The sequence below is a fragment of the Sphaerodactylus townsendi genome, linkage group LG04 (genome assembly GCF_021028975.2).
Source record: "Sphaerodactylus townsendi isolate TG3544 linkage group LG04, MPM_Stown_v2.3, whole genome shotgun sequence".
NCBI lineage: Eukaryota > Metazoa > Chordata > Lepidosauria > Squamata > Sphaerodactylidae > Sphaerodactylus > Sphaerodactylus townsendi.
The window spans coordinates 92306959-92379047 of record NC_059428.1 but is presented as its reverse complement, the minus strand read 5'-3'; the positions used below and the strand labels follow the sequence as shown (position 1 = coordinate 92379047).

The 72089-nt window shown below is 41.6% G+C and overlaps 1 protein-coding gene across 1 annotated transcript; it reads right to left on the bottom strand.

Annotated features, from left to right (window-relative positions):
* Window positions 1–43267: 43267 nt before the first annotated feature.
* Window positions 43268–71759, bottom strand: CRLF2 (cytokine receptor like factor 2). Its single transcript, XM_048494101.1, has 8 exons — window positions 71582–71759; window positions 55681–55807; window positions 52794–52957; window positions 50817–50953; window positions 48939–49098; window positions 47040–47148; window positions 44068–44152; window positions 43268–43454 (listed from the first exon to the last, which is right to left on the bottom strand). Exons 1-8 carry the CDS (start codon window positions 71757–71759, stop codon window positions 43320–43322), a joined length of 1095 nt encoding a protein of 364 aa, XP_048350058.1. The 3' UTR covers window positions 43268–43319.
* Window positions 71760–72089: the final 330 nt, after the last annotated feature.

Sequence of the window (72089 nt, the reverse complement as noted above, 5' to 3'; positions counted from 1 at the left end):
GTTCTTCTACTCTTCAAATCCACAAATCATCAATTCATTTTTTTCCGGTCTTATGTAAAAAGTCTATCTAGGGTTTGCAATGACCAATGAATTTAGATAAGTTATTTTCTCGAATCAAAGAAATAAGCTTAGCCATTTCTGCCAATTCCAACAACTTCACAATCATTTTGTTGTTGGTATAGATAAAATTTTCCATTTTTGCACATCTAATATTTTCACTGCTGATGTCCTATATAAAAACAAAAGTCCCCTTTTTTCAAGCTGTCCGTCCAAAAGACCCTAAAGAAAAGCCTCTGTTTAATTTGTATATTAATTTTTAAAATCTTCTTTTTGAATGTATTTATATCCAAAAAAATTTAACTTTAATACAAGTACACCATAAATTATTTTTAAAAAACTTCATGATGTTCACATTTCCACCATACATTGGGGAGATTTTTATACATTTTTGTCAAAATGGTGACAAATATCACTGATATATCGTTTTATAAAAGTTCTCTTTAAAACTAGTACTTAAAGTAAATTTGAGATCCTTTAACCACATTTTCTTCCATTGTTCCATTTGTATATTATGGTCAGATCCCTGGATCAGGACCCAATAAACACTCGATTGGTTCAAGGATTTTATTGGCAGACTTCAGAGAACAATGAGAAAGACGATTCTGGCAAAAAGGCGCCAAGCAAAGTCCCCACTCCCACATGAGAAAGTAAAGTAGAAAGAAACCCAGACTTGAGGCCCATCCCAGCAGTAGACACTCAAGGCCAGACTGAAAGATAGCCAAGCACCTGCAAAAGTGAAAACAACTCAGAACAACACCCCCTCCCAAAGCCAGGCTTGATAATTATATCAAAAATTCATCACCTGTTTTGTTCTACAATCTTTCACTTGTTCTTCTGTTTCAATTCTCAACAAAAGCATATAGACTTGGCAATAACATGACCATCCTTTGAACACAATTCTAACTCAAATTCAGCTTTAGAATGTTCAAGACCATGGAATCATTTATCTGTTTTAAATCTTTCCAATAATTGTGCATAAAGGAACCAGTTCTCTTCTGCCATTAAATCTTCTCTTAATTTCATTGTACATTCCCCATGTGAAAAATCTAAACATGGAATCCACCTATTTTCAAACATTTATTTGCTGAATAAGGCCTCTTGTGGTGAGAGCCACATGGTGTTTTTGACATAGTCTAGGTTTACACTTATCCCATATTCTCAGAATGGCACATCTATCCTCTATCTCAGATGCACCAACAATAGCCAAACTTCCTACAACTGAACCCATTTCATTGGGTTTACAACCCCTGGTGATCTCAGAAAAGGAAGTGCAAGATCTATTTCACAGACAGAAGCCTGGAAAAGCACCAGGCCCAGACAAGATAACACCTTCTTGCCTAAAAGTCTGTGCTGTCCAATTGGCCCCCATCTTCACCCAAATCTTTAACAAATCACTAGAGATGTGCTATGTTCCTTCCTGCTTCAAACACTCCACTATCGTCCCAGTGCCGAAGAAGCCTTCCATCAAGGAACTGAACGACTACAGACCAGTTGCTCTAACATCTGTAGTTATGAAAACTTTTGAAAGGCTAGTGATGTACCATTTGAAAACCATCACGGATCCACTGTTGGACCCCTTGCAATTTGCATACCGAGCAAATAGATCGACAGATGATGCTGTTAATATGGCTTTGCACTATATCCTACAGCATCTTGAATCGCCAAAGACCTATGCAAGGGTCCTCTTTGTTGACTTTAGTTCAGCATTCAATACTATCAGACCGGACATTCTTCTAACCAAACTAAATCAGCTAGCAGTACCTGAGCATATTTGTAAGTGGATCACAAGCCTCCTAACAGATAGGAAACAGCAGGTGAAGCTAGGAAAAATTACATCAGACACCTGTAAAATGGGCACAGGGGCCCCCCAAGGCTGTGTACTTTCACCACTTCTCTTCTCTCTGTATACCAATGACTGCATTTCAAATGATCCATCCGTTAAAATACTGAAATTTGCAGATGATACAACAGTGATTGGTCTCATTCGAGACAACGATGAAACCGCATACAGACGGGAGGTTGAACAACTAGCCTCGTGGTGCCACTGGAACAATCTAGAACTGAACACACTTAAAACCGTAGAAATGGTGGTAGATTTCAGGAGAAACCCTCCCATCCTACCTCCTCTCACAATACTAGACAACACAGTATCAACAGTAGAGACCTTTAAATTTCTAGGCTCCATCATATCTCATGACCTAAAATGGACACCTAATATCAAAAATGTCATTAAAAAAAGCACAACAAAGAATGTTCTTTCTGCGCCAACTCAGGAAGCTCAAACTGCCCAAGGAGCTGCTGATACAGTTCTACAGAGGAATCATTGAGTCTGTTATCTGCACCTCTATAACTGTGTGGTTTGGTTCTGCAACCCAACAAGATCGACACAGACTTCAGAGAATAATCAGAACTGCAGAAAAAACAATTGCTGCTAACCTGCCTTCCATTGAGGACCTGTATACTGCACGGGTCAAAAAAAAGGGCTGTGAAAATATTTACTGACCCCTCGCATCCTGGACATAAACTGTTTCAACTCTTACCCTCTAAACGTCGCTACAGAGCACTGCACACCAAGACAACTAGACATAAGAACAGTTTTTTCCCGAATGCCATCACTCTGTTAAACAAATAATTCCCTCGATAATGTCAAACTATTTATTATATATTTATTATATAATTACTGCACTACTTTTTTCATCATTCCTATTACCCATCTCCTCCCAATTATGACTGTATGACTATAGCCTGTGCTGACATTTCATTTTATTTTATGATTTTACATTTTATGTTTTTATTACTATTGATTGTTTCCTGATTGCTTACTAGACCTATATGACAATCATTAAGTGCTGTACCTTATGATTCTTGACAAATGTATTTTCTTTTATGTACACTGAGAGCATATGCACCGGAGACAAATTCCTTGTGTGTCCAATCACACTTGGCCAATAAAGATTCTATTCTATTCGATTCGATTCTATTCTATTCTATCTAATACACTGATTATTAAAATCTCATTGACTTTACTTTGCTATTCCATTGATAAAGCTGCCATCCAAATCTCAAATTGTTTCCCTCTAAGATCAAGCAATCTTCTGTATCTCAATGTAAACTTTTCTTTTACCCAAACCAAACAGCAGGCAGCAAAATATAATTTCAGATCAGGTAAACCCAGACCTCTTCTTTCCTTTGCAACTTCCAAGATTTTATATTTAACCTAAGGCTTTTTCCCCCTTCCCAGGCAAAATTAATATACCCTTTTGCTATTGTTTAATTAGAGCATTAGTTGCCATCACTGATATTGTTGGAAACAAAAATAGCATTCTTGGTTATACATTTATCTTAATCAAAGCAGTTCTTCCCAGAAGTGATCATTGCTGTTTCATCTTTAAGTTTGTTCCACCTTGACAAATCTTTTTAAACTGCATTCCATGTTTTGAAGTACTTTTGAAATAATATACAATTTATATCTGTTAATGTAATACTCAAACATTTCACCCTTTTTAACCATAAATAGTTTAAACTCATCAGCTCCTTTTGAACCTGTAGTTTCATTTTTTAAAAACCTTTATTTTCTGTTTAATTTTCAAACTTGCTAATGCTCCAAATTATCTCAATTTCAACATTAAAAATTCAGCTCCCTTTAAGGAGTTTTCTAAAACTAACACCAAGTCATTAGTAAATGCTCTTAATTCACAAGTCTCCTTAATTTTTATACTCCCTCTTTCTGCACACCATAAATAAGATGTCCTGCGGATGGGAAAAAGGCATCTTGGGGAGAACATTTTATTTTTGCTCAAGCTGTCTTATTTCAAAGTTGCTAATATGTGGACTTTGTCCAGGAGTCAAGACGTCTTCAAGACGTCTCCTGCTTGGATGTGTGAACACAAACAGGCAGGAGATGTTTTATTTTTCTCACCTCCCCGCCCCTTGCCCCCCTCCACATTAGAGCACATACTTTTATTTTTGCAGCAGCTTGCCCCCCACCATTTTATGCAGCTTGAGAGTTCCTGCTGCTACCATTTACTACATTTGTTTCCCATTGAAGCTTCTTCTAGCCCAGTGTTTCCCAACCTTTTTGAGGTCAGGGTACCCTTGACCTCACTCTTCATAGCTCATGGTACCCCTGCCATCCCCCCACCTTCCCCTCCCAGTGCCTCTGCTTGCCACCCCCCTTCCCCTCCCAGGGTGAGAGAAATACTGGGGGGAAGTGGCTGCTGACCTTGCAGCAAGCCCTGCTCCCTGGGCCAGCTCCATGTCCTTGCTGGCACCAGCAAGAGACACCACAAAAATGAGGGGGGCCGCGGTACTCCTGGGACATGCTCATGGCACCCCAGTGTACCACGGAACCCTAGTTGGGAATGGCTGCTCTAGTAGCTCACTTAATTGCTATTGTAAAACGTTTATGAATAACATTTGTTTTCCTTGGTGATCCAATGAAACATACAGCCCAATCAAGAGGAGGGGGCAAATCTCCTTCTTGAGCAGGCACAGCCTTGCCCACCCCACTGGTGCCAGGGGCAATGATACTCCAGAAGGGAGCTTCTTGAAGCAATGTGGATTTTCTCCCAATGACTTTTATCCAAAGTGATTATTTGGCTGGTAATTTACATCTCCTAGCCAGCAATCGACCCACAAAGATCCTCTGAAGTGTGCAAAGGCTTCAGCACTCCATGAATCCCCACTGGAAGCTTCGCTAGCATCATTATCAAGGATTAGGTGGACATTAAATAAAAATGAATTCTTTTTTCCCCCTACAAAAAAAATTATAGGGGTCACTTTAGTACTATGTGATATATGTAAGAGATTGCCCTATATCTATGCTAGTATATATACAAAGATTTTTTATGATTTTTGCTATTATTCGTATGGAGATCTCTTCTGCAGCATTTCTTAGGGCCAAGAAGGAAAACAAAACAGGCAGCCCAGTCCAGATCCCCGGGATAGCCAAGGACAGCTTTTCAACAGCATAGGGAGGCAAAAAAATAACAAACCTCTCTGTAACTAAACAGCGCTTCATTGATGCTGGTGTCCAGGGAGGTAATGCCTAGATCCGTGGTGGTGAACCTTTGGCACTCCAGATGTTATGGACTGCAATTCCCATCAGCCCTTGCCAGAATGGCCAATTGGCCATGCTGGCAGGGCCTGATGGGAATTGTAGTCCATAACATCTGGAGTGCCAAAGTTTCGCCACCGCTGGCCTAGATGGAAGCTGCCAGTGGATTTGCCCCTCCCCTGGGGTAAGTGCCCTGGGAAGAGTATTTCCACCAGGGTAAGGCCTCAACATCTCCTCAACTTCTTTCAGACCCCCCACTCTGGACTGGGCTGAAATTTCTGGTTTCTGACAAGCTAGTCAAGTTGAGTCAAGCAAACAATTGTTATTTTAGCTGCAGAGCGTCCCAGATGGGAGGAAAAGGTTAATTAATGTATTTGTTTTTCCAATTTAAAATGATGTGGCTGGAGTGATCTCCAGGTCTACAAGCAACAACAGTAAAACCAAATACATTCATTAATAAGCTGAGGCAGTGTGAACCAACAGCAGTAAAGAAAGTTAAGAAAACAACATAGAAATGAATGAAGGTGTTTACAACTGGGTCAGATCATCCATATATCTGGCATCATCTATTTGGAAGCAATATTATGGGTTTCTTTTATTTGAGATACTTTAAAGAGATACTAGAATTAAACTTGGGGTTTCTGTATTCAACATACATTCTGTACCACTGAGCCACAGTTTTCTCAAACCAATTTTAATTGTATTAGGTTAGAATTCAAGAACTACATAGGTTGAATCCATGTGGAATCACTGGCTCTTTTCCTAGACCAAGGTTTCTTAACTATATTGAGCCTGTGGGCACAACTGAATTTTTTAGAATGAGTGGTGGACATTACTGTAAAATTGCTTCTGTCGTGGGCATGGCCAGTCACAAAACTGCCACTGTAGGGACTGGAGGCAATTAACAAAATGTTGGTAAGTTCCACAGAATTTTAGGAAGTTCTAAGACAATCATCTTCCTGTTATGGTGACAGCTGTTTCTGAACAGGTACTTTCAGCAGATACAAAGGTGAGGACTCCTAGACTCTTATCAAATGTCTTCTGCTCTTATTAAACATCTTCTGCTCCACTGAGGTGGAGGGAAGCTGGGACTGGCTGCTTGAAAAATACTTTGGGGAAGATACTTTATGAATTATGTGGGCACTGGAAACACATGAGTGGGCACCACATTTGGGATTATTGCTTTAGAAATCTGATCCCTCAATGCTGTATCAAAAACATAATTTGGAAATCTTTCTCAATGACTAGTTGTTTCCAGTGTGAATTTGGGGGTAAAACTAGCCACACTATCAAGCTTCCCTTGGTCGTACAAAAATAACATCATGGTTATTGGACTGAGCACCAATACACATTTTTTGTATGGGTCAGTCTCCAGAATGTAATGATGTGTGATTTGTAGTGGTCCAAAGATTGTTTTGGGGTAGAACTTCACCCCAATTTCTTCGTGTGAATTTGTCCACGAGGCAATGTGAATTTGCCCTCAGGGCAACCTGCTTTGAAGCAATTAGCTCAAGATCTGGGCTTTGAATCATTAAAATAAGATAAGTGTCCTTGAAGGACAGAGTCCCTTGAATGTGAGGGTGTGTCATATGTGGTGACTCAAACCATATTTTGGATCTGCCTAAGGTATATTCATCTCCATACAGGTGCAACTGTTGTGGAATGAGTAAAGTGCCAATCAAATGGCTTGTAATACTGGTAGAGGAACACCAAACATGATTTTTTTTTACAGGAGTGTAGATTCATAACATGGGATAGGTGCACTATGTTTCCAAAGCTGTATTAGAAGCTTCACACTGCATATTGCAGGACTTGAGGAAAAAATAACTTACCTACACTACTGTATTACCTGAAGACTCTCAGCAAACACTTCCTATTATTCCATGAGGAATTCAGTCCCATGAGGAACTAAAACTGGTGAGCAGATACAGTTGCCAACCTCCAGATGGGGCTTAGAGAATTCACAGAATTACACATGATCTCCAGACTGCAAAGATCTGTGCCACTGGGGAAAATGGCTGTTTTGGAGGGTACACTGCATGGCATTATAATTCACTGAGATCCCTCTATGAACCCTGCCAAGAGTTCATCCCAAATCTCTAGGAATTTCCTAGCCTGGAGTTGGAGACCCTAGTTGTAGGAAGGAGGTCTGAGTTCCATCACAAAAGATTGAAAATTGGAACCAAATCCCAAATGTTGCAAATGTTCTTATGACAAATGAAAAGCTATTCCATTTTCTGATAGCTGCAGAATCAAGATGTGAATCCTGATTACAGTGTAACAGTGAGGAATCTTGGGACTACAGAAATGAGCAGGAGTGCTTTACTCTGTTGTGCAAGCATTTACAGAACAGGAAATTGGTCTAATAGGATCATTGCTTTCATGCAGCAATCTTGACAACTGAATTAGTGTAATAAATGAAAAATCTAGGGGATTGATCTACAAGATAACTAGGGTGTTGAAAGGGAAGAGACAATCAGTGTAGTTTAAAATGGGGAGAGTTTTAAGGATGAAGGGGATGCTAAAAATAGATTATTCAGGCAGAACAAGGGGCTAGAATGATGTGTGACAAAACAGCAACAGAAAAACTTTAGAATGATGTCCAAGTAAAGAAGCACTTTTACACATTGAAGGAACATACATGCTTTACTTTATTTATTGTCTATTTGTTTTAGATAAGCATGTCTGGAAAGGTTGTGCATAAACTTTCTACATAAACGAAATATTGTTCAGTCTTTGTTATTATAAATATTATATGCAGCCATTCTCGTAAAGTTATTATTGGCTAAGTTTGTTTCAGTGGGATAGATGCTTTAGACAAACTTTTCCCCTCCTCCAACTGGGATGAAATTTTCCACGATTGTACTCCTCTGTCCCAATTTTCAGGCAGATCTGAGAAAATGTTACATTTTAGAAGTAATTCAAATTATCACTTGCCTGGTAGGCAGAGTCAGGCTTTTGACAACCGAAGAAGGCCGATAGGCACAGGTAATATGTAACAGGAAGATCCTTGCTTGGATCACATCTAGTAGGTGGGTGGGATAGTCAAGAAAAATGTTGCTTCTCTATGATTAGAGGCCAGTGAATCTGTGAATTTTACAAAAAATGTGTATTCAGAAACAGAACATTTTGAGTGGCAGAATGTTTAATTTTTGACTGTCATGTCAGAGGTATACTGCCCCCTTGTTCTGGTTGCTTTAACACTGAACAAAACAATAAGCTGCTAAACAAATTTCTGGCTGTCCTGATAATCCTTTTCTTTGTCTCTTGGGTGGGATAGCAGAAGCTGACCTTTGATTGACTGAGGGGAATCTGCTGTGACATGACTTTTGCCTCGCCACCACCACCACCACCACCACCACCACCACCACCAAGACATCCCTGCATACCTACAAGTCTGGAATGAAACCTGTTTATGATAATGAGGCATGAATGGGTCATGAAAAGCCAAAAATCCCTGCAGTAAACTGCATCACTGCATCACTGCTACTGAACAGGACATCAGCCAAACTGGCAGGTGATCAAACATCCTCTAAAAGACACCCAAGAATCAGGCAAGTCTGGCTGAATACAATAGCCTTTGCTAGCTAACCTGCAAATGGTCTTCAGTACCTCTAGATGGATTCCTCAAAGCCCACCTGACACTAGGTATGAGAAGGAATTCTCTAGTTCCCTGCTGTAACAAGTGGAATAGCTGGACTTTCAGATAACAGCTACCCAAAAATTTGTTCTGTCCCAGTACTTTCTGGAAAAATGAGGAGGAAGGGCCTTGTCTCAATGCCACCATCTACAACACAGTTTAGATAATGCTAGGAAATTAATTTGTTTAGTCAAATATATTTATGCTTTTATGTCAGTTTGCCTTTGTGCTTTGCCTGAGTCCATGGACTCCCTAAATAGGACAGAATTTACTCCAAATTCCAACCATGCCTTCTACTTTTATATATATGACTCCTTGTTTTCCTTTGGAATAAGTTGCTTCTATGTTTCTTAGAGTATCCATTACCTGCCTGTCAAATTGTTCTGCATAGCTACCTCAGAGAAAGAAGGAAAGGGATAATTTTGCTTTTGTTTGCAATTGCTCAGATCTCAGGACAAATGGCTTGCTGCCAAAATCAAAAATGAAATCCATTTATTGTCTTTTGTTAGGACCAACCAAACTGATCCAAAACATTGTGCAAGGATTCAAGCTCACCAGGTCTTCTATTACCTGAGAGGTCTGTTATTACAGCCCTCTCTAGCTGATCTCTTGCCTACCCCCTACTGGGCCTTCTCAATTCCTTTGGATGTAGACATTGCTACATCCAACACTATCTGTGTCTGAGGTAACCAGTTCAGGTTATCTGGCTGGTAGCTAGTTCTTTTGGTGGACAGGCCTGAATATTCTGAGGGTCCTTAAGGAAAATTCTTGGGGGACATTGAAGGAGACCTACACTCCTATTGTTCAGATTTGATGATATCAATGCCAATTGTGAACAGCAAATACAACAAGTGAAATAAACCAAGTCAAAAATACTGTCTTTTTCCTGGATTGGACCCTCTGCATATGTTGGGTACAATTAATAGCAGATACACCTGTCTCTCCTGTGGTCCTCCCTATTTAGTCCCACCTTACCAGTCAACCTGCACTAAGCTAGTTGGATAGGGCAAGAGATGACCATAACTGCTCATATATTCATCAAACAGGCAGTGTTCTCAGATTGTACAATACCTGTCACTTGACTAGCATATGAGCTTCTTCTTAGGAGGTATGTTTGATTCCTCTTTGGTCCAGATGTAATTGTGGACGACTGGGGAAAGCAATGGCAAACCACACTGTAAACATAGTTTGCCTAGTAAACCTTGTGATGTGATGTCGCCCCATGGGTCATTAATAACCTGGTGCTTGCTCAAGGGAGTACCTTTACCTTTAATCATACCTATCAATTATACATACTACAACAGAGGCTTAAATGTGCTTTAGAGCGCTTTGTGTATACATGTAGGTCCCCATCTTTTCTTCATTATATAAGGATTACAAAGGAATGGAAACAAGGGCAGTAGCTAATTTGTTCTGGTAATTTGTCCTACTAAAACTTCATATGCATCACAAGCACATTTCAGGGACTACTGAAACATGATTGTTGTATAAAAAAAATCAAATCACTGATATCATAAGAACTAACCAGGATGAAATGAAAGTATTTTACGCTTAATTGGATTGTAGATTGGACTGGCCATTGCAGTCTGACTTACTTTAATGGTTCTGCTGGTAATATAGGTGACAGATTGATTTGCACTGGATGCTTTGACAGTCTGATTATTTTTTTCAGGTGTACTTTTTTAAAAAAACTATGTTCATTCAATCTTTAGACTTATTTGTTTCTCTTTCCTCAGCCTATTTGTAAACATTTTGTTTTATCCCCTTTCCTAATGATTTCATTGACAGGCAACTTCAAAAGCCAAGCACCAGCCTTCTTGTTGTACAGGCTGCAAAGGGATCTGTCACCCTCAGCAAGCATCCCTGCCACGAGGCATTTATTGCAACAAAAGGCACCGTGTTAACGACACAGCTCATCATCAGTCAGTCCTGGTGCAGGAGATGTCAAATCCACTGCTGGAAAACAAGGATAATGTGGTCTTTACTTTTTTTTAATGGAGAGATGGCAGGGGCTGGGAACAAAGTCATTGGTAAATTGGTGGATGATTTTCTTCTGCTCTTCACAGTAAATCTCCACTGCTGACCCCATTTTGTTTCAGAAGGTCCATTGATTTGTAACAGACTTGACCATTTTCATCTTCCTTGTATGATTTGGAGTTACAATAAGTGCAAATATTAATGCAGTGTCCATATTGAGCTGTGAAAGGTAGGAAAGGAGAATATGGTAAGCTACCTTGAGTCATCACTGAGGAGAAAAGGTATAAATGAGGTTAATTAATCCCATAAGTATAGAAATGGAAAGCATTTGTATAATTGGTGGCCTAGATTAGATGCTATACAATCTTTCAGTAGATGTTTTGCTGTGGAAGAAATAACGCCTGACCTGGCACAGCCATTTTGAAAGCCAGCAATTTGTGTAAACTATTTCTCCCACTATGTTCATGCAACCTGATGTCATGAAAAAATGTCAGCCCGTGTGTTGATTACACTGGGTCAGATGTTACTGGGTGATTACCACAACCTCCACTTCTGATCCAAGTCTCAGATCTGTTTAACTCGCTACTGTTCATGTTGAATAGATTGTGAATGCCTATGGCCAATACGATAAACTTTTACTACCAGACAGCTTTGTGGTGTACAGTAGATGTGATGGTGAAGTTCCTTGTCTTCGAAAACCATTGGCAGGTGCCAGAAAAGTTGTTGGCAGATGTCTTGGTGTCCATATCAACCTGTTGAGTACCTCTGCTGAACATGCTTACCAAAAAGAAAGTCCACTAGAATTCAATAGGTTTTCTTTCTAAATAAATGTATATGGGACTGTAGCATTAGATTTAAATAAATGCATGTGTTTTGGGGAGACAGAGGCATTTGAGGATAAATGAGATGGATAGATGTAATATATTTGGACTGAGCTAATGCAATTGAAACAATGTCTCCAGAAACTGATGTCTGCTAATGAATTCAGTTTGGTTTGGATATGTGTTTTCCTTGGGTTAGAAGATTGTTCAAAGAGTTTGATAATGTAGTATTTATCAAAATGAGGAAAGTGTCTAGTGAGTTACAGCTGGGATCTGCATTGTATTCTTTATTTAATATTGTCATTAAAGTTCTAGAATAATCTATTAGTGAATAAAAATGATATCAGGTTCATAATTCAATGTATATATCACACCAGACAGAGATGGGTGTGAACAAATAATCTGAAGTTTGTAACAATAATGACAAAATAATAAAATGATATTTTACTTGTCAATGTATATCTGGCATGGAAATCCTATGGTCCAGAATACAGATGTTGCAAGGCAATAATAACATTGTAAGGCAGGAAGTGACTTTTGTAAGTGATCGCAACTAACACATCAGAAAGAAGATATACGTTTATGCTGGGAGTACATCAGAGTACCTTCTCATTTTCCACCTGCATGTGTATTATTTTTAACTAGTAGAATGTCATTCATTTCTTGGATGTTGCTAGAATATCACAAAATCATAGAAACATGAAGTTGAAAGGGACCTCCACAATCACATAGTCCAACTCCCTGCACAATACAGGAAATTCACAGCTATCTTTCCCCCAACCCTCAGTAACCCCGACTTCATGTCCAGAAAATAGCAAAAAAAACACCTCCTGGATCCCTGCCCAATCTGACCTGAAAGAATTATTGTCTCAAAGTGATAATCAACATTACCCTAAGCATGTAAGAAAGGGCCACAACAGCACTGGCTTATCCTTTCCTGCCTCTCATGACCTGCCTGGGCTTGTAGAATCAACATTGCTGTCAGATGGCCACCTGGCCTCTGCTTAAAAACCCCCAAGCCCACCACCTCCCGAGGAATATGTTTCTTTCTTTTAAATTTATATTCATTTGAATTTCAATGTGACTCTTTTGAGAAAGGAGCTCATGACTCTGTATTTTCTCATCATATTTTCTTTCCTTGTGTTGAATTTTTCCCCATTAAAACCAATACATTCTACAATATATTTTTGTGTCAATGGCATAAAAATCACAACAAAACACGGCAAACCCAAAGCCGTGACAATTGCAATGTATGGAATGTAAAAGAATCAAAATGGTCCTACAAACTCTCGTAACAAAGCATAACACAATAAGGATGGTATTGGAAAGGATTCTGGCATGGTTGCAAAAGTTCCAGAACTTTTAAAGTGAGCAATTTCCCTTTGGGAAAACTATGCAGCATAATCATAATGGGATGTATAGTTTGGTCTCAGTCGTGTAATTAATGAATGTGGCTCCTAGTTAGAGTTCTGTATTTATGTATGAAATACATTTTCTTACATTCTTAACTTCCATTTGCCAGATGACTTAAGATGGTTCACGCAGGGCTTAGGTTTTCTAGCCCCAACCCAACTCCTGCTCATTCTATGGAACCAAATTTGCACATAGTATATGGATATGTTATATGTGTCTTTTAAAGGGTTTGTTGACTTATTCAGGGGGAACAATCATGCCAGGAACCTGGCCAATAATAAAAACAAAATATTAAATGGTATTAATTAAAAGCCAGGATTCCCCCAGTCAAGAAAAAATGGATTAATTCTTTGTTTTGGTGAATAAACAGGTGGCTAGTAGGAAACACCTTAGTGGGTGTCCTTAATGCGCCACACTGGAGATCATGGATGTAGGAAAATCCTATGTGTATACAACTATGTATCTACATAGGCAGAATGTCTTGATCACCATTGGTACAGCTCAACATATCAATGCCATAGCAGTGTCCTTGCAAATGACAAGCAAGATAATCTGTATATTTTGTGCATGGAAGGGTTTGAATGAACCTTTGAGTGGAAATCAGCCCGGTAACTTCAGCATTTAATGGTTCTGTTCTCCAGATAGTTAGCTTAATGAGTGATCTAGAGTCCTAACAGTGTGAGATTATAATGGTCTTCGTCAACAGGCCAGTGTAGACAATACTCCATCTCTAACTGCAGCCTTCTTCTTTCTAAATAATGCCCTCCCCCCACCGCAACTATCTGCAGCAGACAGTTTGAGAAACAAATGAAAGCACCCTCCCTCTCACCATCTATTTCAGAAATACATTGATTTTGAACTTGTTTTAACACTTGATTTAAAGTTAACACTAAATACCTGGTTTTAACATTATTTCATGACTTGCAGAAAGAAAGCTTCCTTTTAATAAAGAGCTTTTATCTTGACAGGTTTTTAAAGAAAAACACCTAATTGATCCCAGACTAAAATGCCAATTTTTGAACAACAAACTATTTAGCATAAGCGTTTCCTTGACTTTTTACCCTGACAGCCAAATAATTAATCATGATTTCTTTAGTGCTGTTAAGTTTTCTCCAGCCCCATTGCCTTCTAAACCTTTTCCCTTCTAACAGTACACCTTGTATGCTCTTGGCTCCATTTCTGGAGTAGCCATTACTTTTAGCAAGTGCAGATCAAAGGGAGAAGGAAAAAGAATTCACTAGGGTGGGCGATAGACAAAGTAGGGAATAGAGTGAGAAAATGAACAACCTTGTTGTTACTCTACTTTCTCTTTTCACTGCTAATGGTAGGAATTATAAGGGGATGTGGAGATCTACATATAGCTCAATGGGGATTAATCATGCAAGCTCTTTTGGGTGTAAGAGTTTGATCTTACCAGCTGTATAACACTGTAGCCCTTTTTTTGCAAAACATTTTAAAGGATGCAGTTAATTTTAATTGATGAAGGACAAAATCACTGTAACTGATCCACGCGGTAGCACTGATGTTTTTACGCTCCTTATTGCCTTGCAGATGGCAGAACAGTCAATTAGTTCCTATGCAGGATGGACAGTTCCACGCCCTGCCTGGAAACTGGCACAACATGACTGGGGCATAGATTTTCTATTTAGAGGATGCCAGGATAGGAAAGGAGGGAAAACTGAAAATTGTGGGGTGGGGTGGAGATAATGGTAGGTTGGTTAGTGTGTGTGAATAAGTAGCAGGTGTAGCGGAGAACCTAAGAAGTTTTCAAGGAAGAGAAAAGAAAACAGCAGGGAGGGAAAATTGAGATGCCCTTTGCAAGTTCTTGCGGATCTCCTGGTTGTCAATATATCTAGTTTTCCACATGACCCCATCTGTGGATAATTAAATCTGGAGGTTGGGAGCAAGACAGATCTGTATATAAACCTGATAAAAGCCCCAAGTTTACAGAAAAATCTGAAATCTAAACAAAAATACATTGCTAGGCAACCACATCAGTATTGCCAGCCTTCAAGAGTCTTGTTCTAGAGAGCAAAAAAAGTATTGTTCCAATGCAGGAAGTTTCCTTCCTTGAGATCAAGACTCCTAACAGTGGAAGGGAGCCACAGGATCCAACTCAATATGTGTATATTCCCTGCCTATGTGAGTTGTGTATAGATTTGCCAACTTCTTGCCCCAGGATGAGAATCTGAGGAAGGAAATCAATGATGGTCAACTTCTTAACTCTGCCCAGTTGTACACAGTAGCAATCAATTGTTAGGAGTAATGGGGTGAAAAGAATCTATCCACATTCAATGTCTGAATGCCTTGAATTTGCTGGTGATCATATTTGGCAGGTGAACATACTGTGTTTAACAGCTGTGATTACCCATAAACTGAGGTACAGATGTTTGTGAGTCCATCATACAAATACTGCTCCTTGCACTTTTTATACTGAGCTGTCTGAATACAAGTTATCAGAAAAAAGCTTCAATCTGCTCATTAACGTCAAACATCCTATGAAAAATCAGCTCCCCACTTGCAGCAGGCGAGCAGAATGGGAGCCAAAGCAGCGGGTCTTTGACCATCTCCAACTGCCTGAAAAAGATTGGAATTGCAGTGTCCCAGATGTATGGTAAGAATCCTCTTTAAGGTCCTAGGACTTGAAGGGGGGAGGCTGGAAACTAACCTCCCAGGCTCAGGAAAGAGATTGATGCAGCTGGAGCCCCATTAGGGACTGCCATAATTCTGCTTTAAGCAACCCCTCAGAACCTCAAACACATGAACGTGGAGCAAAATAATCCTGGACTCTATGAAAAACTGTAATTAAAAATAGTCTCTAGGGAGCGACTATAATGTTTTGATCTCTTTCCAATTAGTACCAAATTCAGCTGAGACTATCAAGTGCTTCCCCATTTTTCCTCCTTGTACAGTTACCACCAAAGAAGGTATTCCACAAAGAAAAAGGAAGACTTCTGCTGCCACCTCCTGGTTATTGGTTAGCAGTACTTCTGCATGTTAGGCAAAAGGTGGATTCATTAATTGAGTTCTTTAAGGTTTATACAAAAACACCTACAAATTCTTCCACTGCTTTTCTCATTCTTTTTGGTATTTTTTCACTGCAGTGCACTGTGGAAAGTGTCTTAGGAGAATTATGCATCAGCCTTCTCTATGTAACATGATGTGTCCTTGATCAGCACAGCATCCCCTTTGCGTTTTGTTTTGTTTTGTGTTACTACAATGTCAGAATTGTTTCTCAAGTTGTGCATAATGTGACATGCACACACAATTAATGAAACATAAACAGAAAGGAGGATTAGTGAGGGATTGCCAAACAAAACTGAAAAGTCTTCAGCTGTCTGCAGAAGACAATGGTACAGGGGGACAAATGAAGAAAATTCCATGGTGCCATAATTCCATTTCTCAATTTAAAACCCATAAAGCACCAAATGCAGGGGATACCAAAAGCAGACGCCCTGAAGATTACCTTAGTAGTGGATAGGTTCGTATGGGAGTAGGAAATCCATAAAATTTGCAAGCTCCAAAAGATATAGGGTTTTAAAGGTATATACCAGCACCTTGAATTGAGTCTGTAAGCAAACTGGGAGCCAGTGTATGTAGAACAAGACTAAAGTGATATGATTCCTAAGACCTACTCCAGTCAGTATTTTGACCACAGCCCTTTGTACCAATCGTAGCTTTCAGTATTCTAATCTAGATATTACTAGGACATGCATCAACATGACAAGACCCCCCCCACACACACACACACCCAGTTGTTTCTCCACCCAAACCTGATGGAAGGGTCTCTTGGCCACTGTTGTCACCCCTTTAACCCACAGGAAGCCAAGGTCCAACACCCCCATGCTGCTCCTTTAGTTCTGTATTGGTGTCAAAAGTACAATCTTATCCAATTTGCTACATGGTCCCATTCTGCATTGGTGTCAAAATTGGGAAAGAAATTTATCACAGAAGATGCACACCGATAAGTATGTATCACCTGATAATGCATAATGCTGGACTTCACATGTTGTTTTCTTTGTAGTTGTAGCTTTGAGGTTCTATGCTGGTCATCCAAGGGCTTGCCTTGGATGCTGGGTCTTGGTTAGGAATCCAGCATCAATCTGCTCAGCTCTCTCCTTGGCACACAAAAACTTCAGCTCATTATTTATCCACCTGTCCCTTGTGCCATGAAATTTTGCAGGTTTCATTTCAATAAATCTGGAGAGGGAGTTGCCGAAGTTATTTATTGAGGAGAAAATATATTTATTTGGGAGTATTTGTGCCTTGCTTTTCTATTCAAGAATACACAAAGCAGTTTGCAATAAATAAAAACTATACTATTAAAAAAAAGCAAAAGCATGATTAACGGATAAGATCCAGCCAGTTTTCGTACTCAGTCTCATTCAGTTCCCAGGAATACATGGAGGCAAGTGCACTCAGATCCCATAATTCCTTACATAGCCTTTTTGATGACCACAGGGAACCCTCCTCCATTTTTCATCAGTAGAAGAGCTGGACTAATCTAACCTACAATCTAAAAATGAATTAAATGATCTCAACAATAGAAAGTTAAAAGGACCGAAGCATATTAAACCTTAAAAGGAATTTAAAAAGAGTGCATTTATAACAAGAAAAAATTATAATCTAACAATCCCAGAGTCTCTGAACAACAGCAGTTTAATAGCAGGTATGAATGAGATCACAATATAAAAAATTTAATCAATTTAAGTCTTTCAATAGTAAATCAGTTTTTTTTACAATCCCACAGAAGAGCCAGAAGGAAGTTAATGATCATGATTCTGTAGGGAAGAAGTAATCATTCCCCCTACCTTAAAAATTCTCCCCTCTTACATGTGTCAGTAAAGACTTTCTACAACAAGATTCCACCAGCTGATTTTAGATCCAGGGCAAGTTCTCATGATAAAGTCAATCTTTCAGTTATTTGTTGCCAAAGCTATTCAAGGAATCTAAAGATTGAAACCAGAATGTTGGAATGGCCTGGTTGGGGTTGGGGTTGGGGTTGGGGTTGTGGGGGGGGAATAGAAGCTTGTGCACCTGAAATTTGCTCAGTGGGTTCCAATTAATATGCTGTCTCCTGCATTTTGTATCTATTGAAGGTTCCAGACAGTCTTCAAGGACAGTCAAGCACAGAACATGCTGTAATAATCCAGTACATATGTTATCAAAGCTTGTTGTCTGAGAATGGTCAGGTCCATTTTTTCCCACTAATGCCTACAGCTGGCAAATTTATTTAAACTGGTAGAACAAAAATAAACTGGTAGAAAGTACTCTAGACTGCTTGTGTAAGCTATTTACCCACAGATTGTGAGTAGTCAAGAAGCAACCTAGGTCCAAAAAGCATGGACTTTCAAAAGGAGTTCTTCCTCAACCAGAACAGGTCATGTATGGATTCCCAATAACTATTGACAGATTGCTAGTTGTGCAAAGAAACGGCAGACTCACTGATTAAAGGTAAAAGTTGCATATTTATTAGGGAACCACATTTCAAATGGGAAACTGGGAGCCAGTAAATGTTCATGCACAATGGAAGTGGTGGAGTCTCTGTCACACATTCTCCTGGACTGTGAGTCCTACTCTGGGATTAGAAGGTTTACTATAGATTTTTGGATACATGACTTTGGCTACTTAAATCACTCTGTTGCCAATGAAAGTTTAATTATTAAATTATTGCTGGAACACAAAAGGTCCACTATTTCTTATGCTGCAGCAAAATGCTGTTTCATAGCCTCCAATAAAAGGAGTGCTTTGTCGAATAAGGCTCATGTTAATAGCTATGTATTGGATATGTATATGGTTATGTAAACTGGTTTTTTCTTATGTTGAATGTTGGGGTGATGTTGTATATATAGTCCTTTTTATACTGGGTACAGCTATATTTGCATGCCTTTTTCTCTTTTTTAAATGCTTTTAAAAAAAATTAAAGGCTGTAATAAATAAAAAAAACAAGTGTGAAAAAAATGTCACTGGGAAATTTACCTGCTGTATTTTTCTCTCTCTCATTTGCTGTTAAATATGATGTGCTTTCATTTCCCCCATTCTGCAGAAGGCAGCAGATCCATCTGATAATATTCTGCAGATCTGCAGATCTGCAAAGGACTGTGGTTTGATCAGTGGCTTTATCAAAGGCAATCAAAAGGAAGTTTATGAAGCAGTTTTAGCAGTTTCTCTCAGTATGCAATGGTCTGTCTATGTATAGAGCCAAAGTAGACAAGCTGGAATCTACAGGTATGAACTGTGTACATTTATGAAGTTTTTAACTGATATAAAAATGCTGTGAGAGTCTGATCCTTATCAGGCCCACAGTGGTGGCAGGGTGAGTGCTCCCCCACGAAATTTTTTCAAGTGCTGAAAAAGCTGCAATTAATAAACGTATTTTTTTGAATAGCTCTAAGATGATCTGGAAGTTAGATTGCTGTCAGGGCAACCCTAAGAATACTTTCTTGGGAGTACTGTAAGTCAGGTGGCTTTATGAGCTCCTGGCCTTCAAAAGTCAGAGGAGTTTATTCTGTCCCCTTCCCTGAAACAGAGTCTCTCTGCTCCATTTCTAGAAAGCTGACCATGCTTTTTGTTCTTTTTGATATTAGCTTGTTGGGCTTGAGAAGGGCTCACCATTTGTCCTTTAAAAAGACTCATAGTCATAGGGTTGCCAGCTTCCAGATAGGGCCTAGAGGTTATCCTTGGGAAATATTAAAAAGTGCATGGTGGAGAGCTGACAGCAAGCAAAGAGTTGATTTATTACGTTCTCAACAAAAACCAACAGAACAGAGAATCCTCAGTTCTTTTGAGTATTCCTGGATTAGTGACAAGGTAAAAAGCATTATTTTACCTGGGTTTGAATCCCCCCCCCCCAAAAAAAAAAATCTGGCTTAAAAAAACAAACATTTGGAAGATTTGCTCATTCAAGTGGACATGACAGACAAAAAAAATCCTTGTGTCATGGGATATTTCAAATGCAGGAATTGTGTGGCTTGCTCTATGGTTCTTAAATGTAAGGTAGTTTCCTTCCCAGGGTTGAACTTTGTTAAGAAGTTAACTGGTTTCTCTAACTGTAATGGTACAAATGTGGTGAACTACATCAGGTGCAATTGCAATTTGCTTTATATCAGCCAAACTTACATAAAATTGGAAATGAGGGTGTTGGACCACGCATCGCATATTTGCAATCAGAACCAAGACACCCCAGTGGTAGAACATTTTCTTTGGATGCATCATTCTCCTGAGTCTTTTTGCTTTGGTGTGTTGGCAATGATAGACAACTGTGATCGCTACACAAATATCCAACAGAAGTTGCAGAGGCTAGAAAACTATTACATTTTCCGCCTGAATGCACTGGAGCCATCTGATTTAAATCAGACTCTGGACTATACAGCATACCTGTGAACTGTTAATGGATTGCACCTGTGCACTGACTCCACGTGCTTGCTCCCCCTCTCCCCTTAAATATGTTGTGGATTCTCTGCTGTCTATGGATTTTGTGAAGCAGCTTAAGAATCGGCAGCAGGCCATGGTCTGACAGGGCATGCTTTTTATAATACATTTTACTTGACTTGATGCTGATACTTGACATACCTATGCTGATGACATTTTTGTTTTTCACACATTTTGAAATTGTCCCTGGAACAATTGCTGGGACACCTTGAGATAACTTTATTCTGATGAGAGAACATTGCATGTGAGCGTTTAGTGGACAGGAAATATTCTATTTGAGTTATTCTGTTCATGTATTCATGGGTCATGAGAATGTTTTTTATTTGCTTTTACAGATATCTGAGACTTTGAAATGCTTAGGTCGGATTTTTATCCGGATGCCCAGCTAGTTCTTTGACTGGTTTAAGCTGAGAATTAGACACTATGTATGTGTATTCATACTAAACATTTTTCTGATTCTTTGTAGCACATTCAGTGCAATGTTGAAACATTGAGTGGTGTATGCAGTCACTGTACATAGAGTGCATAAATCAATAACAGAGAAGTGTTTGAATTTTGATTTCTGTATGATTTATTGGGTACTCAATGCCCTATTAAGTAAGACAAGTTGTACAGCTTTTTTTGTGTGTGTAATTTTCTTTTTTCTAAGCTTGCAGTTGGGGTCTGCAGATCTCCCAGAATTTCCGGACTATAGAGGTCTTTTTCCCTGGAGATAATGGCTGCTTCGGAGGGTGAGCCATATGGAATTATACTTTGCTGACGTCTCTCCCCAGTCCAAACCACACCCTACCCAAGTTGTACCACCAAATCTCCAGGGATTCCTTAACCCCACACAGGCCCCCTAGAGTATACTTCTGGGCTACCAGGAGTCCTTGGAACAATTTTAGAAAAGCTCTGCCTTAGGCAGCATTTATACCATTAGGGATCAGTAACATTGATTTCTGAAAAGATGGGCAAAAGATGTATGAATAATGACATTGTTCTGTGCAGCTATTCGACATGCCATTTTCAGTCCTACAAAAATTACCACAGGCATAGAGATTACTGGCATAGCTATTATGGCTTCCATCAATACATGGCATTATGGTAAGCAAAATACCTTCTAGGTGTCATATGGAAGAAACTCCCCTAATCTCACTCTACAGAATGTGATACTACGAATAGTTAAGTATCCGAACTGCTGAAAATGTCCTTGTCTGTATTGGATTCTCACAGGCAATCAGTCTGGTCACTTAAGATCACATTTGGAAGGGTGAGCAATCCTCTTAACTACACTTCCTACCAGCAATGGGGTTGCTCCATTGCTTAGGATAATGGGATAGTGTTCTACAACTCAGGCTGCCATCAGTCTGTCTCCTTACTGTACTCATCAGACTTTCAGCTTTGTCAGTCTCTGTCTTGCCATAATCTCAGCACTGCAAGCACTGTTCTCTACATAGAAAACTTTCTTCTCCTCCTCACAAGCTGAGAGTGTTATAAGAGAACTGTGACTGACCCCAGGTCACCTAGCAGTCTTCATACGGAGGAGTGGAAATTGAAATCAGTTTCCCAGATTAGAGTCTACTGCTCCTAATCACTATGCCATCCTGGCTCTTTAAATTGATTTATTTATATTGCATTTCTTTACAAATATAAAGAGCAGTGGGAGCAGCAGTGGGGTAGGAGATTAAGAGCTCGTGTATCTAATCTGGAGGAACTGGGTTTGATTCTCCGCTCTGCCACCTGAGCTGTGGAGGCTTATCTGGGGAATTCAGATTAGCCTGTACACTCCCACACATGCCAGCTGGGTGACCTTAAGCTAGTCACAGCTTCTCGGAGCTCTCTCAGCCCTACCTACCTCACAGGGTGTTTGTTGTGAGGGGGGAAGGGCAAGGAGATTGTAAGCCCCTTTGAGTCTCCTACAGGAGAGAAAGGGGGGATATAAATCCAAACTCTTCTTCTTTACTTTACTTTACAAGAAGAACTAACTAAAAATGTTCCATACATGAAATCATTTTGTTACCAAAACTTCTGAAAAGTTGTCTCCTGAAAGGAAAAATGTCAGGACTCCTCAAAAATATCTTTTCTGACACTAGTAATCTTAATTCTGTTTTGGGGCTGGTTGTATGTAATTGATTACCCAGTAGTGAGGGAATTCTCTGATTTCTATATGTGACCAAGGGCCTCCTTGTTTTATGCCACTTTATAACATGGAAAATAAGTCGAACTAGGGATCTGGAAGGTTGATCCAGCTGTTTGAGACTTGCAGTGCTCATATCTTTTTTTGTCTCATAAACCTTAATCTCCTGACTAGTGTGATAAGTAGTGGGTTTTAGGGAAGGCATGTGGAAAAGGCATTCATCTCCTGCACTGAATATGCCTAATGTTTTAAGTGCAATTGCAAAATGGGAGGTTGGTTTAGATTGGTATTTGCATAAGGATCCATTTTTCCCTTTTGTACAACTAGAGATTTTTTTTCTAGAATGCCTTCTAAATGCTGTGGCTTCTGCAGTGTTACAAGGGAAGAGGGTGGAGCAAAATCAGAATTAATTGACACTGCTTACTGTTGATTCTTTTTCCTGCTCACATTATATGCTGTTGCCTTTTGTCCCACAATCTCCAATGGGAACCAGGTGCCACTGTGTACTGCAACAAAACATCCAAATCAGCATTCTGGAAAAACTTTTTGTTCAGACAAGAACTACACACCTACAATCAACCAAGCCCACAAGGTATGTTTGGCAACCTACTAGGGACATGATAGACATACTTTTGCTGCCTGATTGAGACCTAGAGTTTCCAGGTCTCCCACTATGGCAGGAGATGTCCCACTGGCAACCCTCATTTTCTACCTCTACTCCTTTGGCTGGTGTGAGAAAAATTAATTAAATTGATAACAGCACAATATTGTGATAACACACCACTGCATTGACAGTACCCCTGTGTCCCTACTCCATCTCCCATTGGGTGCCAGCCATTAGATTTGGGAACACAGAAACAAGGGGATTGTCAATCATTAGTCATAGCTGTGTTTGTTATGGTAGGTCATAAACTGTGTGGAATTGGTTTCGTTAGTCCATGCAGTGAAAAGAAGGCATGATGAAGTATAACTAAGTCTAGAACAATGTAACAATGGAATTGGATGTAGAAAAAGTTTCTTTGTTATTGTTTTGAAAATATTCCACTAATTATAGATTTACCTCTAAAGTAACTACAATTAAAAAAAATACAAGAAACAATTTTAAGAAAATAATCTGAGACTCAGGTCCCTTCCGCACATGCAAAATAATGCATTTTCAAACCACTTTCACAACTGTTTGCAAGTGGATTTTGCTATTCCGCACAGCTTCAAAGAGCACTGAAAGCAGTTTGAAAGTGCATTATTCTACAAGTGCGGAATGAGCCTCAGAAATGATTTTGAATAGAAGTATAAGCATATTTAAGCATCTCAGAGGGTCTTTTGCAGGTACTATCCTGTAAGTGGGAAAAAATAATTGCTTGCCTGATGAGGTTACGGAGACTCCCATTCTCTTGGCTTTCATCTAATCATACAAAGTGGAATAATTCAAGAGGACTTTTTGAACAGGTAAGTCGAATTGTAATGTAATGAAATGGCCAGAAAATTATATTGGTAAAGGACTGTAACCTACACCACTGCTAACTATCATTGCAAGTATGCTCCAGAGTAGGTAGTTTCAACACGATGTATCGTGTTTAAAGCTCATACTTTGTTTCAGCTCTGAGATTTGTGGTTGTTTTTGACTTTCTTTAGTCAAAACTCTATTGTATTGTTCATTGGATGTCCCAGTCTCTTCATTGTACTTGATTTACACGATATATTCTGCCTTGAGTCTTAGCAAGAAAGGCAGATTATAAATAACTAAGTAATAAATACTACTAATAATATTAAGCATTTATGGGCTCTTATAATTCACAGTACTCAGTACTGGTGTTGTTTTAAGAAAATGGATTTAGGGCAACTGGATAATTATGTGTATCATTTGAGTGGATGTTCTAAATAATGAGGTAAAGTATCAGAGGAGAAAAACACAAATATTTCTTATCAGTACTTTCAGATGACTCAAAGCCTGACTCACAAAAGATCTGCACTGTGTAGTGTGACCATTCATCCTGCATACACCAACACACAAAACCATGCTTTAGCAAATCAATACAATTTATATCTTCCTGACCAGCAGAATGTATGGCTGTTTTAACTAATATCATACCACATCTCCTGATATAATCACCATTACTTAGCATTCAGTGGTCTAGATATGCCTGGTCATTTGTGATAATCTAATCCCAGGTTTGATGCAGAAGCTTGGGAAACCATGAATGGTCCTACTCTTCAGCAGATTAAACCAAAAATAAATAGCATGTATATAACTCTGCAAGATTCTTTTTGGCCTAATATAAGTCAGAGGGACTATATATCAGTGGGAGAGTCACACATGAGGTCCTAGTCTCAATTTCCAAAACCTCCAGTTTAAAAGATATTAATTAGCCCATCTGGAAAAAAAAACCCTTGCAATGCCTAATATCTTGGTAAGACACCATCAAGGCATAAAATTTTATATTAGATGGACCAATGATCTGACCTAGGGTATGTTCATAAGAAACACTGAAGAAATTATGTTACCCTGACATATCCTAAGACATAATTCGCTAAGAGATAGAACGTGAGTTGATGACACACTTCCAGCCAATTGGTGTGCAGGATTCATTTCCAACTGTGTAAATGAGTACTTGTGGGACTTTTTAACTTAATATATTTAGCAGAGTAGCAGAAGAAGAGACCAATAGACAGTTGCTGGGTTTTTTAATAAATGTTTATTATCTTTATATGCCATTAAAGGTTAAAATGAAATGAAATGAAATGTTTACTATCTATTAGGGAGTGTTTACATGGAAGAGAAATAAAGAACAGCTTCCTATCCTAGCACTGACTTGGTTACATAGCTCTGCACCGTGTGATCCCACATGGTGCTTACCTAGCAAGGCAAAAGGTTTTACCTCATGTGGATCAAACAAAGAAACATACTTTATTGTATAACTTCTGTCTGCGGGACTAGTCTCACATAGCCAATGCTGGGGTTAGCTGACCAATAGCTTAATTAATGGACTGGTCATAAAACTCTGACCTCAGTAGCTAATTAGCATGCACCCAGTTAACCCCTTCATGTCTGAATTGTGACAGACACTTGCAAATACCAACAGTCCTGCATGGTGATTGGTTGGCAGTGCATCTCTCACAGATTGACCAATCCCTCGCTTTCCTTCCTCCATGACCAATAAGCCAGTTGGGCCCACTGGGACAGTGGAACCAAGGCCCCTCCCTGCTGGGCCAGGCACAAGCATCCCCAGTTCCCCACTCACCATCTCACACCCCACCCCAAGGACCAAGCTGGGCCCCATGGAGCATTGGCAGCAAAGCACCTACTTTGGCACCAACCCACGAAGTCCCCTGCCCACGCTTACCCCCCAAGAAGAAGCAGGATTTGGTGGGGCAGAAGCAGCAAGCTGTCCTCCTATCAGTTCTGGCACCAGCCCATCAAGTCCCCTACCCATTCTCCTCCCTCCGAAGAAGAAGCAGTACCTAAAGAAGAAGCAGGACCCCTCTCCAGTCCACTGAATCCCCCACCTGCCCTCGCCCTTTCTACAGCCGCTCACCCTTTCTACAGCCCCTTGTATTCCTTAACACAGTGGGATTTACTGCTAGTCTTCACATACTTTTGTAGTGTCCATGACTCACATAAGCAACAAATCACAATTCTGCGAGTTCAACAATATGTCATTTGTAAGGTATGTTACCAACATAATGTGTAATACTCTGTGCATGAATAAAGTTCAGTGTACAGAATAATGCAGGGATAGGTGCTTGAATAATAATTTCCCATCTTCATTTCTTTAAAGGTAAATAAGTTGTGATCTATTTGCAATGTTATCTGTTCCTTTGTGCCAGGAGATGTTTGTAAGCTGAACAACGTAGAAGAACAGTCTGTGAAAACTACAAGACTGGCAATTGAAAATGATGGTGAGGAAGGAAATTATATCCACTGGTTCCATCCCCTACTCCCAGTGCCATACCAGTGCTAAACTGTGCCCGGGGGCATGACTGCCTCCCCATGCCCCCCCCTCCACACCCAGCTCCCCATGCCCCTTCCCTGCCCCATTTATGGGAGCCATGGAGCCAGCAGGGAGGCTGAGGGAGGGTGCTGCTCGTGGACAAGGATCAGGGTGGGGCTCAGACTGGCGCCATGGCAGCAGGCTGGCTCCTGGGCCACATGCCACCAAGCCCTGCCCCCCAACCTCCCTGATGAAATGGTGTGCACATGGGGACATGGAATACTCAGAGGCATATCGAGGGAAAACAGCGCCTGGGGACAACACCTGGTCAAGTGCCCCGCGTCCTGCTAAAGGTGGCAGCTCTGGTGGATGACTCAGGCAAGTGCTACAGGAGCAGGCCAGCTCCTGCCCTCCATGTCAGCAGGGAGATTGGGGAGGGTAAGAACTGTGCGGGGGGGGGGGGGGGCTCTCGGCTGCACATCTTTACTTATATCTTTTTAAAGGGATGTGAAAGATACACAGGTTGTTTCCAATGTCTACATCTACTGAGAGCCTAGAAATCAACTGTGTTTGGAAGATGATGTTGTTAACACATGCGGTTATCATGTTTTTTTGAACAGAAGCACTATATTTTGCATATACATGAAGGTTCTATACAGACAAAATGGTGACCACTTGCATTGGGAGCAAAGTGTTCACTGACTTTTCAGTATGTTCAGGCTTAAAGTCTGAAAATGGTTTTGCTCTTTAATCCAGAGGAAATCACACCTGGGGAGTACTGCCCCTGGAAATTTTAATTGCTTGAGGAAATGCGGAGTACCTAACAAAATAACCATTACTTCAAATAGTCCAGTCCCCAGGTTAGTAATAGCAACTCGGCCCTCCTTAATGTTTCAGAGTTGTTTGGTTTAAAAGGGAAAGACTGAACTGAGCCTAATAAACATGAGTAGCCCTGGTGTGTTCCTCCACTACACAGACCTCTTATTTAGTTGGTATTTTTTTAAATCACATCATCCATCACAAACATTTGTCACAGCTTGCTGCTGTGATTTTCAATTGCATTTACCGTGCTGGTTCATTTAATTACATGGCTTCATGTTCACAAAAGAAGTTTTGTTATGTTTATCATTTGTTTGGCAGACATTTTTCAACCCAACATAATTGGCAGTCATTCTGTACTGGCCTCTTGGGTGAGTAGGGGGTGGGGGTGGGGGTGATCATAGCTTCCAGATTGCAAAAGCAAAGATACAGCTTGCTCAACTACTGTTCAGTCGACCTTGTTTATTTATTTCTGGGTGAAACAGAAGTCCCTTTGCTGCAACCCCTGCTCTCCCCCCCAACCCTCAGCCTACTAACATAAGCTTGACCTGAAGCCAAATTGCTTAATCAAGAAGGTCAGTAAATATTATGCAGAACACATTAAAAATGTTCTATTTGCATACTAGCATCCACATATTGCATTTCAGCCAACACTGGTCTTCATCAAGCTGTAGAGACTTGAATCTGTTTTGGCAAAAATGAAAGCTGGCCAGAATGCTGAAAGAGCTCATTATGAGGCTGCTAATTCCAAGAAGACAGATATTGCCTTCAGGATTGACCAGGAGACTGTCAGTGAACCTGGTGGATAACTACTTACACAGGGGATTTCAATATTTGCAGCACCAAGTATAAGTGTGTGTGTTTTATTTGGCCAGGAATTAGTTGCAAACTTTCTGGTTAGGCCTAAAGTTCTCCCATAATTACAACTGTCAGGGTCCCCCTCCAGGGTACCAAAAGGGGTACCCGGTTGCCATCCCACCTATCCCTTCCCGGGCGTTGGTACCTCCCGGCCTCACCCCTGGTCGTGTGGGGTGGTTCAAATTGGGTGCCCTAACACACCCCAGGCTATCCAGCCCAGACTAGACAGTCAAGAGGAGAGCCTGTTCACACCACAGGGCTCCCTTCCTCCAGCCCTCCAGCCCAGACTAAGCAGCCAAGAGGAGAGCCTGTTCACAGCACAGGACTCCCTTCCTCTAGCCACTTCTCTTCCCTGCCTGCTATTCTCCTCCTCCACTAACCCCTGTGTCTTCTTCCCAACCTCTCCCTGCTTCTCCTCCAGCCTCCGGTCTCCTGTCTCCGTCCTTCCCTTTCCCACAGCCACAACAACTCTCTCCCAGGTGTCCTCGTTCCTCTCCTTTTATCCCCTCCCCACCCTGCTCTGTTCTTGAAAACCCCTCCCTTCTCCAGCCACGCCTTCCTCCCGACCATCGGGCTCGGCCCGGCACCAGCTGTGAGGCCGGGACGCCGCCGCCTCCTCCAGCGCCACCTGCCCGCGGAGCGGCCGGCCGCGACTGCTCCCGTCCGGGGAGCGTCAGGCCGGCAGAACCCCCGTCAGCTGCCCCGGGGATCTCGGCTGCAGTGTCCGCCGGCCGGAGGCGAGGCCCCGGCCGCCCCGGCAGGCTCGCCTCCTCCCTCCCCGGCCTCAGTCCAGGGCCGGGGTGGCCGAGTTCCATCGGCGGCGCCGGAGCCGCCTCGGCGTCGACGCAGGGACTCCCCGCCTCCTCCATCCGGCGCCGCGCGGGGAGCTGCGCTTCTCGGCCCTGCGGCCGAGCGGGCGACGACGGGGGTGGCCCGCCCGAGCCCTGTGGGGAGGCTGGCAGGGCCGAAGATGGCGGAGGAGGGGGCAGCGGCAAGTCCGGGGAGGGGTGGGCCCCCGCTCCCGGACAACAACTAACTTCCAGATCAGTTCCTCTGGAGAAAATGGCTGCTTTGGATCATGGGCTATATGACATTACATCCTTCTGAGGTCCCTACTCTCCTCAAATCCCACCCTACCAAGGGCCCACCCACAAATTTCCAGGAACTTCCCAAGCCAGAGTTGGTAACCCTATCAGGAATTCACATCCGTTCTTATAGTAAAACTAGCGGGGCCCGGCCACACATTGCTGTGGCAATTGTCCTTCTCATCACAGTCTGCAACCCACACAGATGTCCATCCAGGTCCAATGACCCGCAGCATAGCCTTTTGGGGTGGTCAAATTGAATCCCTCTTTCCCTTTTCAATTCACATTGTTATATGGTGGTGTCTTGTTTTTTTTAGTATAAGGTAACCCTTTCCATTCCACAACGGAGCTGTCCAGAGTGCGAATCCCCGCTGTCCATGAGGCTGGTTGACATGCACAGTCCTGGCTTGGGTAAGGCAGAACTGGGACAAGGAGGCTATCCCAGTCAGGCAGCAGAGGCAGGGTGGTGAGACGCTCAGATCGAGGTCAGCTCCCTGGGTTCTTAAAGGGCCATGTGCAAAAGAAGCGGAGCCAGTAGTGTTGGTTCGCCCCCACCCCACGGATTTTCTTAGAAGAAAAAGGCAAACTCCAGCTCGCTTTTTGTAAAAGAGAGCTGTGGCAAATATGGGTGAGGAAGTGGGTAAGTGGTGGTTGGATGTGAGGGAGGGCAGAGTGAGGTGTGTGAGGATGAGCTGGATGTGTATGAGAGTATGTGTGTTGTGTGGTAGCAGTGGGTGAGGCACAGAGAGTGAAAGTTACCTACGTGTGAGGGGGGAACCACATCTGACGTCTCACACAGCAAAGTGTGTATGTGTTTCACTTCCACTCGCATTACCTAACAGTATTACCTATTTACTATTTTAACTGCTCATCTCTGGCCATCTGTGCGAACATTCTAAGGGCATACCAAGCCTTCAGGCCACAGACATGCCGCACGAACATTCTAAGGGTGACAGTTAAACACAGCCAGCTTCATGGGCTGGTGCACCAGGAAAAAGACGTTTTACCTGGCTCAGGTATGGACTTTTGGCGATTTGAAGGTCTGATTACCTGCCCGCAACAGGGAGGAATGTCATGTGAAAATTTGGGGGCGATCCATCCAGCCGTTTCGGAGTTAGGGCATGACTAACAAAATCACTGTTAGTTTTTTATATATAGAAATTATATATCACTTTATACTCCCCACCTTCCCAAACAAAAGGAAATTCCAAGACAAACTTTTACAGAGTTAGATTTCATGTGACTTATGTTCTGGGACATAATAGCTGTCCTGTTTGATTAGACCAATAATCCATCTAGTGTAGCATTCTGGCCCGTTACACACAGGCCAATAAACACTGGTAAAGGATGGTTAAAAAAACCAGTTTTGGGAGGAACTTCACACAGATCCGGCCCCAAACCCAGTGTTATTTTCCCCAAACTGGCTTTTTCAAGAATTACACTATCTGTGAGTCTTTTGAGCGAACAACCAGTCAGGAGGTGCTTTATTTGGCTGCCCTTTCATTTTTTAAAACATTTCCCAACTTACATCTGCATAGCCACACAGGGGCAAAGGATTGTAACATGGTATTATGAGACGTCAGTATGGCTGTGCGGGTTCATGTCTGCATGTCTGCATAGCTATGCATCTGTGGAGGTAGATAAAAAAATAGATGCACCTCTGTGCGAAAGCATGACTGCAATCCGCAATGTTTCTGTGGACTCCAATCACTGCCTGCAGGGATGCATGCAAACGCGAACACAGGAAAGCGAGTTACTTTATCCCAACTAAAACCCACTATACATTTTCTGTGTGGAAAGGGCCTCTTTCTCACACAGTGATTAACCAGCAGCTGTAGAAAGCGAACCCATGCTGCAATTGTGATAAAAGCATTCCTTTGATGTTGCCTATCAGTACAGGTAGTCAGAAGTCTACTGCCTCTAGATGTTCCCTTTAGTGGATGTTCCCTTGTGTAGCCATTGATGGACCTTTCATCCACAACTAGATCTTTTTATAATGTATGGCTGAATTACTAGATTCATATATGTCAAGCAGATATTATCAGATAATAGCATTTCCATGCAACTTTTTTTGAAAATGAAATTAGGAAAAGCATCAATAATGAAAAATATTCCCGTTGTAGTGAGAGCTAGGATTGGTGATATGAGCTTTGGTAGGTTTGTGGAATGAGTGATAGACTACATGGAAGTAAGCAAACCAAAACTTCAGCCTGAGAAAGTAAAGATGCTCTTGGTAGTAATGTGACTTTCCTGAGATGGAAGCTGTTTTCCAGATTCCAGTTGTCTTCAGAATAGTTGCTCCCAAAGACCATCAATGGGGATTCTTCTGTCCATCATCAAGTGCCAAGTTATATGAGCACTTACAGAATGTCATTTTGCAGTATCAAAGTATTGTCAGAACATTTTTAAAAATCTCAGATTGCAGGGAACAGTGAATTCTGCTGTTGATCAAAACTTCAACCAGATAAATCAAAATTAAACCTGGTGCGTGGGTGGGTGGGTGCGTGGGAGGGTGTAAAGTGCCATCAAATCGCAGCCAACTTATGGCAACCCCATCAAGGAACTTGGAAAGAAAGCAAGAAGCAGAGCTGGTTTGCCATTGCTTTCCTCTGCAAAGCCTTCCTTCGTGGTTGCCCTTCCAAGTACTAATGCTGATTAGCTACCAATATCTGGCAAGATTGGATTATGGCATGCTGCTTTCTTGCTCCTAAACCTTGTAGCCAGGTTTATTTATTTCGCTTCACAGAAAGGATGATAGAATGCTTATGAAAGTTACTTCGGGTCAAACCAGACTCATCTGTTTATGAAGCTCCCAAAATATTGTTTTTAAGTAGTGGGATTGGGACCATGGAATGTAAGAAGAAAAAGTCTAAGAACTGTGCTGCTTTCCCAATGCAAAATGATCCTGAGTGATAACAATCTTCCCTTTTGAATACACATCCTGATAGTGTATTGGTAGGTTTGTGTCATTCATTATATGTGATGCTCCTGCCCTTATGCATCGCTGAGTTATTGATACAAATGAACCAATCTAATCCATGAGTGTATCCTTCCGTTTCTAAACATTTTTGTTTGGAAGTATAAATCCAGTGAGTTCAAAGTTGCTTTGGAAGTAAAAGGCTTAGGAGTATACCCAACTTTGACATATTGTATAAGGCTGATAACTCTGCACAGGAAACGCACACAACAAAAATTAAGAACATGAACATGTTATGCAGCTCAAATGGACTAAGCAAGCACAAGTAAAATACAATACAAAGTGTCTAACTAAGATCATGCATTGTATGTTTCCATTTACTTTTATCTCTATACTCTTTCAGAAATGCATTAAGCAACATTTTTCTATATTGGAGATCAAAAGAGGTCTGTGTATAATGTTTTCTGTGGGCAACTGTCCATGTGGTCTGAGATTATATATTCAGAACATCAAAGCTTGTTTCCGACAGTGTATCTCTTGGGCAGATGCTAAAATCAGATGCAAGCCATTGCCAATACTTAGGTTGGGGTATATGTATGTGAAATATGTCCTCACTAGCATGAGTTGCCAGGAAAAATGGTGAAGAAAAGTGAGACAAAAGGATAATGCACATATCAAATATAAAAGGTAATTTAGACTGAGATCCTACTTGGAACTTACATTATTGGCAACTAATGGTGTGATGAAAATTTGCTCTTTCCCCATCTGTGAAATTCAGTGTGGAATGTTCACCAGATGTCATCTGAACATTTGGCAGACATTCACTAAACATGTGATACTGGTATTTGACGTTCAATGGTATCCCATTTCACTATTTGCTCCACTTGCAACTCAACCCTAAACATGTATACTCAACTTTATTTTTGTTGATTGGAATTTATTTAATGCTCATGGAAATTCATATAAGAAGTTCTGTATATCTCATAATTTAAGATGACTTTCATTAAGCTCAGAACTCACATATTTCATAGAGCTCCAGCATGCATTTCCTTTTCTATGCCAAAGCTTTGACCTCCATGAAAATAAAGAGGAAGGGAAGTCCTGGCTTGCAGGAGATATTTTTGTGCCTAAAAACTAAAATTGTTGTGAGATAGTGTGATATAATAGTTAGATGATGACAGGAGAATCCCAGTCAAAATTTCCAAAATTATGAAGCTCATTTGTTAACTACCTGTCAGCCATTCTCTCTCAGTCTAACCTATTTCAAGAGTTGTTGTGAAGCTAAAAACACAATGTATACCACCCTAAATTCTTTGAAAATGGGATCAGATAAAAATGTGATAGACAGATCCATGAATCTGTGTTCAAATTATTTTTACTTAGGCAATTTTCATAATTCTTTTAAAAAATGTTGTGATTTCTCCTGAACAGCCTAAAAAAATGCTAGAGACTGTATTATTTATTCTAATAGGCAAGAAGATTTGTAGATTAGACAAGGAAACATGAGTTAACTCTTGTCACCCTTACCTGACGTGAACATTGGCCAAAAGTGCTGCTGAGGCACTGCAGAGCCAGTGAAAATGAAGGATGGCAATATTAGCCCTGTCTTTTGTCGGCATAGCTGACTCACTCTTGGTCTCTTGGAAAAAACCCTGCACAATTAGCTGATCATTTCAGGGTCAATCAAAATAAGCTTTCTTCTCAAACTGACCATGAAATGTTCTCCTTTCCCTCCACACTTTTTTTATGCTGAGGGTGGATTCTTTCTGTTAAATGGGTCTATTTTCACTGAGTTTGCCCTAAGTATTGACAGAATTAGTATCATTTAGACCTCGGGGAGGTGGGGGGCTCCTTGTAGTGGGTGATTGTAGTGGGTGATTTGATCATTAGGAATATAGAGAGTTGGGTTTGTGACAGGCGTGATGACTGCATGGTGACTTGCCTGCCTGGTGCGAAGGTTGCGGATGTCACGCTTCGTCTAGATAGGCTGTTAGACAGTGCTGGGGTGGAGTCAGCAGTTGTGGTCCACATTGGTACCAATGACATTGGGAAATGTAGCCGGGAGGTTCTGGAAGCTAAATGTCTAGGAGCTGCTAGGAAAAGGTTAAAAATCCAGGACCCCCCCCAAGGTGGCATTCTCCGAGAATGCCTACCTGTTCCACGCCTTGAGGGAGAGCTAGGCAAGCGGAGATACAGGGTCTCAATGCGTGGATGAGAAGGTGGTGTAAGGCAGAGGGTTTCAGCTTTGTCAGGGAACTGGGGAACAACTTTTGGGATAAGGCGAGGCCTGTACAAAAGGGACGGGCTTCACATCTGGCTAACCAAAAGGAACCATTAGGGCTGCTGGCGCTCAACATTAAAAAGGTGGCAGAACAGCTTTTAAACTGATCACTGGGGAAAGCCGACAGGAGCTGAGGTGACTTTCAGTTCGGAGATACAGAGTCCATGGGGATGGCAGACAGAGAGGGAGGCTTTTCTAAATCAACCACATACAAGCGTGGAGCATAAAGCAATGTGATAAGTGATAGGTGTCTTTACAAAAGGCTAGAGGGCAAAACACCATAAATCCCCAGGTTAGGGACAGAGAGTATACAAAGTGTCTCTATGCCTAATAGTAGAAGCATTCGACCTAAAATGGAGGAGCTGGAGTCGCGAGGTTTTTGAAGGAGGACATTGATATAGTGGGCATCTACAGAGACATGGTGGAATGAGAGAGAACCAGTGGGATGCTGTTTATCCCAGGATTACAAGGCTCTACAGGAAAGCTGATACAGGGACCGGGCGTATTGGGGTGGGGTGGCCCTTCTACATCAAAGAGAAAGCATAGTGTCTCATAAAATAGACAATACGCAGGGAACTGATTCCTCTACAGAAGCTAACTGTGGATATCAATACCAAAAGGGGTGAAGCATGGTTTAACATTAGGAATATATTATATCGTCCCCCTGACCAAAAGTGCACAAAGAGGGATTCTAGAGATGGAAAAGAAATTAGAGAGGCCAACAAAACAACCACAAAAAATGTCGTAGTAATGAAGGGGCGATTTTTAACTATCCCCACATAAAACTGGAAAAATGCATGTTCCAAGGTCCATAGTAAGGAGAGAGAACATTCCTGGATTATGCCTAAATGACTGTGGCTTAGAGGGAGCAGATGGTTGTAGAACCAACCAGGGGAGATGTGATCCCTAGATTTTAATTCTCATGTGGGACCCAGGACCCATGGTGCTTGGGGAAGTCCAGTGTTGTTGAGCCGATGAGGTGAACAGCTTAACCACAATGCTGTCAGATTCAAGTATTTCTGACATCTGTCTGAACAAGTGACAACTACTAAGCAGTAGTTAACATTTGCCCTTCAGAAAGGGAAATTTCTCAAAGATAGAGGGGATAGTAGCGCTTGGGAAGCTGAAAGGGGAAAATTAAAGAAGAGTCAAAAATGTCCAAAGGTGCTTGGAGGTTATTTAAAACACAGTCTTAAAAGCTCAGCTGGAATGTGTTCACGCGAGGTTAGGAAAGGCAGCGCCCATGTCCAAAAAAGAAAGCCACCCATGGTTAACAAAGGGAGGTTAGAGGAAAGTATTAGGAAAAAAAAAAAAAGATGTCTTTTTTAGAAAATGGAAGTCCAACTTTAACTGATAGAAAGAATACCAGAGAGAACAACAAATGGTGGCAAAAAGAGAAGCCAAGTTAGCCTTGTAAAGGGGAGGCAAAAAAAAAAAGGATTATGAGAGAACTTGCGAAACTGGCTGCGAACATCAAGACTAGCAACAAACAAGTTCTTCAAAGTACATCAAAAAAGCAGGGAAGCCAGCTAGGGAAGCGGTAGGCCCGTTAGATGATGAAGGAACAAAAGGATGTGCTAAAAGATGACAGGGAGATTGCAGAGAAGCTGAATGAATTCTTTGCATCTGTCTTCACCCAAGATGAGGTGAGGAAAATTCCTGCACCTGAACCAAGCTTCTTAGGAGGTGAGATCCGGGGAACTAGCTTGAAGATAGTGGTAGCGAACAAGGAAGAAAGTTTCTGGCAGCCATTGATAGAAGCTAAATGCTACCAAATCCCCTGGCTCCAGATTGGGCATTCATCCAAGAGTTCTTAAAGAAGCTCAAGCACTAGAAATTGCTGGATGTTCTCACATTAATATGCAACTTTATCCCCTGAAATCAGGCTCCATCCCTGAAGACTGGAAGATGGCCAATGTCACACCAATCTTTAAGAAAGGAGGTCTAGGGGGGGACCCAGGAAATTACAAAGGCCAGTCAGTTTTGACATCTGTTCCTATGAAGTAAATTAGTAGAATCTATCATTAAAGATAAAATTATTAAACATGTAGAAAAAAGCAAGACCTGCTGAGGAAGGAGTCCAGCATGGCTTTTGTAGAGGCAAGTCCTGTCTTACAAACTTACTTTGTGAGTTCTTTGAGGGTGTAGAAACAGACATGTGGATAAGGGGGAACCAGTGCGGACAATATGCCCACTTGGATTTCCAAAAGGCTTTTGACAAAGTTCATCATCAGAGACTGCTGAGAAAACTCAGCAATGAAGGAATAAGAGGGGAAGTCCTCCTATGGATTAAGAACTGGTTGAGGAACAGGGAAACAAAGGGTGGAGTATAAATACAGGAAGTTCCCCCCCTCACAGAAATGGAGAGATGGGCGAGTGGTGTCCCCAAGGATCCGTGATTGGGACCAGTGCTCTTTAACTTATTCATAAAATGACCCACCAGGAAGTAGGGTGGGTAGTGCTTGATGGGCCAAGTTTGCAGATGATACCAAATTATGTAGGGTGGTGAGAACCACAAAGGATTGGCGAAGAGCTCCAAGTGGACCTTTGATAAATTAGGTGGAGTGGGCTAAGAAATGGCAAATGCAGTTCAATGTAGCAAAATGTAAGAGTGATGCACATAGGGCAAAAGAATCCAAACTTCACATACATGCTACAGGGGTCCAAGTGCTATCAGTCACAAGAGACCAGGGAAAGGGATTTGGGCTGCCTTAGTTGATAGTTCCATGGGAATGTCAACTCAATGCATGGCAGCTGTGAAAAAGGCAAACTCTATGCTGGGGATAATTAGGAAAGGAATTGATAATAAAACTGCAAGGATTGTCATGCCCTTATATAAAGCAATTGAGTGGTGCGACCGCACTTGCCAGAGTACTGTGTTCAGTCTCTTGAGTCGCCATACATCTCAAAAAAGGATATTGGAGGAGATAGAAAAAGTGATTAGAGAAGGGCTCACGAGGGATGAGAATTGAAGGATTGGAGACACCTTCCTTATGAGGAGAGGTGGCTGCAGCCGCTTTAGGACTCTTTAGTTTGGAGAGGAAGACGTCTGAGGGGATATGATTAGAAGTCTACTCAAAATTATGCATGGCATTGAAAATGTTGACAGAGAGAAATTTTTCTCTCTTTCTCACAATACTAGAACCAGGGGGGGGGCATTCATTATGAAAATGCTGGGGGGAAAAGAATTAGGACTAATAAAAGGAAACACTTCTTTCACGCTAACATGTGATTGGTGTTTTGGAATATGCTGCCACAGGAGGTGGTGATGGCCACTAACCTGGATAGCTTTAAAAAGGGCTTGGACAGATTTATGGAGGAGAAGTCAATCTATGGCTACCAATCTTGATCCTCCTTGATCTCAGATTGCAAATGCCTTAGCAGACCAGGTGCTCAGGAGCAGCAGCAGCAGAAGGCCATTGCTTTCACATCCTGCATGTGAGCTCCCAAAGGCACCTGGTGGGCCACTGCAAGTAGCAGAATGCTGGACTAGATGGACTCTGGTCTGATCCAGCAGGCTAGTTCTTATGTTCTTATGTTTCAACTTAATTAGATTATTAACCACTCCCAAGCATCTGTAGATGCTGCAGCTAGCCAAATCAGGAACTGTAAACTGACTGGCACAACAGCCCGAGATAGCAGGAAACCAAGGTGGCAGGGACATGGAAGGACAGCCATCGGCAATGATGTGATGTCAGGCCTCTCTAGGAATCACTGGGCACTTTATATCAAAATGACTTAAGTTTCCAGCAATTCCTAGAGAGAACTGACATGATGCTCTCTTTCATTCTTGCCATAGAACAGCTGGCAATTCATGGGCATAGGCATTTTGCACATGGCATTAGTTTAATTTTCATATTACAAAATCATGAGGATCCCCAGTTTAAATTTAAAATGTTTCATGAATGGTGGGGTGCAGCCAGAGGTGAGATCCAACCAGTTCTCACAATTTTTCTAGAAGTGGTTACTAATTTTTTCTGAGTGCCGAGAAGGTAACCTCCCTGCCCAATAGGGACTGGAGGTGCGTGTGTGCGGCGGCACCACTGTTTGAATCCCACCACCATCAGAACCTGTTATTAAAATTTTTGGATCCCACCACTGGATGCAGCTGAAATGCAAGACTCTAAAAGTTCGTGTAAGGTTTCTGATTCTAGTTAAGGATTGACTATGCATACTGTTTTTTCAAAATACCTCTACATACATTATTGTTTTATCTTGCTTACTAGAACACAGCTTGTACTATGTGTGTTGCCTAATAAATCATAAACCTATGTCAACAATATTACAGTTTGCTCTGGAGACAAGTTTTGTTGCAAAGCTTCTGTTTATAGAGATCTGTCCAAAGGCCAAATTACTGAGCATGAGGAAAAGAAAGCCTGCCATATATCTAGTGTTAGAAGTGCAACACCCCACCCCAAACCCCCATTCATACAAATCTTATCTTGTTTATGGCAGAATGAGGTAGCAACTTGCTTAGTTCTCTAGAAATCCTTACACAAACCTTCCTGCTTTGGACCTCATTGCAATCTGTGTACTCAGCTGTCTCCTTAATGACATCTGCCATATGATACATTGAAAAAGGGACAGTTCACATATTAATGCTCATTTTGATTTGCTATGGAATATCTTCCATTAGAAAACTTACAAAGCCCAAGTTTATCATAAGTGACATAAGAGCTTCTGATTTAGACAAACTGTTAGGATTTTATAAGTGCCTGCTTAACTCAGTCAAGCAAGAGTTAACAATTGTCACATGCCTAGAATCACATGAAAGATCTCTGGAAAGATCTCACCTTTCTTCTTCCAGCAAAAGAGATACACTGAACAGACACCCAGACTTGCATAGATAGAGTTTCCTATTCCTATATATAGTGTAAATTTATTTGTTATCTAGTAAAGTTCTACAAAACAACTCAATTGCATCTCTGCCTTATTATTTACTCTGCAAATTCATTGTAATACAACACAATGTATTGCAGAGATGAATAATGAATATGTGTGAATGGTTGGTTTTTCTTGTTAACACAGAAGTGCAGCGGCGTACTGCCCATGGGAACATGGAGTATCCCATGTTCCCAGGTGCATGCTGTTTCATTGTGTGTGTGTGGGGGGGGGGGTGCCGGGTGCAGACTGGGTCCCACACTTGGCCTTTCTCACACTGCAGCAACCCAACCGGTGCTCGGTGGCTCCCCCTGTGCTGGAGTGCTGCTCGCTGCCTGAGCTGTTTGCTGCAGGCCAGCTCCTCCCCCCCCCCCCGGGAGGCTGGGGAGTGCAGGAGCCAGCCTGCCACTGCAGCAGCCATTTGAGCTGCCCCTGAGCCCCGGCCTTCCCCAGCCTCCTTGCTGGCTCCTGTAAGTGGGGCACATGGGAAGCTGGTCATGCCCCTGGGCACCATTTAGGCCAGGTCAGCCACTGCAGAAATTCTAATTCTTGACTACTTGCTCTGAACTACTGGAATTTCAGGAAGTTTAAATGTCCAAAGTAACTAAATAGCTTGTTAGTATGAGGCCTTGGAGAACAAAGCAAAGTTCAATAGTCTTTCAGAATTAGTGTTTTGAAAGCTTATTCCTTAGATATGCAAATGGTTGAGATGGAATGGAAATGTGGTGAAGTTCCAGGGAAGTCGCAACTTTGTTTCAGAATATTTCATTCAAACTGGAAAAAACTTCCAAGATAATATCCCTGACTAGCACAATTGCTGTCTCAAAAAGATATCTCTGGTTTGCTGATAGATTATTAGTGATTAGCAAGTTACAACATAGGAAAAAGGGCTGACATTCACGAGGCTTCATATTGAATGATGAAAAAGAGGATGACGCTGCCTAGGTTTTTTAGATACTACTGAAGGATTCCTCAGCTGTTCTTTCAGTCTTCTTCTCTTTCTAACAGGTTTTCTAGCTGCTGCTAATAAATGTCATACATGATGTCATACGTGCATCAATGGATGTGGACATCTTAACTCATTCTGAACCACAAGGGATAACATTTGTTCCATGTTCATGAAGAAATGCCTAGTTGCACCTGGGTGGCAGAAGACAGACTTCAGTTATATGTGAAAATATGCAAATATCTTGTGTGAAAGCTGCATTGCAGCCTCATATTCATACTAAGCCTCATATTCGTACTTCTTCAGATATACTCTGATGTTCGCGTGTGATAAATTAACCACAGCAGAAATTACAACTGATATAGAGTTCTACAGAAGAAACATGTTATCATTTTCTGTAAATCGGTACACCATAGCATCACATGGGACTCTGCAAGGCTCAAATGCTGTTCTAGCCCAAGTATCCCATTTTGTGTGCAGGGACATCTCCAAAATGGCCATTCAGCACAACACACGATTTTGACTGCAGTTCTGGCTTGATAGACTGTCAAGAGGCTGATTGAGCAATTTCATAATCACTCCAAAGAGAATTTGCTACCAAAACTGGGCCTTAGCAGCCCCAGAAGAACCAGGAGCAAAGCTTCTGAGGCCAGGTTTCTGGCAGGATAGATTAACCAAATGGTGATTGTTAGCAGAACTTGTAGCTAGGCCTAAAAAGGAAAAAAAAACTTTCAGGATTGGGGAAAAGAGTATTCTGTGCTGGTGGGGAAAGAATAAATAGAGTCCAAACCATGACCTCTATTCAAATGAATGCATGTAGAGGGCACCAGGATTGTAATGGCAATCTGCAGTCTATGCATGTTCTATACCAGCGGTTCTCAACCTGTGGGTCGTGACCCTTGGGGGGGCGAATGACCCTTTCACAGGGGTCACCTAAGACTCTCTGCATCAGTGTTCTCCATCTGTAAAATGGATAAATGTTAGGGTTGGGGGTCACCACAACATGAGGAACTGTATTAAAGGGTCACGGCATTAGGAAGGTTGAGAACCACTGTTCTATACAGTCTATGCACGTTCTATGCAGTCTATGCATGTCCTCCATATTTTCCAGTGCATTTCCTCTCCCTGAACAATGAAGAATTGTGGGGAGAAAACCCAGACCTGATGGCAAAAGATGAGGCAGTGACACTGTAGCGTCTGACTTTAAAAAGATCACCAAGCTTTCTTCTCTGGATATTTCATTGCAGCATTTGCAACTGTATGTGTGTTTTCATTCACAACTCTCTAGAGTATGCTGACTGAATGATTATTTATATGTCATCTATTACTAGTGCAGTATGATTAATGTCTAGCTAACATCTGCAGCCTTCTAGGCACGGAATTCAGAAGTAGTGTAGATTATAGACTGAATGAAGAAAGGCCTGTCCTGTCCATATAAGAAATTAAAATGGCATAAAACCAGGTGACTGCAGTCAGAACAATATTCTGCACTTGTTTCAGTCTGTGACATCCTAATGATTATAGATCTGGTCCTCTACTGAACTTCTGGAGAGAATTTGTTCTTTATGATTTTTATCATATGTTCTGCAAAGCTAAAGTATACGATGAAAAAGAGCAGCTGAGACTTACCTTGGCCACTGTTGCTGCACAAGGGTGGGGCAGGGAGAGGGGCAGGCTCAGTGCCGGCATCCAGACCAGCATGGGGTGGGGCTGCCCAACTGCTGGCATAAGCAAGTGACATGCCTGGAGGAGGTGGGATTGCGGCCTTATATGGACAGGACAGGCCATCCTGTGCCTTTTCGTGTCTGAGGTCTGACGGATTCTCCCACCCTCCCTCGTGGGTCTGAGTTTTTTGTTGTTGTCATTCTGGTTATGGTGATTGCTGTTGTTATGTGCATTTCTTGAGGGGGCTGCATTGACACCAGCCTCCTCAGTCCAAAGTTTGGAGGTACACCTGGACTCTTCTCTATCTTTGGAGGCCTAGGTGGCTCATGCGACCTGGGTGGCCTTTTTCCACCTGCGCCAAGTGAGGCTACTAGCCCTATACCTCTCCCAAGCCGACTTAGCCACAGTGATCCATGCTACGGTCACCTCCAGGTTAGACTATTATGCGGGCCTTCCCTTGTATCTGCTCTGGAAACTAAAACTGGTTCAGCATGCGGTGGTATGGCTTCTCACAGGGGCTTTGATTAGGGAACACATCTCCCCTGTGCTTTGCCATGTGGCGACATTGACTATGAATTTATCTGGAGCCCACATTCATACTTTCCAACAATGCAGTGCTGAAATAGGTGGTGAAGAAGTAGCATGAGCCCCTTCTATGTTCCAGCCTGGCTCATAGGTGAGCACCTGATTGCATGAAACCCTGATTCAAGTAGGCTTGCCAACCTCCAGGAAGGACCTGGAGATCACTCAGAATTACAGCTGATCTCCAGGCTTCAGAGATTAGTTCCCCCGAAGAAAATGGCTGTAGAGAGTAGAGTCATTGATGAGATTTCTCCTCTTTCCAAACCCCATCCTTCCCAGATTCCATCTTCAAATCTCCAGGAATTTCCAAATCTGGAGTTGGGATCCCTAGATTCACGTGATTCTTTCCAATTTTTGTAAGTGAAAAATTGTTCAAGCCTCCACAAAAGACAGCACTCATATGGAGGGACCAGTTTACATGGAGGTTATGTGCATGGTGGAGGAAAGAGCTTATCATGCACCAGTTCTCTATTGCACTGTTTTATCACTAAATGTATGGAAGGGCTTTGCGTTTCATAGAACACATTCTAAATCCAGGGTAGAAATGACAATTGCTACCATTATCTAATAAATGCAGACAGCGAACTAAATTGTATTTTTATAGAAATTTGTTGTTTTATATTGTTCAACCAAATATAGCAGTATTAATTTTCCAGCTGTTCTAGTTTTATAACCATTTAGTGCTTCCTCACAGATTTTCACTCAGTCATGAAGTTTTACAACATTATGTCTCTACTTTTCATGCTTATGAGCTGACCTCCAATAACAATAACACAAGTGCTAAAAATAGACATTTTGATTGGAACATGGGTTCTACACAAACATTTATCCTTAATGTTTTAGGGAATATTCTTTTGGACTTCCACGTTTTCTGCCTGGGTATCTTCATCTTCTTGTTCTTCAATGACACACTCCTTTTCTTCATTTTGTACCTTTGCTTGAACCAGCCCATTTTCCATTTTGTAAATCCAGTCCTGAAACATTGAAATGTGAATATCGTCACATTTTCTGGACCCATTTTAAGACAGTAATTCTTCCTATTTTGAGGAACAAAGGGCCCTGACTTGGATGGTCCAGGCTAGCCTGATTTTGTCAGATCTCAGAAACTAAGCAGGGTTGGTCCTGGTTAGTACTTGGATGGGAGACTACCAAGGAATACACAGGTTGTTATTGAACTGGATGGCAATGGCAAACCACTTCTGTTAGTCTCTTGCCTCGAAAACCCTACTGGGTTGCCACAAGTCAGCTGCAACTTGATGATACTTTATACACACATGGGATAAATATACCCAACAACATAATCACAGTTCTACATAGTAATATGTAATTTGCCACTCAGTTATAAGGAAATCTTTCATCCAAATCCTGCACAGCTCATTCACTATCAATATATGATAAGAACAAGAAGTTCCCTCTGTTGTTGTACAATATACCCATCATTCTAGATTTGATTTGATTTCAAAATCAGCAAGCTGAGGTATTATTACAAACATTTGTAAATATGTTGCTGACAGCATAATTAATTTAATATATTTCAGGGTTTTGAAGGGCAGGGAGAAATGTCAAGAAAATGTTTTGACACCTTACCTGGAAGTTTCCATCATGATCACAGAACAAGTCCAAATACATATGTTTTGGGTCTGGTATATCAGGCATTATGGTCCTTCTAATTCTGTAAAAACAAAATTAACGGGGAAGAAAAATGAATAAAAACAAATAATAAGATGGTCCAAAAATTTATCTCAAATGAAAAACATCCCACCTTTACCTTATAGACATTTAGCAATGATTTTTGATACATATTTTATTTTAGCAATTAACAACATACATGAGTGTCAAGGTCACCAATGCCTGGCCATCTCTGAATTCCTCTCATTGAGGGAGTGGAGTCACATGCACAATTCTCCTTCTCCCTCTGGATCATCTCTGCTTTCTTTCTGTACTCTCAGAGAGCCAGACTGGGAGTTGAGGGGGTTTAAATACCACACAGCAGGTCCAAAAATCCCTACTTCCCATCACTCTGATGAAGTTTCCAGGTCTAATGGTAGCTCCTGTGAAAACTTGGCCTCCATTGCCTCAGTCACAGGGCTAGCATTCTTCTCTGACTTACAAGAAGCTGGAGACCCAACACATGCTCTGATGCTTGCTATCCAACTGCCTGATGCCTTTCCTGTGGTAGGCATGGCCCCACCCATCAGTTTGTGGTGACAGCTTTGGGTCTGGGGCTGCATACTGCATCAACCCTGGACAATGGGGCAGGGAATAGAGAACACTATTTTTCAACTTTAGGTTTTCCAACTGATGTGAAGAAAACATGGATATGGGACAATGAGGAATTAAAGTTCGCAGTAAGACTTTCCAGTGAATCACTTTAAAAAGTGTTATGGACCACCCTTGCAGGGAAAGGAAGCCAACCCATCCCCAAACCCAGCCTTGGCAGACACTTGTTACAAGCCAACCCTGAACCAACACCAACCCTGAACCAACACCTGAGACAACATGGCCTTCAGTTTTGGAGGCCTCAGCACTGACCCACCTGCAACCATTTCCATTCAGCTTTCCTTAGAGATAAGGGACAGGCAAGAAAGAAGTGCTTTCCAGAAATGCTTTTAGAAATGCTTTGTAGAAATGCTTATAGTTATGGGTTGACAAGTGGAAACCTGGTCCATAAATATTCCTTTGGCTCCTCATAGGAATTTCCCACTGCCTCAGGCCGTTTCCGCACGTCCTTTTTATGGCGCCCTGGGGACGGCAAAAACGCCGCCCCCAGGGAGCCATCCGCACGTTGCAGCAGCGCCGACCTGACTTCGCTCCCCCTCCCCCAGGGCGGCGTCAGGCCGCCCTAAAAAACAACCCTTTAAAGGGTTGTTTTTGCCGCAACAGCGTGTGCCGCAACAGCGTGTTCCCTCAGGAGAGGCCGGCGGACGGCAGGCGGCTCCACATGGAGCCGCCTCTGCCCCCTTCTCTGTCCCACTCACCTTGTCCCCGTCGTCGGCCTGCTGGCCTCCGAAGCCCCGCCCACGCTGCCCTCCGACCCCTGGAGGTCGGAGGGCAGCGTGGGCGGGGCTTCGGAGGCCAGCAGGCCGACGACGGGGACAAGGTGAGCGGGACAGAGAAGGGGGCAGAGGCGGCTCCATGCGGAGCCGCCTGCCGTCCGCCGGCCTCTCCTGAGGCCGCCCGCACGCTTGCGTGCGAACGGCCTCCGCCTCCACACCGGCAGAATTCTTGCCGGCGTGGAGGCGCCTGGGGGGCCGTGCGGAAACTGCCTCAGTTACAGGATGTAAAGTGCTCTGCTGTCTACCTGGAAATGTCTGATGTCATCGTCATCTCTTCTGGGCTGAGTTGTGATGTGAAGGAGGTGCATTCTCTTGGAAGTCTGCATCTGTGTCCTACTGAGTACTGGCCATGCTTGGAAGGAGAAGGGATGGGAGGTGCTGCACACACCACTTTCAGAGCAGAGAGATCAGTCCAGGTGGTGTTGATTCAAAGTCTCATGTGCAGGTGCTTGCCATCTGTCCCTTTCTTGCTCTGTCCTGCCCAGCACTGCCAATTGCTCCCTCAACTTAATATTTTTGCATACAGGCCAGTCTGGGGTTGATAGCCCTGGCAACCAACTTGTAAAGAGAACTGGACTCCTCACCCATAAATTAAGCAATCACGAACTAAACATGTGGTCTATTTAGTCAATAATCCTCTACAATCCCTACTTCAGATCCTGATTGGTTTGAAGATCTTATATAACTTCCTGCTTCTTGGTAGCACCTAAGTTTTAAATATTCTATCTGTGACTTGTTCGCCACAGGACTTCCTCTGAATCTTCCCCAACTGCCCACACTGCCTATTTCCACTTTCCCCACCTCCAGCTTTTGTCTGTGTCAACAGTTATTTTTACTCTGTGAACTAGAGCTCACCTTACCCTTTTCCAAAGAAGTTCAGAGGAACTTACATGGTTCTTCTGTTCTCCATTGAAGCTTCAGTAACTTTGTGAGGTAAGTCAGACTGAGACAGTGACTAGCCCAAGATTGCCTAGTAAGCATTATGGCAAAATTGGAATTTTCATCCAAATCTCCTCAGTTCTTTTTTGACACTCTAGTAAAACTCTCTCTCTCTCTCTCTCTCTCTCTCTCTCTCTCTCTCTCTCTCTCATAAAAAAATTAGTTCCCCACATTCCCTCTCACTTTGCACAAATTCAGTCATACTCTAGTATGACCAAAGAAAAGAATCTTGGTTAGGATTGTAAACACACTACACTTTGAGTACCAAAGCGAACTTTGTATGTTCTTCATATAGAGCATGGCTGCCATTCTCTCCTTCCATATTTGTATACAAAATGGAAAGGTATGTATAAATCTTAGAAAATAGATAATAAAAGTACAACACCACATTTATCTGCAGTCTTGAAGAGATACTGAAATCAGCCTACCACTTCTGACAGTTGGTGGCCCAAGCTCCACCCACAGGAACCCACAGGAAGGTGCAATGAATTTTTGACACATGTGCGGCACATCACAACAAGCATTTTACAAGTTAGAAAGATTGTTGTCAAAATCAGCACTCGCCTTTTCAATCTGCAAACAAACATCAGAAGGGTAAATACTACCAGGAATGTGGTCATTACCAAAGTCAAAAGGATTACAGTGTTTGTCTCTGAATCGATATCACAGGAATCTGGAAGTAATCACAAAAGTATTCACCAAAATAATGACCATTAGAAAGTAATCTCCAAGTATATTGAAAAACAGAAACATCAATTTGTTAAACGCATTTTTACCAATTGATTCGTTTGGAAGAGACATTGAACAACTGTATTGAAAAAATAAAACTATCATTCTTTTCAGTTTCACAAATAATTTTATATTATTGAATAGAAGCATGCTGAAGTCTGCTGAAGACAAAAGAACGGGTTTTGCTTTCACACTCATCCTTCCTTGGTTGGCAGATTTTTAAAAAATTCCTTATATTAGCAGTTATACTCTGCTTTAACAAAAACAATGGCATTGGAAAAGGAAAACCTGCGAGTTGAGTCTTCACATGTAACATCTGAACTATCACACAGATGCTTTTTGAGATTTATTGATACATGATAATGGGTGCATTTAATGGAATCAGTTACTTGGGCTGGAGATAGCACTTAGCAAAATGAATCTGAAATTATATTAATGTTTCTGTTCTTTCCTAAACTATATTCTGGAGCATATGTTACATTTCCTGCAGGGATACCTTTGATACAGATTTGCCTTTCATGACTAATTCTCCTTACTGCTATAGCATTTGGAAATACCATATAATTTGGGGCCACTGTGAACTCCTACACTGATAATCTACAATCCTGGTGGGTGACCACAGGAAGAGCACAGAGTCCTTCCAGATAGTCTGATCTTTATGCTTTTTCTTATGCAGTGTTCATGGCAGGGAGAAAAAATTATTTTACTGTGGAAAAGAGCTTTACTTTCAGCAGTATCTCCATAGCAATTAGTGTGCTCCAGCTGTTAATCTCTCTCCTAATTTCTGTTTACATATTCTGTGGAGCGAGCAGTTAGAGAGATTCTGCTATCTGAGTTTGAGGTGTTTCCCCTTCATAGGCTGTCCTAGCATTTCCTTAGAGCAAAACAGGGACCTTGAATTGAGAAACAAACATGTGCAATGTCAACTCCAGGTATGAAGGAGTTCAAATTCATTATCCTGAAAGGGGGTTAGTTAAATATAAAGGTGGTACCCTGTGAAAGCACCAGGTTGCTACTGACCCATGGTGTAACGTTTATTAGGCAGACTGTTTACAGGGTAGCTTTCCATTGCCTTTCTCATTGCCTTCATGTACACTTTACCCCCAACTAGTTGGGAACTCATTTTATTGACCTAGGATGGAAGGTTGAATCAGTCTTGAGCCAGCTACCTGAAACCAGCTTCCATTGGGATTAAACTCAAATGTGCAGAGCTTTTGACTGCAGTACTGTAGTTTACCACTCTGCACCATGGGGCTCCTTCAAAGGGGTTAACCAAAAGTGCCATTAATGGTACTGAGCTGTCAGAAGCAAGCCTTTCTGCAGCCTCTGGTAAAGCATCCCATGCATAGCTGATAATGTTAGGCCTCTCGTACACCAGTCACCTGTTCAAAATTCTGCTTGGTCTTCCTGGCCAAGAATACAAGGTTAGGCAATGATAAACCAACCCAGTGCAGCTTTTCCTTCTATGGGTGACTTTTCTAAGCAGCTGAAGAGCTCTTTATTTCTTCAAAATCTCATATAGTGGAGGGAAATTCCCAAATTATAAGTACTTTCCATGCATAAACTGAAGCAGAGAGCAAGCAAGTAATATCAGTGATTTGGGTAGAACAAAGCATACTGTGGACACATAATTAATGACTTGCAATATAAGTAAGGAGATCTGTATCTTAACATTTACTCTGATAGACAAAATCTTCAAAAAGACTGAAATTTTCATAATCATATTTCTTTTACCTATGGCACTGCCATTCTTCCAAAGTGTTTCATTTCCCCATTCACTAAAGTAAGCAACTGTGTTACAATTCTTCGACCTTTCCACCCTGAGTCGAGATGAGTAACACTTTGCAGGATCAATCCCATGGTCTTCAATCTTGCAACATTTGTCTTTGCTGGACTGAACACAAGTACAGTCATTAATACTTCTGTTCAATGCATACTATTCTCATTTCTGCTTATCCTAATAGAATTGCAGCAGCACCAAAAATTAGACAGCAAACTACTTAGGTTTATAAATCAAGCAATCATTCATCCAATAACCATTCTTCCCGAAAAAAGAAAAAGGTTAAATCTAGGGTGATAGATGGCTGAAGCCACAATTACAAGAGTGACTTCCAGATAGAGATGAGACAGCTACTGACTTAAGACTATTTATTAGCAATTTTCCTTGGACAGTGTCAGTAAATCAGAGGCATAGCTGGGCCATACTACGCCCGGTGCACACTCTGTGTTTTCTGCCCCCCCCTCCATGGTGCCCTTCCCTCCCCTGCCCTCTCCACACTTACCTTAGTCCAGCCTGGAAAAGCAACCTGTTCCCTTCAGGCTGAAAATAGCCTGGTGGGAACTATACTTCCCATGAGACCTTCCTTCTCCAGCCTGCACTGTTTCAATAAGGTAAGTGTGGGGGCAGGGGGGGACCATGGGTGTGGGGTGGGGAAGTGAGATGCCGGGGGAATTTTCCACCCCCTGGCATGCGCCCAGTGCAACGCACGCACCCCGGCCCCTTGGTAACTCTGCCTCTGCAGTAAAGAACTCTGTTTCCCCCAGCAAGCCTTAGCTAGCCACAATGACAATGGTGAAGTTCAAAAGTAACAACCATAAAATACCAAGCACTCTTCCCACAGAGGGAGAAGGTGTGGCGAAAGTACTTTCAACGAGCAGCCCGTGTTTCAATTAAAGTTTATATTTAAGAGAGGCCATGATTCAAAGTCTGCTTTGCATACAAAAGGTCCCAAGTTCAGATCTTGGGATGTCCAGGTAAAAGGACTTAAATTGCAGGTGTTCAGAAAGATATTCGAGAGCTTGAGCTTTTAGGACTGTTGCCACAGTAGACAACACTGAGCTGGGCTGATCAATTTTCTGACTCACAATAAAGTTTGCTATGATTGATCCATGTATTAACTCCTTTTTTTGGGTTATTTTTATTATACCAGCAGACCACTGCCCAAAGTGAAACTATGCTGGTTTGCTAACTTTAAGTGGCTAGATGAGGAAAAATATACAAGATGCTGGACCACATGAAACCCTGCACAGCTTAATGCTTTGCTCATACCTTGTGTTTCCCACTGAACCTATCTAAACCTGATCATCACAACAACAGCACAAACATGAGATCAGATCCTGCTAACAAAATTTCAGAGGGCAAGCTAAGATTCTGTCTCCATGTATTGTTGAAGACTTTCACGACCAGAATTTTCTGGGTGTTGTGGGTTTTCCTGATTGTGTGGCTGCGGTATGGTAGTTTTTGCTCCTAGTGGTTTCACATGTGTCTGTGGGGAGAATCTTCAAAGGCATGTTACTGTGTGTTTTGAGAGATAATAATGTTTTCAAAATAATCTGCCAGTTCATTACAGTGCAGCTCAGTTGATATAACTTGCACCAGGCAAAGCTGGCCATTCACCATCGAATACCACAGCTAAAGAATATTTTGTGATGGCATGATGGCAATTAAGAAAACTTGTGTTGCAAGCTGTTATTGACATCACAACAGTAATTTCTTATAAGGGTCATGAAGTGCTTCTTAATGTGAAACTAGATGGGAAATACTAGCAATAAACCTTGACTTCTGGACAACGAAATATTTTTTTTCTCATAGAGAAGAGAAAATCTACCCACCTTCCATTTTTGGTCCAATGTGCTTTTGTACTGGAATTCCAACTCAAAACATTGTGGATGCTGAGGTGGATTCCACTGTACAGTTACTTTGTCATCTACCCATTGGAAAGTGACATTTTCAGGTGGGCTGGGCTTAACTGTAGAGATAAAATCAATACAAATGATGCACTTTGTGCAAATAAGCAATTAGAAGATATGGAAGATAGCATTACAAGAAAGTTCATACTTATTGCTTATCTTCCTCACATGCTTCTTATAGATACATATGGTAATTTAGTAATTCAGAAAGTTTTTTCCCTTCTACTGATCAGTATAACATTGTTCTATGCCCCTGAACAGCCACAATATTTTTTAAAATTAAAGGACCAAACTGGCTTGTAGCAGAAGCAGGAGACAGAACACATATGTTGTAGTGGGCTCTTCCATTTGAAACAGCCCAACCCTCAAGACCCTCAGTTTTGCACATGCTGCAGAGAACACATGCAACTCCCTATCTCAAGGGCTGTCTCGTTCTGGCTGTTGTGCGTTTTCAGGGCTGTGTGGCCATAGTCTGGTAGTTGCCATCTTCATAGGCATATCACAGTAAGATGTGCTTCTCTCCATGGCATACATTAGGAGCAAAAACTACCAACCATGGTACACAGCCCAGAAACCCACAACAGTCAGTTGATTTCGACCATGAATATTTTCAACAATATGTTGTCTCTTTCATTTCATCAGAGAGAGCTGATCTGGGTCTGCAAAGGACTGTGCATGTGATTTGCTTTCTCCATTGCAGTGAATGGGAATAGCTCATGAATGATTGGAAGTCCTCACCAATGACTGGGAATGTGGGAATCCTCACACCCATTAAAAATCATGCAATCAAGACCTTTTTCAACAGAAATCTGAGTTAAGTATGCCTGATTTTTAAATGAAAAGGAAGTCTCTTTCTTACAGGGCTTTTACTAGAATATTTCTGGTCACTGGAATTGCAGTGCACATACATCTTGTTTGCATATAGATGTTTCTGTCATAATCAAGCCAACATGCATAGGAGGCGGCAAGCAGTAGGCAGGAATAGCATGCTCGTTTCCATTCTCCTTGTGTGATTGTTAACCTTGCGCTTAGATATCTAGACAGGGCCACTTAAAGGCATAATTAGCAAACTGGTTTTGGTGGGTTTTACGGGCTGTGTGGCTGTGGTCTGGTAGATCTTGTTCCTAACATTTTGCCTGCATCTGTGACTGGCATCTTCAGAGGTATATCACAGAGAAAAGTCTGTTACACACTGTGTCTAGCAACAGACTTTTCTCTATGATACACCTCTGAAGATGCCAGCAACAGATGCAGGCAAAATGTTAGGAACAAGATCTACCAGACCATGACCACACAGCCCAGAAAACCCACCAAAACCCACCAAAAGCCGTGAAAGCCTTCGACAATACATAATTAGCAATTTTTTAGTAAAAAGTTTGTTTAAAATTGGGTAAAGGTCTTGGAGAATCTAGTTAAGGAAATCTAAGGAAACATTAGTACTGGATCTGGAGTTGTCTTAATATCTGTCCATCCGAAGATGACCTTTTCAAATAATTAAGAAGACCATGCTGTCAAATCCCAGTCAACTAATGGCAACCTCATCTTTGGAGCATTCCAAGTATCAGATAAGCAAAGATGGTTTTTGCCTTCCTGCATGAAACAACTGCAGTCTTCCTTAATGGTGTCCCATCCAAGTGCTGACCATGACTAGCCCTGCTTAGCTCCCAAGTGCTGACAAGCTCAGGTCAAACTTGGCTAATCAGACTGATACAAATAATCACAAATAATTAAAAGAAGAATATCGGCCTAAATATTGAGGAGAATCATGGAGAACAAATTCGTTCCCATATTTATAGTTTTTGATCATGTCAGGCAGGTTCTGACAATCAGACACTGGAAAAGCTAAGTGAATGTTACATGGACGGTCATAGAAACTTTCAGCACAATATGCTCACTTACTGAACATGCGAATGTTTTGTTCATCAGAGTGATGATGTTCCTTCCCAGCTGTATCATTGATGAAAATATAAAAATCTTCCCCTTCAGTCTTGAAGTAACATCCAGTATTATATCCTTTATTAAGTATATAATGAGGACATTGTTTGAAATCCAGTTCATCAAATCTAGAATTTAAATAGTGACATTAAATAATGTGAAAGGGAAAAAATCCCTACAGTTAGAAGTGGGATGTTTGACAGTGTCCCAGTCTGGCTCTATCCCCTGCAAAAGAGGAGAGTCAGACCTAGTGCCTGGAGATGCACATCCATAATAGCTTTGGAGGAGGAGGAGGAGGAGGAGGAGGAGGAAGAGGAGTTTGGATTTATACCTTGTGAGGTAGGTAAGGCTGAGAGAGTTCCAAAGAACTGTGACTAATCCAAAGTCACCCAGCAGGAATGTAGGAGTGCAGAAACACATCTGGTTCACCAGATGAGCCTCTGCCACTCAGGTGGAGGAATGGGGAATCAAACCCAGTTCTCCAGATTAAAATCCACCTACTCTTAACCACTACACCATGCTGGCTCTTTTTAATGATATGCTGTTACCTGCCTCTATCACTACCAATGTTATTTATCAGGAAACTATATTTACATAGCCAAACTTTTGAGCATCAACAAAGTTCTCTATTGCTAAGGATTTTAGGAAGCAATGGTAGGATAATAATACCCTTGAAATGACTTACTTTATTATGTCTTCATTGGTCATAATAAAGGTATTACATTATTGTTGCTGCTGGATATTCTGGAATATATGGAACCAGTCAGGGCTGGAATTTTAAGGATTCTTGGTCTGTTTTTCTTCCATTTTACAGGTTTCTCAGTCAACAGGACACAGTGGGAAGAGGACAGCTCTCCCAGGCAACGGCACCAGGCCTTTGGGGAAACACTAGACCCACCTGGCCAATCACATTTCTCTCATAGCCATGGACTAGCTGAACATGGACAAAAAGATAAAAAGTTGGCCATTCATTTGGTTCTGGTTTTGCAGTTGTTCTTCTATAGTTGTTTTAAAAATTGTTCTGTGTTGTTTTCATGGAGGGGTGTGGTTTCATGGAGTTCTCAAGTGTTACTGAAGTTTTGAAAAAATTGTTTGTTCTGGAGGAAATTTCTGTTAAGGTTTTAATAGCAGTTAACTACAGGTGAATATTTAAATCGTTTTTAAAAACACAAATTAAATTTCAGTTCAGTGTTCTATAAAAATCCAAGTAGAATAAAGTTTGGGTTTATAAAATAATAAGGCCGTTTCTGCACGGGCATTTAATGGTGGCCTGGAGACGGCAAAAACGCCGTCTCCAGGCCGCCATTCGCACAGGGGGCGCAGCTGCATTGCAGCTGCGCCACCCTCGCACCGCCCGGCCGGCCCGAAGCCGGCGTTTCCCCAGAGCGCTGGGAAGCGCTCTTGTTGGGGAAACGCCGCCTCGAAGCTGCTGCCGAGCGAACGGCAGCGGCTTCGCGACGCCTCCCCCACCCGGCACTTACCTTGTCCCCGGGCCTCCGCTAATGGAGCAGGCGCGCAGGGCCAGGGGGGCGTGTCCCCAGGCCTCGCGACGCGCCGGAGGCCCGGGGACATGCCGGGTCGGCCGGGCGGCGGTGCTCCGCGGCGCCGGCTGCCCAGCTGTTTTCAGGACCGTCCGTGTGGACGGTCCTCTTAGTGTTGCCACTGGTCGGGTCGTGCCAGAAACGCTGACCTCGCCGCTTCCGCATTCGCAAGCGGAAAGTTCGGCCTAAGAGACTGGGAGGTTTTTTTTAAATTAACCATAGGATTTACTTTTTAAAAAAGTATTAGACTAGCCTGAACTTCAAACAATTGAATGACTAGAGATTAATTTTGGGGGTGAGGGGGTAGAGGGATTAGGCTTCACGTGTAGATTTAATAATCTAAGGTTTTTAAAAAGAACGCCATACTTCCATGACAGCTTTTAGGTTAGGAAGTCAAACACAGCTTTGTAAACATTATTCAATAAAAACAAATGTTTTTAGGTTGTATGAATTGTAAAAAAAGACAATTGTGTAAAGCTGAACACACTCAAACAAAGTCGACTTTATGGGAAAGGAACGAAGTTTATTGATATATGTCGCCCTAAATACAGGGTGCTAGAACTGAGGGTTCTTGCCCTCAGTCCCAGTATATATGGGGTGTGCGGGCGGTCCAAAGGAGAGGTGGGTTTGAGGATCAGGAGAAACGAAACTGAAACTTAAAATGGAAACTGGGGTAAAAGTCTGTAGGACCTTGGTCCTGACAAATTGCAGGTTAATGTTCAGGAGGGGAAGTAGACAGAAAAGATCAAGGGTAACATGTTGGTGAGTAAGTTCAATAGCAGATTCCAAGTTCAGCATAGCCTAGTACCAGCTAGTTTAATTTGCTGAAATGGTCTTAGGGCGGGGGTGGGGGTGGGGGCCAGAATGAACTAATATATTTCACTGAGATATTCTAAGCTGAACTGCATCTTTCTATTAAAATAAATTTAAATAAGATCTCAATGTTAACGTCATTTTATTTAAAAAAACAATTATTTTTTATATTTTTAACTGGAATAGATTGTCAGTGTGAGACATCTTTTCACTCCAGTCTCTCCCACTCACATGGTTCTCCTTTCCCTGTTTTCTCCCTTGCATTGACTCATTGCTCAATAGGAAGTCTCATCTACTGTGTGACTTGAAAAACCTTCACCTTGCACCTGCCCTTCCTTTACAATACGTGTTGTCATGTTCTCACTAAGTTACTGTTCAGAAAGTAAAGAAAAGCTTATATTGCTTAATGAAAAGGTTAAAGGGGGATGTATGCGGAAAGGTTTATTTGGAATACTGTTTCGTATCTCTAATCAGAATCTCCCATTGTCAACACTTACCGATAAAACATGGACACATTCCTGTCAGGAAAATGTTGTGTAGCATTCCATAAGACCGTTGTCTGCTCACCATTTAAATTTATTATTGAATATTGTACAGTAGGGTTTCCACTGGCATCACTCAAGCCTGTTTTCAATTTAAAAAGATGTACATCCTTTCTTGTAATATTGGTTTCACATTTGCTATCTGTTGATATACATCTCATAAATCTTTACATTTTATTATTTTTGATTATAAATTTGATTATAAATTTGATTATAAATAAATCACTTCAGTATTTTCAGAATTCAAAAAATTCTGTGCACAGTAGGAAAAACAATGAAGAACCTAGAATTAGATCCATGGGCGACACAGGGTTATCCATGGATTCAGCAAACATTTCCAATCATGAGGACCATGACATCTGACAAACTATTGCCAAACTTGAAGGAAAGAAGAAGAAGAAGAAGAAGAAGAAGAAGAAGAAGAAGAAGAAGAAGAAGAAGAAGAAGAAGAAGAAGAAGAAGAAGAAGAAGAAGAAGAAGAAGAAGAAGAAGAAGAAGAAGAGTTTGGATTTATATCCCCCCTTTCTCTCCTGCAGGAGACTCAAAGGAATTTACAATCTCCTTGCCCTTCCCCCCTTACAACAAACACCCTGTGAGGTAGGTGGGGCTGAGAGAGCTCTGAGAAGCTGTGACTAGCCCAAGGTCACCCAGCTGGCGTGTGTGGGAGTGTACAGGCTAATCTGAATTCCCCAGATAAGCCTCCACAGCTCAGGCGGCAGAGCTGGGAATCAAGCCCGGTTCCACTTAACAAGATGAGTACAATAGAGTGAGTGGCAGTTAGAAAATAAACATAAACTGCTCCCTCCCATGACCATTCAGGAAAACATGTATACACTACAGATTCCATTGGGACAGCTCCTCCTTACCCTCCTGCTCCACTGAGAAAAGTTTGAAGCCTTCCCCCAACTTAAGTGGCTTTTCCATTGAAGGAAGAGCCACAAGTTGGATGAAGGCTCCTTAAGAGCCCTTCGGGGATGGGGCGGTATAAAAGCCTAATTAAATAAATAAATAAATAAATTAAGATGGAGGAAAGTGACTTGGAGGATGGTTGGATCCACTCCGCTGCTCTTAAGCACCACTGCTCTTAAGCTCCATCAAGGATTGGTTCATACAATTATTCAGTAGTAGGGTTGCCAGCTCTGGGTTCAGAAATTCCTGGACATTTGGAAACTGAGGCTTGGGAGGGCTCTCAGCAATGTATAATTCCTTAGAGTCCAATAAAGCAGCCATTTCTTTCCAGGGGACTGATACCTGCAGTTTGGAAATTAGTCGTAATTCTGAGAGATCCCCAGATTCCACCTTGGGGTTGGCAATCCTACATATTACAAACTAAATAGCACAGGAACTGTCTAATGTAGGAAATATAGTCCTGTAGATCATCCTTTCTTTCTATTAAAATACCTTCCATGAAAAATCTCTTAGTTGATGAGTTGTTCTATAGATCTATAGAACTATAGAACTATAGATAGGCATAACATTTAATTAATTCAACTTTCACTGTGCCAACGTGTCTAAAGAAAATCAAGGATACAAATCCCTGCAATCTTATTTGTGCTTTATAGGCATAATAATCAATGTTGATTAGGGCTTTTTATAATGGAAAACCTTCAAACATGTGTGTTTAAATTTTACTTGGAATGCAACTCTATGCAGAGTTACTCCAATCTAAACTCTAGACTAACTTATAGGATTGTCATTTTATTTTAGTAAAATCCCAGTTTCATATTACAAATCTGTTATGTTGTAGTCAAAATTTCACAGTTTTTCTCTGTTGAGATCAGTCCAGAAAGTTATAATATATTGAGTGGTTTATGCCTTGCTTCTTCCCTTATGCTCAAAATTATTGTATCAACACATAATATCAAATAGTACAAAACTTTAGTTTGTGATATAGTTTTTTAAGGCAGGGTTTAAAAACATACTTGGTAAAACACCTGAAATTCATTATATTAGATATTAATTTACGTCTAATTATACTTTATGCAAGGAATACATACAACATTTACAGAATTCTTAATCTCAGCATTTGTGCTAAAAACCCAGGTTTCAACTTACACTGTGCCAATGATCGTGAAGCCAACAGGTTGCTCCAGAGCAGGGTTACAATAAAGACTTGAATGCCCAGTGCCATATCTGCTACTATCCTCTATGATCAAATTATCATCTATGTAAACCAGAGCACAACTTTTCTATGACTAACTTAAAGTACTGCATATCTTTATTTTGTATCAAAAAAAAATTCTACAGGAAATGACTATAGGAAACAGCCCTGTAGCATGCAAAATATCCCAACTTTAGTGGTGATATATTCTCACATATCTTAAAACTTCTGTATGCCAGACTTTAAATTTACTAAGACATATGGTATCACACATATGGCTGTGAATTTCACCACTTGTGGCTGCTTTTTTCATTTTTTTCAATGCTTTTCACTACTCCTTCAGTTCTCTTCTCAGATCATTATGGTGAAAGACAGCCTGGGATAGTAGTTAAAGGGAAGCAGTTAGGTTGGGGAAACCCATGTTCAAATCTCCACTTAAAAGGATGCTCACTGAGCAACCTTGGGCCAGCTACTTTCCCTCAATCAGGCACCCCCAGAAGCCCAGCTGTAATGCTGTGGCCACACCTACCTGTTGCCCCTAAAGAGGCTTTTTGGTGGTGCGGGGAGGCTCAAAAAGTTAAAAAGCCTCCTTGCTGCCGAGAAGGCTCTATGGTCCTCGATGGATTTACAGCACCCAAAAGGGTGGTTTAAGTCCTCAGTACGGGCTGTCAGCATAATGTCAGCAAAGGCCAGGAGGCAGCTGACTAAAGTCAGCTGCTCACCTGGCCCATCCTCACTACACCAACAGTGGCAGCAGAAGCATGTTCCAGCACTGGGGGTGGTGGGGGTGGGTGGCAGCTGCACAGTGGTGGAATCACACCTCTTCTGGGGTAAGACACACTTCAAAGACACACATAAATTATATAAACCACATTGCTCCTCTCAGCCGACGTCCACATGTCTCACTTGAATTTCATCCCTTTTGTAGATAACAAATAATGGAAAGCAGAATGACAGTTCTAAATTAATCAGTTTTTGTTCATGTTTTTTGTGATATATAAACAGCAAGTCAGTTTCTGAATCAATTAATGGCCTTGCAGGAAAGTTGAGTTATATGGAAGACAAATGTGCCAGAGTCTGATAGCTCCATACAAAGCATATGTCCTGTCAGGTATTTTCCTCCCATATAAGGCAGGAGAGGGTAAATCACTGACTGATTTTGTAAACAAAAGCTGTGGCCCATGACCTCAAATTGACCCCCATAAATTAATTAATTGAAGATATTTTTGCTGAATATACAAATGGAACTGATTTTTTTTAAAAAATCACAGTCCTGATATTCTTATTGTCACAGCAAACCCAAGAAGCAGTTTAGGCTAAATGATTTGAGTGGTATCCTAGCTTAGCATGGAAGTGATTCTTCCAGCCTAGTGAGACTTTCTCCAGCACCAGTGGCTCTTCTGTTGAAGGAAGAGCCACTACACTGGAGGAAGGTTACTTAAGCAGATGGCAGGCTTCAAACTTTGCTTAGTATAACAGGTGCATTGGCTTGCCCTAGGCATCAGCAAGTTTCATAACTGATCCACACTTGTTCCTTTTACATAGGAAGTTAAAGAAACCAAGAAAACATCAGTGATTTCTGATATGTGCATTTGTAATCATTCAGAAAATCTCCAGAAGACCAAAACAGTGCTTCTTAGAACATTAGAAAGAAATAGAACATACACAAGCTGTTCTCTCAAGAGAATTTTAAAAAGATATAGGGTGAAGCTGACGTCCATGGTCATTGGCCAAAAAGCTTGGTATAACAAAGAAGTGCCCTGAAAAATATGGTCCCTCCTTCTTTGCTCTGATTTATGTAGATTTCATTACCATTAGCATGAGTATTGGTGAATCAGATTTGCTCATTGAAATATTTTGCTTCCTTTTTCCTTTTAATACACCCAAACCCTACTATGATTTCTTGAGGATATACCCCTTACAGAGCCATAGCACAGCAACTGTTCACTAATCTAAAATAGCCTAGGAAAACAGGCTTTGGGTTTTCAGAGAACTAATCTTGCACAACAGAGCTTGTGATAATATGTCCCAGACGTAAAATAAAGTGAGGTTCAGTGGGAGAAAAAATTACATCAGATGTAGGAGACACACTTTTTGTGTGTGATTAAACCAGCCAAACTTAACATTTCAACTTAAATACAGGGCAGAATTAGCAGACTGCTTGTTAGTTTTCTGAGAATGTGTGGGTGAGATCGTGTATATGTTACATAAGTCTATAAGATGTGAGTTGAGAACAGGAAGCAAAAAGAAGCAAGAAATCAGTTAAAACTGTGAGGATGAATTGCTGATCAAGAGCAGTTGGAGCCTCTCTCATCTCAGTTCACAACTATCCCCTCAAAACCCCCTAAAGATATGAAACAGCTTGCCTCTATTTCCACACAAGAATGAAAAGAAAAGATGGAGAAGTTACAGCTGCAGTAAGGTTCACTGAACTTCTGCCTCTTTTTATCTTTTTGAAGGGGGGGTTGATTCCTCTTCATCTCTGAACCTGCTCCTGCCGCGCTGTCCCTACTGTCAATCCCTAAAAGTCCCTTTTCATCAATTCAGAATCATTCATAGCAGTGAAAAAAGTGACAATGGGGGTCAATTAAGAGGCTTTTGAGATGTGATTCTTTTTGATCTGAGGGAATGTTGTAATATTTCTGGATAGAATAAAAAAGGAACAGATAGAAAAGAAGGAATCCACGCCGACCAAATCTATGGTGGTTAAGTCAATATTGAAGATCTGTAGACTTATCAGAGCAGGGGAGGGTACTAGGATTGGAATTCATAGGGAGTTGATTGACCTGTGCCAAGACCCAGCCCTACCACTCTTTGAAAGACTGAGTTTGCCAAAGACATAATCTGTTGGCACAAGCCACAGGGCTCCTGAATATTGTCTCTTAGCTTAGATCTCACAACCTTGTTGTCAAGAGACAGAATGTCCCAAGAGATCGGATCATCATTGGCTTGGGCCACTGTGCCTGGAGACTTTGAATCCCTAACATCAATGAGAAAAGGAAAGGGTTTTTTTTATTTCAACAACATTAACATTTTTACGGTTTGTTTATCAAATGTGCAGTTTGTTTATTTAAATTGCTCACCTGTGAACTCTTCCCATCCTGCTGCTTGCCAGATCCAACATGAACAGTCACTTTGGGGCTGTTAAACTCAGCTTGTTACCTGCAGCCCTCCAGGGGAACCGCCAGTTCTCCAGCCAAAGCACTCAACAACTTAGCAACAATGGGGATATTTTTTATTCTGGTGACTAGGTTGTCAGCTGTCACTTGATGCTTTAGTGAGAGACTAACTGTGCACATTTACATCCATTGGTTTAATGACTTAGGCACACAGCTCTCTGCATAGGACAGGCCTGAAAGTGCAGTAGCCATGCAAGATTATTTTTACATTTCCTGTGCCCGTGGGGGCGAACCTTTGGCACTCCAGATGTTATGGACTACAATTCCCATCAGCCCCTTCCAGCATGGCCAATTGGCATGGGCTGATGGGAATTGTAGTCCATAACATCTGGAGTGCCAAAGGTTCGCCACCACTGTCCTATGCCTACTATGGCAACAGGTTGCTGTGTACAGAGTCAGATTGATCCAAAGAGCTAGGTGGTTGTATTGTGCCCACTATTTCTTTGGATCCCAGATACCTCTCAGAGATGACAGTACTTCTCATCTAGAATCAACATGAAAAACACCACATACTGTCTTTACTTTGTGTAATATGGGAAGTTATTTTAAAGCCTGGAATTGGAATTGCTACCGATGCCCAAGTAATTACTTTTTCCAAACCCAGGTCCCTGGTTGCCACCTATATGGTCAAATGGGGGAGTGAAAAATGGCCCCCCACAGACTGAAGCCTTCCATGGGCCTGCCGGGCACCCCTCTGCCCGCCCCACAAGAGACCAAAGGTGAGGCAGCAGGGCAGGCGCTGATGGAGGTTGGGGGGGCGGGCGGCAGCAGTCAGCAGGTTGTAGCAAGCCGCAGGCCTTCCAGCTGCTGCCACCCTGCCTGGCTTAAGTGGATCACAGGGGAGTGTTGCCCCAGGTACCAGTTCCCCAAATATGCCTCTGGGCACACTCAGTCCTAGGATATAGACAGTTCTGGGATTGGTCTGGAATAGATAAGGGGAGGGGCAATAAAAGTTGTAGTCACCTGATCTTGGAGCAGAATGGTCCAATGAACAAAACTGAGTGACTCATGTTTAGCTCTGGATAAACAGTGCTGTGGAACAGTATTACACAGAGAGATGTCCAGAGATAGTAAACACCATCAATTGGGAGAGTGGGCTTCTTACAGGGAAAAATGGATTCTCAGGGTTATGTCGAATGATCTTTAACCTCCCAAAACAAAGAGATTTCCTGCCTTCCAAGGGAAAGACAAGAGACAGATATCAACCAATGACTGGGTTGTTGGTCTAATGTTTAGACATCAGCCTAAGGTTCCAGGCTTGGGAGTGACTCCAAGGGAGAAGTTAGCTGATGAAATCACAGCTGTGAAACAATGACAATGCAAAATAAGGTGATCATTACAGATATTAGTCAAACATTAGTTAGTACAACACTGGGCAGGTAAGCACATCCATTGTCTTTATCAGATTGTATGGTCCAGGGTCGGAGATGGAATCTCTCTTCAGGGCAAGGTCTTTGTGCTGACTTAATCTGTCAGGAAGGATGTGAGAGAAGCATTGTGCAAGTTTCTTTGGAGGGAGACAAGTCTAGACATAGTTCTTGGGTACACTGAGCCAATGCCCAAATCAGGCTCTCCAATTTTGGAATTTCACTACTAAGTACCCCAAGGGTTGGCTGAGGTGGTAGAGATATCACTTTATCACAAACAGGGTCTGTCTAGCAACACTTGCCTAAAAAACTCTACTGGGTTGCCATAAGTCAATTGTGATGATAGCACTTTATACACACATTCTGCTATAATGTTTCCATGAAAACATTGCTACTTTGGTCATGGATAAAGATGCCACAGAATTCCACCAGATGTGAATTGAAGGTGGATTTGTGGTTCTAGTCATTGTGTGATCACTGAAACATAAAGGAGTCCTGTGCTGAGCTGGAAGCCATCAGGGATGCACTAGACCATATCAGGCATGCACATTAGTCTTCTGCACTGATATCTATTTAGAAAGTACACTTTCTTCCAGCACTATTTCTCCCTGTTACCATACTACACACTGATGACACAATAATGGGCCTACCTTGGACATTGTTTACATTGTCTGCACAATTCTGAAAAGACGTGCCATGAGTTCTGCTACTCTTCAGGAAGTGGTAAAGGGGGAGCCTTTCCTAATTCCATCATGTTGGTTATGGGCAATTGACCATTTGTCTAGCAAAAAGCCACTTCCCATTTCTGCAGAAGCTGAGGCTTGACTTCCTAGTTCACTCATCCTCCTCTTCTCAAGCAAGCACATGCAGACAGAACTACACCCAAAAGCTAGCAGCCGAATTGTTACCATGGCTGCAGTTTAACTTCTGCTCATCCTAAAGTGGTGGTAACGATACTGGTGATCTCACAACGTAAGTGAATGGAAAGGCAAAGGCTTTGTCTAGAGTAGCAGCGGAAGCATACCAAGGTGAAAACAATAACTTCTGCTCCCTTACTGGCTCTCTGCCAGTTGCGCCCCTGCTGCCACTGCTATAGAAAAACAGGCTCAGTCAGATGATATTGGGACACCTTCTTTCCCTGCCCCTCAATATAACCAGACTCTGTGTTGTGGCCTGTCAAATTAGCATGTATGATACCATAAAAAGCATTTAATACATTGTGTTCTAATTCTTCCACAGTATTATTTATTTATTTATTTATTTATTTATTTATTTATTTATTTATTTATTTATTTATTTATTTATTTATTTATTTATTTATTTATTTGATTCAATTTATACATCGCCCTCCCCCGAGGGGCTCGGGGCGTTTCACAACAAAATATATAACATTAAAACACTAACATCAATTTAAAACAATCAACCCCCACAAAAATTAAAAGAACCATAATTTATAGATGATGTCAGAAGGTTCCTCTCCTCCCCCTTTCTTGCGCCCATGGGAGGTCAGATGCTTTTGTATAGCAAATTTCCGATATTACCCCGGCTGGCCAAATGCCTGGCGGAACAGGTCCGTTTTGCAGGCCCTGCGGAAACTTTGTATGTCCCGCAAGGCCCTGATCTCACCTGGGAGCCTTGTAGAGGCCATCTGGATCGCTTTGGGGCCAGGGATCACCAGCAGGTCCACCTCTGATGAGTGGAGGGGCCTAACGGGCAATACAGGGAGAGACGGTCCCTTAGATATGCCGGTCCAAGGCTGCGAATGGCTTTAAAGGTCAGAAACTTTAAACATGACCCAATACTCGATCGGCAGCCAGTGTAGTTTTTATAACCATAGAAAAAATTTCTTGCTGGCAAATGTCATCACTTTGGCCCTTTCCTCACAAGCCAATTAAACTTCATTGGTCTACAGCCCAAAATTATTCTTCAGTTATAAGCAACCCTTTGAGCTTGATCATTGAGATGCCATTCTTGTGTTAATGAGAAAGTCTTGTCTACATTTTTCTATTTTCAATAAGTTTCACACTAGTTTAGATCATCTTGAACAGGTTTTATTTTATGTAGGAACAGACCTAGACAAACCAATAGAAAATCTGTGAATGTGAATCCCAAGACTTTTAGTTGGTAAATCGCAGACAACATGTATGTTTTCCCCAAAGAGGCAAATAAAAAATTAGAAGGGATAGGCATATTAGCCATATTATAACAGACTGACAAATAAGTCCAGTAGCATTTTAAAGATTAACAGCATTTATTTTACTATGTGCTTCCATCAGTCACAGTTTACTTCCATATGTATGTGGAAGGAAATGAATCTGGGAATTCAACTGAAGAGAAAGTTTACAAGAGGGGAGGAAGGCTTGAGAAAGAGATATTGGAAAATGAATTCTGTTTTTTAGATGTAAAATCTTTGTTTGACTGTACACAGGTTTGACTTGTGGACACCAACTTAAACTTCAAAGTGATTTTAAAATGCCTTAAAAGTCTGATCTGGATCGGGTCCACAGTGTGGTGGGATGATGCACCCTTATTTTTCCCCTTTGTTCCTTTTCAAGTGCTGAAATGACCTGTCTCCAACACCATATCTGTTTTGACACTTGTGGTCCAGTCAGAATCAGTTGTTCACAGCATTTTTAAATCACTTTAAAATGGCGTGTCCACAGGTTGGACCAGTGAATGCCACCATGTCTATTTTGCCCTTAAGTTGCTTGAAAATTTGCAGCTACAAATAGATAAACAAAGTGCTGGTGATCAGAATCTCATACTGAACATCTTTTCCATAGGGGCAAATAGGGGCATCTAGAAACCTGTTCTTTTTCTACAGAAGAGCTAGTATGTTTGGGGCCAGACTCCCCAGTATTCGCAGAGAAGAGGGACAGCACCTGTCCAGCAACAAAGCAGAAGGCTCATCTGTGATTACAATGAGTTATTCTTACACTGTGGTTTCTCTTTTTCGTCAGTCCTTGCCTTGAGCAAAGATAAGCTCTTACCAAAGTCAACTGGAGTCAGTGCCTTTAGGAAACAGAATGTCAGTGGCTATTGAGTGAGTTCTGAGTAGTATATGTATATACTGAAAACCAACTTTGGTGAAATTAGTAAAGTAAGTAGTTTGTTGCAATTGAGATGATGTAGTGGCTAAGGTGCCAGACTAGGAAACTTGCTGGATGACAATAGGCTGGTCATAAGCTCTTAGCTTTGAACCTGGCAAGTACTTGGATGGGTGTCCTCCACAAATATCAGGGATATGATGCAGAAGCAGGCAATGGCAAATCAGTTCTGAATGTTTCTTGCCTTTAAAATCTTGTAGGATTGCCATAAGTTAATTGTAACTTGATGGCAAAACGCACATACCCAATGGAGATGTTATAGTGAAATCTTAAATGTCATATTTCCAGCAGGTGGCAGCAATGGAACACTGATGCTAAGTATAAACAAGAAGATAAGCCTTTAAGTCTAAATCTGCATTAAAAACAGAATTGGTTTTGTATGTCAGTGTGTTTTACATTCTTGCTTTTCCGCTAAATGCTTTTCAACAGCTAATAGCATTGACTCAGTGAGCAGGAGAGCTTAGACTGAACATCTGTGCCCTCCTGTGGTGGCTGTTCGAAGTTATCATGTAACATGCTGCCCTGCACTAGCAGATACGTTTGATTTGTTGACTGCACACTAAATGGCTTTTAATAGTACATCTCTGTCCAATCTAATTGCATGTCTTGAAAACCATATGAAGATATGAAGAACAGGGAAGGAATCACAAAAAAGGGGAAACCTTTTTTTCTGAATATTTTTCTTTTAAAATTGAAGACAAAGTGTAATACTGGTTGTGGTGGATTTTCCGGGCTCCGTGGCCGTGGTCTGGTAGATCTTGTGGGGAACCAATCAGTAAGCATTTGCGTGGGCATTTTAAATGTGGAAGTTGTAGACAGTGTACTTTGTCTTTGAATGTCAAAGAGATAAAGGATGTCTTCTCAGGAGTAACATGGAAATGTCAGAGTTTCTCAAATTGCAACATCACAGTGTATTTTTATTATTTTTTGTCCCTGCAATAAAATATACATGGGGATGATGAGACCAGTGAAAGTGCGTATAGATGAGCATAGATATAATATAAAACATAACATTTTATTTGAGAACACTGAAATTCTGGACAATTCAGAAGGTTACTATGTCAGACCATTGAAATTCACAAACACCAAGACAACTTCAACAAGAAGAGACTCTGAAAATTAACAAAGCTTGGCTCCCAATACTTAAAAAATGGACTGATAACCCCACCCGCAATACAATGCACTCAACCACACCTTTGCATAGCAAGTTCCACCCAAACACTTACTGATTGGTTCCCCACCCTGGGACATGGACAATATACTAAACTTTCCTTTCTCACTAGACACAGTGTGAAACAGACTTTTTTCTGTGATACACCTCTGAAGGTGCCAGCCACAGATGCAGGCGAAACGTTAGGAACAAGATCTACCAGACCACGGCCACACAGCCCAGAAAACCCACCACAACCAGTTGAATCCGGCCGTGAAAGCCTTCGACAAAATGTAATATGTTTATATCAGATGAGGATGTAAAGGATATTCATGAAATAATCAGGTGTCCCACTTAGCACTGTTTATTAATATCTCAAGAAGTCTCTTGAAGAAGGCTACACACAGAATTAGGCTGCAATCGACAACTGGCTGCCCAGAAAACACTAAGGTAATAAATGCTTTATACCTGTGCTGAGAAACTGTTCGAGTTAATGGGACATTACACCACATCTTCCATTCACAAAAAAGTACATACACATAAAAATAGATTAAAAGATTATTAAAACCATAGATAAACAATGCAGTCATGCAGGTGTATATCTTTATGGTGAAAAGGCAAGTCTACCATGGGATATCTGGGATGTCCTTCTTCACCCTGCAGAACGCGTGTTTCTCAAGGTACATTGTTATCCTAATTAATATTTTCCATATTCCTGCTAAACATACTATAAGGCTCATAACACTACATATCAGGGTTTTAAACATTAGACTTAGACCCATTCCACACGGGCCTCGCAAATGGGGGTGCCCTGGCATACTTACCACCAGTGCACCCCTCCCCCCAGGCCGTCAGCATGGTGCTTTGCAAACAGCTCTGGTGCCCCAGCCACCCACAGGGCCTCGTTCGCACGGGCACGCCAGCACAGCACACACAGCATGCACATATCCCTTTTACCTTGTCTCACACCAGCGCAGATCCCTCTTACCTTGTCTCCCGGCTGCCATCGCACTGGAGAGGCCAGGGGACACGCTCCCGTGATCAAGGCAATGCCTCCAGGGCCGGAGGTCAGGAGGCGTGTCCCCTGGCCTCTCCAGAGTGATGATGGCCAGGGGACAAGGTAAGAGGGATCTGCGCCGGTGCGGGGAAAACGCCGGCCTCCATTCACTCGGCACCAGGTGGACACCGGTGTTTTCCAAAAGAAAAATGGCATTGTGGGGGGAGGCTTAAGCTGTATGATCATAAAAGTATTTTTGCCTATCCTGTACTCTCTGAAAATCTTATCACACCCCGTAGTTATTTTAGGGGACAATGAACCCATGGTCACTGGCAGTTTGTTTATTAACATTCTGCCCGTCATCATCTGAGCTGATGAATACAACATTCCAGTAACATATGTATTGTGATACTTTAGTAATGCTAAATGTGAGTGTGCATCTTCTGCCTTGTTAATAAGTTCAACCATTCCATTTGAGTGTGGGTATTCAGGGATATTAAAATGTTGTTCAAACCCCCAATCATGAGCAGACTGCAAAAACTCTTGACTAGCAAAAGACATATCCATCTCAAATCCATCTTAGTAATGCCATGTGGAGCAAGGATAGCCTTAAGTTTAGCAATCACAGTTCTTGCAGTATTATCAGGCAAGCTCAATACTTCAAGACACTTTGAAAACCTATCACAAGAAGGAATGGGGGGAACCATATTCAAAAATATCTATAGCCAGCTTTTCTCACAGTAATTCAGAAATCTCATATGGCTCCTTCTGATCTTTTGGTGCAAGACATGCCCACAACTGTTTCAATATTATTACACATACCAGACCAATACATTAACCCTCTTGCTGTAGTTTTAGTTCTCCAAAACCCTAATGTGAGTCACAGAGTTGAGAAAGCATATTTTGCTATTTGGAGCATTAGAATTAACAACCTTCTGTAAAGTTCCCTTCAATAATAACTCTTTAACTTCTGCCTCTGAGGCAGCTTGTGAACAGCACTTTGAAACATTCGCATGGGAGGTAACAATACCAACTCTAAACTGTAACCCTTCTGAATTATACATAACTTTGCTGTTCGCTGGCCTGTACAATCCCAATGTGGGGCTGCACAGAAGATTGAAAAGGAACTAGTCTTTCTCCCTCATAAAGAATACCCTCTTCACAGTGTAAGGAATCCTTCACAGACCAAAATGGCTTTGCAACAGTAGGGACATATCTCAAATGCTGAGACCATCCTTGCCTTATAAGGGTTACTACTGTTTGAAGTTGACAGTCTTGACTCATGGCTTCCTGCAATAGTAGCTGTTCCTTCTGCATGCATAGCTATTGTACTCAATGCATATACTACTCTCTCGCCTTCTACTGATACTTCATCACTTATAGGAACATCCACAGTAGTCCGTGATAATGTATCAGTAAGAGACATGTATTTGCCTGGGATTTACCCTATGTTAAGTTGACACATCTGAAGCTGTAGAGGCATACTCTGCAAACAAGCAGGAGAACTACCAATTGACTTTTTAAACATTACTTCCAATGGTTTATGATCAGTTTGAACAACAACAACCTTACCAAGCACATGCTGGTGAAAATTTTTAATTGCATATAATACAGCAAACAGTTCCTTCTCTATTTGACCGTAACTATGTTCTGATGAACTAAGTGACATTGAAGCATAGGACATTGGCCTATTCTTCTGAAGCAAACGTGCTTCCAGATCATCTTTTGACACATCTGCCTGCCCAACTACTGATTTTGTAATATCAAAATACTGAAGTACAGTTGCCTGATAGAACTGCTGTTTATCCATTTCAAAAGCCTTCTGATGTTCTGGCATCCACTGAAATAATACATTCCTTTTCAATAAATAAATAGTGCACAGATCCCAAGAATCTGAGAACACCTTATCTGTTCTGTGGATGTGGCATTTCTCAAATAGCCTTCATTTTATCATCATCCGATTGAACACCTTAGGCATTCATTATATGACCCATATACTGTACAGAGTCGACCTTAAATTGAATCTTTTTCTTATTAAATTTGAAGTTCTTAGCCCTTGCTGTTTCCATGACTTGATGAAAGTCTGATCATGCTCCTCAGAGGTTTTTGCCACTACGATCATATCATAAGGTATCATATATACTCCTTTAATATGCCCCAAAGCTTCCTTATTTTTCTGCTGTAATACATCACTGGAGGATTTAAGTCCAAATGGAAACTGATGAAAACAATACCTTCCCCCAAGGCATATTGAATGTATACAAACTGATGAAGCTTCACCCAGTTTCACTTGCCAATACTCATCCTTCTCATCTAGAATAGTTTAAAAAAATCATTCCAGTGAATCAACTCAAAACATTATCTATTGTAGGAACAGTATAGTTGCCTACGGATTGCTTTATAATGTTGCCTACAGATTGCGATGTGGATCAAGACATGTGCATAACTTCCCTTTTTTTAATGTGATAGCCAAACTGAAGGCCCTACAACTTTAGATGTTCCATTTGACATAAAGTCTCCTTTAGCCTATGCAGTACTGCAAAAAGTACCTGACAATTGTTGAATAACTGAGAGAACATGTATATAGCAAAAACCTTTAAATTCCCCCAAGACTTTCAAAAACATCAGAATACATTGCAAACAACTATTCCCATGACAAAAGTTCAGCTGGATGTACAACATCAACTTGACAAACCAAATCCAAGGTCTCATGGGTTAACCTACCCATTAACAGTAGAGCAGTTGTATTTGAAATGTAAAACAATAGTCTAGCTTCTCCCTTTGTTGCATGACTTTCAAGGACAATGTTCCCAAAGGTTTTATTCGTGTTCCACCATAAACCTCAGGAGTGGTATCACATTTAATTAATATTTTCTGGCAAATCATTTGGATATTTTAATTGGAAAATCATTTGGATATTTTAACTGGCAAATAATTTGCCTTAGTCACTGTATCCACCTTAAACCTTACAAAGGCCCTTTCCGCACGGGCGGAATATGGCAGCCTGGGGATGGCAAAAACGCCGTCCCCAGGCTGCCATTCATTAACAGGGCATGAGCTGCTCACGCCGGGCCTGACCAGCTGCCAAGTCAAGCCGTTTCCAAACCACGCCTTCCCCAGCGTGGTTCTTTTGAACGCTGGCTGGAAGCCGCTGCCGCATTACCAAACGGCAGCTGTTTCCAGGCTTCCCAACACTACTCCCTTCACTTACCTGCTTTCCGGCTCCCTTCCGGCACGCCAAGCCGAGGCTCCTGGGGACATACCCCCCCCCTGCTCTGGCGACAAAGCGGAAACAGGCTGGCCCTTGCAGGGCAGGGGAGGCGGTCCCCAGGCCCCGGAGATGCATTACGCTGGAGGGCCGGAGAGCCACCAGGGTGAAATGCCGACCGGGCGACAATGACCAGCTGCACCGCTCTTCCTGTGGTGTCTCTTCTGGGACCGGCTCCATATGGATGGTCGCTGCGGCCAAATCTGCCGGGTCGGCGTCAGCAACGCCGATCCAAGCCCTTCCGCCTCCATGCGGAAAGGGCCAAAGAGTCCTCTTAAAGTTATATCAGCACACAACCCTGGGGCTTGGTAACAGCAGAACCAAAAGCATTGTGAATCAATACTCCTATAAACAGACTATATAAATCCAGGTCATGAATTTGGTATATTTGTTGACTTTGTTCTAAGTTGTAGATGTTGCATTACGCAATTTGGCATAGTATTTTTTCTGTCACATTAATAGCAAATCTTTTCAAATGCTGGACATTTTTGAGACTTATGCACAAAACCACACTGAAAACATTATTTGTTTCTAACATAATCATGTCTACATTTAAATTATGACTTCTTATGTACAAGTGCCTGGACAGGAATCTCTTCACAGCCTTTATCTATCACAGACACTTCATATAGCTATTAGAAAAAGTTGCCATGGTTCGCAGCGGAGTTGTTTATTTGGCTAACTGACACATCTCAACTGCTTTCTCAGGAGTAAGATCAGATTCCTCCATAAGTCTTTCCTTTAACTTCTCCATTACACTAAAAACTATTTTGTCTCTAGGCATCTCATTAACTGCAGAACCAAATTCACAGCGTCTCACTTGAAGTTTAAGTTCAGTTACAAACTGTTTGATGGTATTGCCCATGTTACCATAAGTGATTTCAAAAAGACTAACATTCAAATAGAACATTCTTTCGATGAATGCAGCATAAGGGTATGCATTCCGCAAAGCTGAACTGAACCTGCCCCCCCAACTCCCACTCCCCCACAAATACCTAATCTGTTAAATACCAGTTAAAGGGACATTACACCACACAAGAGATGATGGAGGGAACTCTTATTACATGTTTTCACTTAGGATAAATGGCACATTTTAAATATGGTTTTGAAGTGATTTAACATGTTAACATCTTAACTACTCTTTACTGTCCTGAAATGCTTTATAATGACTGTGCAAAACAGTTCCAGGGCTATG

What these genes read in the sequence shown, in the direction of transcription:
- CRLF2 (XM_048494101.1), bottom strand. Translation starts at nt 71,759, where the DNA reads ATGGGCAATACCATCAAACAGTTTGTAACTGAACTTAAACTTCAAGTG. An exon ending in AATGTGTCCATGTTTTATCG is followed by an intron (nt 52,958 to 55,680) that starts GTAAGTGTTGAC and finishes TTTAAATTCTAG; the next exon opens with ATTTGATGAACTGGATTTCA. An exon ending in ACAAAACATTCGCATGTTCA is followed by an intron (nt 50,954 to 52,793) that starts GTAAGTGAGCAT and finishes TTATCTCTACAG; the next exon opens with TTAAGCCCAGCCCACCTGAA.